The sequence below is a fragment of the Calypte anna genome, chromosome 7 (assembly GCF_003957555.1).
Source record: "Calypte anna isolate BGI_N300 chromosome 7, bCalAnn1_v1.p, whole genome shotgun sequence".
In the NCBI taxonomy this organism is placed as follows: domain Eukaryota; kingdom Metazoa; phylum Chordata; class Aves; order Apodiformes; family Trochilidae; genus Calypte; species Calypte anna.
Window position 1 is genome coordinate 38,290,035 of NC_044253.1, and position 60,948 is coordinate 38,350,982.

At 40.6% G+C, this 60,948-nt stretch overlaps 1 protein-coding gene across 1 annotated transcript; it reads left to right on the forward strand.

Moving 5' to 3' along the window:
* The first annotated feature begins 8,956 nt into the window (after positions 1-8,956).
* COL3A1 (collagen type III alpha 1 chain) lies at positions 8,957-60,270 on the forward strand. Its single transcript, XM_030453983.1, has 51 exons — positions 8,957-9,148; positions 26,772-26,977; positions 28,886-28,924; positions 29,499-29,615; positions 31,357-31,428; positions 34,835-34,900; positions 35,513-35,566; positions 35,798-35,851; positions 35,992-36,045; positions 36,203-36,256; positions 36,708-36,761; positions 37,256-37,300; positions 37,504-37,557; positions 38,538-38,582; positions 39,317-39,370; positions 39,843-39,941; positions 40,055-40,099; positions 40,240-40,338; positions 41,071-41,124; positions 41,276-41,383; positions 42,468-42,521; positions 42,657-42,755; positions 43,593-43,646; positions 43,963-44,061; positions 44,211-44,264; positions 44,377-44,430; positions 44,980-45,033; positions 45,372-45,425; positions 45,694-45,738; positions 45,830-45,928; positions 46,029-46,136; positions 46,704-46,757; positions 47,704-47,757; positions 47,862-47,915; positions 48,491-48,544; positions 49,147-49,254; positions 49,411-49,464; positions 49,973-50,026; positions 51,373-51,534; positions 51,630-51,737; positions 52,388-52,495; positions 53,649-53,702; positions 53,886-53,993; positions 54,566-54,619; positions 54,729-54,836; positions 55,975-56,028; positions 56,231-56,338; positions 56,708-56,990; positions 57,595-57,782; positions 57,959-58,201; positions 59,083-60,270. The coding sequence occupies exons 1-51, from the start codon at positions 9,070-9,072 to the stop codon at positions 59,227-59,229; spliced, it is 4,383 nt and encodes a 1,460-aa protein (XP_030309843.1). The 5' UTR covers positions 8,957-9,069; the 3' UTR covers positions 59,230-60,270.
* The last annotated feature ends 678 nt before the right edge of the window (positions 60,271-60,948 follow it).

Sequence of the window (60,948 nt, forward strand, 5' to 3'; positions counted from 1 at the left end):
TTTAGATTTTGCAGTGTAGCTGTTATAAATTCTTACCAAACATCTCATGCAGCTTTCACTTGCTTGACTTTTCTTGATGGTTTGTGCCTTTGCAGTTAGCTGTGCCAAGCACAAAGTTGTGTCAGCAGCAGCCAGGACTCTGGTGTAGCAGGGAGGGGGTATTTGCTTGGGGGGAAGCAGATGCAGATCTAACTTGGAGAATAGTCAAGACCTATAGCAGTAGAAGTTCATAAACCTTTCAGTGATCTTTCTATGCAGCAGTGGCATAACACACACACTTTCCACCATTTTGCAACAGAAGGTGACCATAAAATAAAACTCCTGTTCTCACAGGAGTGCAGTTAACGTGTCACAGCCTGTTACAATGTGTGGTGGTTTTGCTGCTTCCTTTCAAGCTAAGGTTCCTAGGTCCAGCACCCATGCAGCAGAGTTCAGTGGGTCTTTCTAGCCCCCAGGTCCCAGAGCCAGGCACCTTACCCCTTGTCTGTGTGTCTGTGAAGGGTGTGTAAGAGACAGCTGCGTGGCTGTTTAAAAGACAACCTCTCTTTTCTTCTGTTTTTGCCAGGTGGAGCAAGTAAACACACTTGTCATTATTTTTTTTTTCCACCCATAATTAATAACCTACAAGGTGCTTGGTTTGTGCCATGATGTTCTCCAAAATCTATGTCACACCCAGGCATGCTGGCACCTGCAGAAGGCTACTGTAAAACTTCTTTGCCTTGAGATCAACCCAGGCTCAAAAGCAAGAGAGCAGACACTGATGGAAAGCATCAGGCAAAATCTTTTTGTTTGTTTGTTGCTTCCCTAAGGCAGTGGCCTTGAATTATGAAAATGGCAGGAGCTCTGCTTACTGAGAAATGCAGGCATAGGGCAAAAAACTCACTGCCATTTCTATTGAACTTTTTTGTGCCAGCTAGTGCAATCTGCTATTTTGTTGATAGGTTTTGTGTTGCAATGCCTGATTTAGCCCAAACAAACAAAAGTACAGCTCTCTGCTGACTGTACTCATGCAACTTTTAAGAGTTGTTAACCATTATGTGAATTAAATTCATCCTCAGAAATTTGCTCTACACTGTACCTCTATTTAAAACATGTTGGGGTTTTTTTGTTGTTTTTTTTTTCCTCAGAGGTGTTTTGGAGAGGGTCTGTATCCAGTGATCTGCAGTATCTGGACATTGATAGAAGACTGATAAACCAGCACTGAAGCTTCAAAAGGATTTGCTGTTTCATTCATAGGTGTCACAACTCAAGTTCCTAAGGTACCAAGAGTTTGATGGCAATGTTATGTTTCAGAAGGTAATGGTGTCATTTGTCTGCTGAGGACAAAGTATGTGCTAAGTTTTATTAACTATTATCAAATATATCACTGGATCAGAACTAGCTTTCTGCTCATAACTTTATTTTGCATTTTTAGAAAGCATTCTCTCTTCTTTATGTTGCAGTTTCCCGTTTGCTTAACACAAAGGTGACACTTCATAAAGTTCTTGGAGATTGTACATGTAAAGCCACCAGTAATCTTGAAATGTCATTACTCTGCCAAAGGAAGACCTTTCCTCTGATTTCTGAGGGGATACCTTGGGAGCTGCAAAAATAACAGCAGGCAGTGGTTTTGTTCACAATGGCAAAACATAAAGAGGGACAGTAAGGCAGCTTATGGGAAAGATAGTCCAATAACAACATTGACCTCCAGACCTTTATAAATTAGGAAGTGCAATTCCTAAATCAAAAACAGCACCAAAAGCTCTGGGAATGGAAACAGGCTTAATTCTCTCTTGTGCAAAGGACCCAGTATTTCCATAACATCAGGTCAGATTTTCAGTCCTGTGGATGTGTCCACTCCTCTCCTAAATTCCCAGCAGCTAGGCCTGGGAAGAAGCAGAAGCCAGTGGGGGGATGCAGGGTGGGTGGCTGGGGACTGGCACTCTTTCCATGCCAGTGAAATACAGAGTTCCCAGGAGAGGGGGGATTGGAATAAACCTCAGTTTACACTGGGGGAATCTCTGCATTCAAAACCCTCTTCTCCCCTCAGTATCTACTGAGTTGGCTGAACACCATCACTTATTAACCAGTGCTGTAAACAAGGCACTTCTTGCCATCAGGAAAGAATGACCCAGACCAGATCTCTAATCTTAAAATAAATACTAATCAGATACTGTGGCAGGCACTGAGAGATTCTTTCCACTGCTGCTGCTTTTAATTTTCTGCATGCAAGGTTTCTTCGACAGCGTGGGGCCTGGAGCTTGACTGATACCTGCAAGAGTTTGGTGGAATTTGAAGAGTTCATCTGGGCTAGGCAGGTGGGGTGACATGTTTTTGCATTTAAAGGCATACTCTTAATTTTTTTCTCTCAAAATCAAGACTTTAAGGTTCTTCTGTAGTCACAATAGTAGTCTTGTAGCATTGTTTTTCAGTGTATTCATACCAGGCTATTCACCAGTTTGCCATTTGACAAAACAGTTGTTTAATACCATTTAAACAAATATGGATTTAATTAATTGGAGTGGACACTTTTCTGAGTTTTCTGTTGGTGTAGAAAATGATCTGCTGAGAAGAATGCAGTTGTTAAAAAGTTGCCACATTTTTAGAAGAAAAAAAAATTTCTCACATTTATTTCCACTTTTCCAAGAGAAGCAATTGTTAGGAGATGGAAAACATCTCTTGTCTTTAGGAAACACAGAGTAAATGGATCTTAAATTGAGGCATAATAACTTTTTGATTCACAGAACATCCATTTCATTAGCATAAGCGACTCAAGTAAAAATATAAAGTAATTTTATTATTACCACTCTCCATGATACAGAGTCTGCAGGCATGAAAAAGAATGATTCTGTGGTATCTTTATTCTGTTTTCTGAACCATTCTTCCAAACTATTTAACTGGATCAACGGAGTCCACCATGTTTCCTGTTGCTACTTTGGGGTGATCATGTGGTATCTTATTAATCAGATTATCTAACAAAACTTTCCCAGACTTTTAAAACTTTTAAACTTTTTTAACTTTTAGACTTTTTAAACTTATCTAAACTTTTTCCAGACTTGCCTATCACATCCTGTCCTCAGTGATGTGCAGTTGGTATGTTTGAACAAGACCTTCAAGCCTGTAGAAGGTTTAGGTATAAAATGAATTTAGATCAGTAGTATAACAACATAACTATATATTATATATATATATACATATTGTCTTCTTTATCTGCTGTTATACCTGATGTTATTAGCACAGACTTTGAGGCTCTCAAATACCAGGTGGCAGTTTAATGTTCTTTGGACAGGATTCATCTTGAAAGGAAAGGTACTTTAGAAGCTACCTTTGAAAAGCAGACCAGATTAACCCAACCATCTAAACTGAAGTCCTGGGTTGCTGGACAGATGAATCTGTGAGTGCTGTCACTTCTCAGTGCCAGATGTAAGATGGGCCCTAGGGCAATATACTTGAGAGAAAAGAATGTGACAAGAGGTCACAGATTAGAAGAAATCCCACAAAATCTGTGTCAAGAGAAGCCCTGCAGGCAGCCTCCCAGGCCACCCACCCACCAGCAGGGCTGGCCCCAACGTGGTACACATCCCCTCCTGCCAGAAAGGCAGCTGGATGATGTTTCTCCATTCTAGGAAATCAGTGGACTCTTTGGGACACATGGAGCACTCACAGTCCAGAAGAGAACGTCATACCTGCCTCATGCCATCAGCCAGTGAAAAATGGGCTGAACACTGCTATTTCATTTCTTTTTCAGGCTGGGATTTCATTTTTAGTGGAAGATTCTCATATTGCCATATTCTCTGACCTACTTGCACATCTCCAGTGTCTTCATTTAGACTGGCTTTTCCTTCAAAAATTTGTTTTGCCTTGATAATTCCTTTTGTTTCCAATCATGTTAACACCACAAAGATCAAGAGTTAAAACATTTAATCCTGTTCTTTTGCTTTCTGTTTTTTCTAAAGGATGAATCACACAAGTAAGGATGGCCTTTTGTTATTCCTTAGTAAATTAAAACAAGAATCTTTATTCCCTCATTAGAAAAACAATAAATCAGCAAAGAGAAAAATGTGGAACAATAAGGAAAAAAACTGTTGGCTGTATCTTAGAGTTGCTCTTTTTTTTATTAAAAAAAAAAAAGCAAAAGCATTCATCAACTGTGCTGGATTGCTAACACTCAAGTCTCTAAGACCTGGTACCTTTCCATGCTGAGGTCCTGCCTGAACCAACAGCTGAAGTACAGCACACTTGAACCCTTCTGGGAATTCCACGTAGTGCCTGGAGCAACAGTGACTTCAGCAGAGCCAAGAGAGTGACTGATTTGCATGATTCAACCCCACTTTCAGCACAAACCCTGTGGTAGGTAAGAGAACCTACCTTAGATGACAATTTCTTCCCAGACTGCTCTTCTGATGGTTTAACAAGGTTTTGTTACTTAGAGATTTAGCAAAATGATTTTGCTAACTAAAGGTAGGCACAAATTCACAACCAAGTTTCTTGTCAAGTTTATAAACATTTTCTGCAATTTTAATTTATATTTGCATCCAACAAGCTCAAGTTGTAGAGCACAAAAGTTTTTGCAAGACACTCTCCTGACACAAATTCTTGTAGCTGTTTCATGAAGTATTTCCTTAGGTAGATAGGACTGCAATATTTCTCTTAAAAGAGCAGAACTGTTTGCTTGGAGGCTTTTTCAGTAGTACAGTGGAAATCTGAATTAGAGTCAAGAAGAAAGGTTAATTTGCAAAAGGAGGTGAAAAGGAGGAGCATCCTCACAAAGGCCTTGGGCCAGTGTTGTAAATGCACAGATTCCATCACTGGCCACAAGAGTAGGTGCTTGTCCAGGGCAGAAACCCCACGCCCTGGCCCTCCTTCCTGAGTTCCCCAGCACTCAGTCCACCCAAAGGTCATGACAGCAATTTGGCTTCTGTCCCTCCTGCTGTAAGGAGAAAAGGCTGTGGGTGCTGTCTGCTTCACCCCTGTGCAGTCATCATGTTGGCTCTGCCTTTAGAGCCTTCACAGCTGTGCTGTAACACAGTTACAGTTCCCAACATGACTCAGATGAAGGATTTTCTTGAATCTGCCCAGGATTCTTGCAAAAAAAGAAAATTTCCCCTGGTGAAAAGCAGTGATACTCTGCAAAGCTGAAAACACAACGTGTTACAGACAGGAGGCTGTGTCTCAAAAGCTGATTTCCAATGGTCTGAGGAAATAATTTCAGTGAATGTGGAAAAATGGGACAAGAATGAACTTGGCAACGTTAATTCCTCTAATTGTCCATTCAAACCTCAGTCATAATTTGCATTACTTCAAGCTCCTAAGCAGGGATGGTTAAGGAAGAGCCTGGGTTCTTTTATTTTTGTTTAGTGGCTCTATATTCAGCTTTTCTAGTAGGTCAAATGCTTTTAAAACATGGACTTGAAGAGAAAAAAACGTCATAGGTGCATCATAGCAGTGTATGTTTGTTCACTAAGTATAATTTGGGCAAAACCAAAGTTAAATGCAGCCTCCCCCCACACCTTTTTTTTTTTTTCTAGTAACTGTTTGCCCTATTTGCAGTGTTATTTCTGTGCAACTATATACTCCTTTTTAAATTCTGAAATTCTTTACTATCATCAAGATACACAACGAATAAAAAAATCACTATCTTCCTCTCAATAAAGGGGTAATTACACTGACAAAACCTGAAGATTCTCTGTCCAGATTAAGCTCTCTTGAAACACATGTTAGCTGTCAGGCAGTTCTACAGATCAGAACTTTAGGACCTTTTAAAATAACACTTGGATGATTTGCTTAAGAACTGAACTTCTGGGGAGGAGGCCCTGAAGTCTTCTGGTAAATATGGAAAAGTTTGCCTCTTAGCTGTCTTTCTGGGGCAGAATGTCACTGACCACAGGACTCCAACAGGGAATTGTAGAATCATCAAGGCTGGAAAAGACCTTCAAGACCATCAAGTCCAGATGTCAGTCCTACATGCAGAGGGAATCCCAAACTGCAGGAGCAGCATGGATACTCCCAGCATCCGAGACAGGAGTTGGTCAATAGTTTTGTTCTGCAAACATTTTTCATCTGCAGTAAAGCACAAATACGTTCAATAATTTCTGCAAGCAATTATTCCATGTCCCCAATGCAAGAATGCTCTGATTCTGAGTGCCTTTTCACAGTTTAATCCAGATACTGAGATATTACATCCCTGGGAATGTGAGTGTTAACCAGGAGCTACTTACTAAAACCTCTTAAACTGCCTGGAAAACTTGGGAATCAAGACAACTGGGTTTCTAGGGGGTCTGTTTCTATGCAGAAGGTGTGAAAACCAAACCTTTGATCAGAAAGTGTCCACAGATGCTCAAGGAAAGTTGTGGTGCCTGGTTGAGGGCAAGTGATTAAAAAAAAAGAGACAAATGGTGAAGGCCCTGTCCAAACTCCTGATGGTAAATTGCAGCTGCCTCATGGTTTGACACTAAAATTTTAAAATCAATTCTACAACCACTGCTATGAGAAGGGAACTCTAATGAGAAATTCCAGTGTAGCAGAGCAATGCCATCTGCTATTTGCTGAACAAAATACACTGCAGCATCCAAGGGAGATCAGCTTCACAAATTATTTGGGGCTTTTAAAGGATGTAATAATTAGTTGACATTGGTTGTGCTTCTATACAGAAACCTCAGGGTTTATTTCTGTATAAATTTAAATACAGATTGATATCCTGATGCCTATGGGAAATAGTAGGTGTTATGGGTACATCTGGGTTCATAAACTAGCTAGAGACAAGGTGAACAATCCAGAATTGTTCTTAGAATGTAAATATTACTCAAACAATCTGCAAAAATGGGAAGGAAGCATCAGTGAAGGCATTCTCCATTTTTCAAGGGTGTTTTTTCCTTTTTATATTAAGGCTAAACTTAAGAAATACAGAGAAATGTTTATTATGATCAAAGTGGTAAAAAAAAATGTATAATTCAATATGAAATTGGATTAATTCAAAGACAGTGGCCAAATTTCTTTTGTTGTTTGGCTATTAAAGCATGTACACTTCCTATGTAAAATTCATTAAGTTTTATGTAAATCAAACTGTTACTGTCAGGAGCAAGTAGGCATTAATACAGAAAACAGAGTGGCAAAGATAAACTGATCTGCATGCAATTTAGAATTCATTTAGTTTAATACTCATTCCATAGCTGAGGATGTTCTGGATCCAGTGTTTGGTCTCTTTGTACGTTTCTGTCAAAGAGAGCCAAATGAATCAGTCCAGGTATTATCTGGTGGTGTGGCTCTAATTTATGTCCAGAGTATAATGCCAAAAGTGAAAAAAAAACAAACCTTACAGGGCTGTGCATAATACTTTGAAGTATTTTGGTTTATATTCTAGAACAGCTCAACAGGAAGGAGTTACCTGTTTGGTGACTGGAGCTACTTGAAGTTTACAAACCAAATAACATCACCTGTTAAGTAAAATGTTACTGGGTATGAAAACTCCAAGCTCCATGATATAGTTCTGTTATCTCAACAGAAATGACATGGAAAATTGAAGGCTACTTAATTAATGCCAAAAATAAGTGTTGTGTCATTCTTTTGAAATGTATCAGTCCATTCCCACCTTGTGAGTGTATAAAACATAGAAGAGACCCTCAGAGTGGAAGTGGAATCCGATTATTTAAGATCTCTTCATGCTGACAGCACCTGTCAGATTAATCTCAAAATGTTCTATTTTGTTATACTTAGAGGAATATGAGACCTTTTTGGGGGGATGGCTGTTCATGACATTACTGAATTACTGTTAGAAGAGATGGTTCCCTCTGTCACTGTGATCTCAGAAACCCCTAAGAGCAAATGGATCAGCATTCCTGAAGTTAATGACCTGTATTAAATTCATCAAGTGAGAGTAGCAATTAGTTTGGTCATTATTTTAGCAGAGATGTACACTGTGACAGCTTTCTGCCCTGACTTTGGCATCTCCCAAACCTCCAGGTAAATCTGCACAAGCAGCAAACCTACACTCATAACAAAATCTGCTTAAGGCATCTTGTTTGGAAAATAAGTTTGTGTGTTCTGATTCTATTCTCAGTAAAGTTTTCTATAGAATATAGAAAGTAGTCTTAAAAGGGATTAGTAATCTCAAAATTTCTGTTTCCTTTTGGGTTTTCATTTGGTGGCTTTTTGGTTTGGTTTTTTGTTTAGTTTTGCTTGGTGGTTTTTGTTTGGTTTTTGTTTTGGTTTGATTTTTTTTGTCCCTACACCTTCTTGTTTGAGGAATAAACAGTAAAAAAAAAAACAAAAGGTGGTACTTATTCTGTAAATATTTTATGACAGCATCAAACTGAATTGTTTGAAAAGTTTTAGCTTGGAAGATTGGTGCTCCTAATCTGGGATTTTGTCTTTGTCATAATTTTTTTTTTATGTTTGCTTTCTCCCCAGGTCCCAGAAAATCCTGGTGTGAGCCAGAGATGTGTAGAAAAGCAGAGGCACAGCAGAAAGGTGGTGATTTTCAGGCCCCCCTCTCATTTATTCTGATGGCTTCTCCACAGAAATTCCCAGGTCTTCACCTCCACTTCTGGGATTTTTTCACTTTGTGTGGCCAGATCAGGTACTTGTCTTTCATCTTTTCTAGGGAGCACTAAGAATTAAGAATCCTTTTTGGGCTCTACCCTTTGAGTCCTAATGAACATTTTAAAACTGCTTTCCCATAGAGGCTTTACTGCAGGACCTCCTTTTTCACGTGGATTTATCTCACATACAGCACACACCAAGCAGTCGTGTGCTGTCTCAGTGTGCGTTTTGTAGGCAGACAAAAGTTCCAGATGTGCTGTGTATCTTGTTTAGTTGACTTTATTCTTCTGTAAAGCCAAGAGAAATATTAATCATTCATTTACTGTTAGGGGATGGGTCTTCTTCTCATGTTTCAGTAAAGGGGGTGGAAAAGTAAAGTAAGCCAATTTTTTTCCTATTTAAGGCCAAAGCTGGGGAATGCTTGTGGCTGAGTTCTGTACATGGCCCGGTGCTGGAAGGGCAGGGAACAACCCATGTTGCTATTTTGAATAGATTTTTCTTCCCCCCCCATTTTTATTTTTGCACAGAGAGTCTCATGTCTAATATTTAGACATGATGAGCTTTGTGCAAAAAGTAACTTTGCTCATTCTTGCCGTGTTTCAACCACCAGTTATTTTGGCACAACAAGACGGTGAGTAATTCAAGCTTCTTATGATTTGATGGCTTTATTTTATTTTTATTTTCACCAGTGATTCTCATAGCTTGTCAGAAATGTATATTCACAAATCTCACCAGAACACTCTTCCTTCACTAATCCAGCAGAGTCAGAGGGTTCATGCTGAAGTCGAAAGCTGCAGGACTTTGCATTTCCATCCCAAAAGTTTCTCTTTGCTTTGCTTTCTGCTGTGGTTGAAAGGGCTGTACAGAGCTGACTGCCTTAGATGCATTTGTTCTTGTTCTTACTTGTTTTTCTATTGCAGACACCAGAGAGTTTTTAAACAATTTCTTTTAACTCTTGGAATAACATTTTAACTGTTACCTCTCTGCTGCCTGGAAGTTATTTGTCACAAGCAATCAGTCTTTAATTCCAGCTTTTTCATTCGGAGCCCTTTGTACTTGTGTGTTTTCCACTAGCAGCATGGGGGGCTGTATAAAATAAATTTGCTTGGGGAAAAGAAAACAGTCTTAAAATTCTAACCAGTTTTGATGAAGCAGTTTTTAAGGGCGATTTATGGAAATATGGGAGCTTACAGGATTTTTACTTGGACATAAAGCAGACGGGGGAAGTTAATTCCCTCAGCTGAATAGTCTGATTTGTGCATCTGCAGGCTCTTTCAGTCCCTCACAGGACTGATTAGCAGCTGATGGTATCTGAGAGTCCATGCAGTATGTGTGTGCATGTTTACAGAGAGCAGGAACACCAAAACCCAAATGAACATGGAATTTAGCGTGGGGGAAAAAAAAAACCTTTGTATACAATAATTCAACTTAGAGTGAAGATAAGTGTGGTATGAGTATTTAACTTAAACAGATGACATTCCACCAGTATAGATGACCTTTTTTGGATGTTCTCTGTTCTTGCATTGTAAACCAGACCTTCCTTAAGATAAAACATTTTTTTCTTTCTCGTAGATATAAAAGATCTGCTCTGTAATTATTCCTGCATCCAGGCAACGAATAACTTCACTAATAACTTGATAAGCAGCAGCCAAACAAACTGTAGTGCAGTAAAGAAAAGCCAAATACCTTTAAAACCACACCCTACCCTAGTCTGTATGATAGCAATCAGGAAAACAATTATTTTAGCTATTTCAGGGCAAATCTATCTGTCTCTGCCTACCTGGGAAAGGCACCTCTGCTGTGGGGGTGGCTGTGAGTCCCCCAGCAGGCTCCTGGCAGCAAAGCAGCTGGAGCTCAGGGGGCTCCTTGCATGAGCTCATCAGGTAACAGCATCTGCAGCAGCAGCCTGCCCAAATACCAGCACAGGCACAGACTGCATCTTGTAAAAGAATCTTAAAAAAAAAAAAAAAAAACAAAAAAAACCCCCACAAAAATCCCCCCAAAAGCCAAAAAACTAAAAACATCAAAAAAAAGCCATATAAAATTGGTTTTAGGGAATATCTTAATATATTCTGAACAGATGCTTTTCTGTTTCTGCTTTTCCAATATATAAGCTGTTCATTAATCCTCCATGAAAAAACATTATAAATTTGAGAAAATATATGCTGTCAGTTTTCTCCACTTACAGCAGAAAATAATAAATCTATTGCATATATTTAATATGCATTATGTCAGTTTATATATACACATGCATATATATCTAAAACTTCTGGGGGATAAGGACAAACACAACATCCAATATAAAAAGAAGGAACATCAATTTATTTCTTCCAATAAATAAATCCTCTCTGAGCACCACGTCTCTTGTTGTATCCCTGGACATTTCTGGGCTGCAACATGTATTATACTCAAGAAATAGCAAATTTCTTGAAGAACAAGGTACAAACAAAGTGTGAAGGAGTATTCTTGTTTCTCTGCCACATTCCTGTGTCACAGCGTAGTAACATTTCCTTACTGGGCTAACATCCATACTACTTGCAGGGATGAGGTTACACAGAGAGCCTGATAAAACACTGGTTATCCCTTAAAATGTTGACTTTTGTCCTCTCTTTGGAATGTTCCTTTCCACACGTTTGAATATGCTTTTCTCACAGAAAATAATAATTGAAGGGGTTGATGATTAGCATTGCTTGCTCATGTGCAGGCCAGCAAAGGACTGGGAATTTTCCACAGTTCAAAAGAGAATTTCCAGACATGCTAAAATGCTCTCTCTTGTCAAGAAAAATGTTTATATGGTTAGGATCAAGTGTAAGTCAATATAAAATTTTCCTTGGGGAAGCCTGCCAGGAGACAAGACTTGGCAAGATATTAAGGAAACTGCTTGATATACACCAAGTTTAGAATAGTCAGATGTACCTCTGGGCTATGTGTTTCTTTGTCTTGCTATAATAGCTAAGAACAGAGATTGGAGTGCATCCTCAGGTTGAACCTCTTCAGAAGCTCAGGATATGGATATTATGGAACAAAGAATTTTCTGTGACTTCCCCAAACAAAGCTGAATGTGTTGGTAACCCTCCAGGATGCTTTAAGCCAGCAAACAAAATGCCCTTGGCACAGTTCAGGTTTTCTGATGTGTGTCAAGGTATAGTCAAGATATTTGCAAGCCCTGCCCGTGTTTAAGATAAAAATGCCTCCTGGTGGCTGACATGACATGAAGCTGGTGCTTCAGGTGGGACAGATGAGTCAGATTCCAGGCAATGTATGTTCACTTCTGCTCTTTGAAGGCACTTTCACATCCTGTGTATTAAAATTGCCAAAAAGTGCAAGAAGTTGGAATGCTTCCTTCAGGAAGAAATCCATCCTCTACCCTGCCAGCATGATTTGTTCAGGCATTTGCTAGCCTGAGGGCCTACATTCATACCCATCAGCTTGAGTTTGTAGAGTCAATCTAGACAGCATAAATTTTACCTAGGCAGACCCAAGGTTTTTGGCAGTTTCCACTGACTGAAAGGGAAGCCCTCGCACAGCCCTTCTCCCAGCAGGGCCAAAAGGGGGTTCAGAGGGATCTGGGGCTGTCTCAGCTGCTTCTGAGATAGGCAAGGGATGTTTCAGTCACCTGAGGTGTGACACTCCTCATATGTACACCCCATACTCTTTGAGGAACTTCACTGAGGTCATGAGGAAAGCTCCTATTTCCTTAAAAGCGTTGTAAGAGCAGAGCCAGAAACCCTTCATTGTTATTCCAAGTAATTTTTTGCTCTAATGTAATTTAGCGTTTTCCTTGTAAGCATTACCTTGGAAGTTTGGTCAGGAAACTGGTAATTTCTGATGTAAAGACTGAATCCTAAAATATCTCCAAGAAGACTTATTGACTTTTCATACTACTTTCAGTCACAAATTAGTTTTAAAATTAAATATTACCACGGGATGTAGGGTCCAGGAGGTAGCCCCGAGAAAAGCAGGATGATATTTTAGGAAAAACTGTAAGTAGCTTGGTTTAGCCAGTTTGCTTTCTTTTGTTATTAACTGGAAAGGATTAAATAGGTTTTGAAGCAGATGGGTACTGCACAGATGCTGTGTATTTGTGAGACTTCCAGTGTAACATTTTTTAGCACTTATCCACAAACAGCATTGCACATATGCATTCTTTGTTGAGAAATGAGCAAGTTTAAGGGTAATGCCAATGCCAGTAAGAACTATATGTCCTCAGAGGTTCTGATAACGTGGAGAAGTCTCCCTCCAGATTTCTAAAGGTGAAGCCAGCTGATAATTACATGAGTAACCTGTGTGAGGGTATGAAAGATCAGGAGTCTACTGCTCGTTTTTCCTAAGTGTTTTTTACCAAGCACTCAGCAGACAAGGTTAGGCTTAGGAAAACTGAAACATTCCTTTCTAGTCTGAAAAAATCGTGCTAAATGAAAGCCTGGGGAATCCACCCCCTCTAAATATTATATATATGTTCTTGGAAATACGACAAATTTCATAAACACGTTGTAGATCACACATAGCTGGAAGACATTAACCTTAGGAAAAGGAGAGCATTCTAAATCCCTGTCATTATTTTCCAAATTTCTTTTTGATTTCAGACCAAATCTACATAGGCTGATCTTTTTTTTCAACGAGGGGGTGGAGTTGGAACTATCCACTCCTTTATTACAGGGGGAAGAGACAGAGGTAGAAGGGTGTTGTCTCTGGCACGAACATTACTGTTGATGCCTCCCTCAGAGCCATTACCTTTGCTCCCTTCTTAGTGCTGCAGATTACAAGCAGATCCTGTTTCCTTTCCCAGCTTCTGCCAAAGTTTTGAGGTCTGAAATATGCAACCAGGTGTCACTTGAAAAATCTTAGCTGATGCCAGCCTTCCACAGCTGGTAAACATAAGAAAAAACTTTTTGACTGTGAGGGTGACAAAACACTGGCAGAGGATGCCCGGGGAGGTTGTGGAGTCTCCTTCTCCTCTGGAGACATCCAAACCCCACCTGGATGTGTTCTGTGTGACCTACACTGGTTGGTCCTGTGTGGTCCTGCTCTGGTGGGGGGTTGGACTTGGTGATCTCTCAAGGTCCCCTCCAAGCCCTGACATTCTGTGATTTCTGGGATTTCTTCAGAGTTGAAAGGTTCAACTAACCAGTAGGAGGAAACAATAACAAAGCTTGCTTTCCCAGGCAAGCAGGCAGCATGAGAGCTGGATTGCTCTTGATGTTATGGTTTTAGGTTAGTAATTTGGAGAACAGCACAAGCCACAGCTGCAAGTTTTAATTTGTTGGTTTGAAGTAATGGTCAAGACCCAAAGAAGTTGAAATGAATGCAAAGTCCATTAACACTGCAGACTATGCTGTCTTTAATCCTGCTTTTTTAAGAAATTAGGCTAAAGATCTCAGCTAATACAAGGAAAATTGTTGGCAGTAGTAAAGATATGTTGTTAAATAGGGGTTTTTTTGCCTCAAAGTAACTGGATTATATTCCTGTATCATTGTAGATACTTGATGTGATGGAGCAAAATTCGGTTCATTATTGGCAATGACCCAAAAAATAAAACTGAGACCTGAAAAGGGTATAATAAAATCTTTTCTGATTTAACATGACAACTGTTAGCTCATTCTCCTTGTGGTAGCTTGGTAAATTGTAAATTGCACAACTTTAATGTGGTTTAGAGCTCAGCACCTGCCACCTGTATCTCTGTGGTTTTGAGATGTTCTGATTTTGTTTTTTGGATATAAAATAACCTTCAACCCAAAATGCAACAAAAAATGTAGTGTCATCATTTTACCTGCAGAGCTATTTTACCAGCCTGCACCTCCTTTGACACACCCATGATAAGATATCCTGTACAGAAGGAGAACTGGGCACAGCTGTGATTCCTTCTCCAAGAGAGATGCCAGAAGTGTTACTTGGCTCCTGTACTGCCAGGTCAGGCTGTTGAGGGGAATGTGGATAGATGCAGAAGAATGATGAAGCCCCTGGCTCTCACCATGCTGCCCATTTCCAGCCCAAGGGGATCCAGTGGGTTCCTCCTGGAAAAAGTGTGTTTGGGTCTGTGCAGCTCAGGGAGATGTCACTGGGAGTGATGCAGCTCCACAACTCACTGCAGCTGGCTCCCCATGGCCAGGCTGCTGCTGTATGCAGGAGCCATGCTCTGCTTCAGTTCCTGCTGCACAACTGCTGCTCCTCTGGGGATCTTTCTTCCCTTGTATCTTTTGATGCACAGGGTTTGTGAAGCTCTCCTTTTGTCTGCTCCATGGTGTCCCTGACAAGAGGTGCTTTGTTCAATCTACGAGGAATTCCCTGATCTTTCTCCATTTAACACAGTCAGACACTTGGTGTTGCAGGGAACTGAGGTTCCCATATTTATGTGTATGGGCTGTGCCATTAAAATGTCTCACAGCTCTTTAATGCTGTATAACAATTTCAAAGATTAACCCTTAAGTTGCTGCTGTGGCTGATGAGCTGATGAATCTCCACAGGCAGTAAAAAAATACATATTATGAGACTAGGAAAGTCTCTTCTGTAAGTAGAACAGAGATAGAGAGGTGTTCTTATCCTATCTTAAATGCTGGCAGGGTGCAAGGAGGAATGAGGTCTGTTGGTGACTGTAAAGCAATAGATCTTTTACATTATAGTTTGCATTTATACTTTCAAGCAGTCTTTTTTTTTCCCATCTTGTATTTCAAAGGAAAAGTTCTCTCAATGTTGCTTTGAGAAAAGCTAACCTACTTCCAACTACTGCTTTTATTTCTGCATTTTCACTTCAGAGCCAATCTTGTCTCTGGGTTTGTGAAGTTGAAGCCTCTGCCTGTTTCATGTCAACATGACAATGGAAAACATGATATAACCCCCTCCAACAACAGCCATTTGTTGGCTTTAGTTTGGATAAACTTCAGCTCTGGGACTTCTGGCTTTGTTTAGTGAAAGTACAGCAGAAGAGATTCCTTTCATATTAGCTAAGAGGCTTCTTCCATTTTCCTTCATTTACGTCAAACCCTTCATTTAAACACAAGCTATCAGAAGGAGAACTGAAAGCTGTTCCTCCTTTACAATGTCTGCACATTTTTGTCTTACTTTGATTTACACAAATACTCCGTGAGGAAATGTCTGTCAGGGAGGAGAAAGCTTGCACAGGGCATTGAGCAGGAAGAATGTGATGATAATGGAAAGATTTTAAGGCTGAATATGTTTTGTTGTTTTGAAAGCCTAGGCCTTCTCTTACAGCAAAAGAGGCACCAAAATGACTCTGAAGAAATGGAGGATGTGACTTGTAGATTTAAGACTCCAGCTGAGCTTGTAGCAGAATGGCCTTGGGCACAACACAAAGCCATCCACAACCCCAGGAAACCCATCCCTTCTTGCTGCTGGTTTGCTCTTTCAGGCGTTGTGCATCCCACTCTGGAGGGTGGCACGGACACCTTTGCCCTCCTGCTAGACAGCAAAAGATTTCCTTCCATGAGCAAATCTTCTCTGGGCTGCTGTGGTAGCTTCAGACACTGCTTTATTGCTGGCCCCAGCACTGTGAAGGGCAGCAGAACTGCAGGGACATCCCATGCACGTCTGTAGCAGTAGATATGAAAGGATGATCTGTGTCTGGAAACGCTGGCAGTTCTTGGAAAACTTCTGGACATAATTATTTGCCACTGAAATGCCCCAGAGGTCACACCCAGTGACCAGATGGAGCACTGTCAGGCTGTCCTCTGCAAAAAAGCTCTCTGTTCTTACCCTTTGTGCTGCTGCTGCTTCTCTCTTCCTTCTTTCCATTTTCTATCAGGAAACAAGGCAAGAGCAGCATTGCAGCTCCTTTTTCAAAGAGACACAAGAGAACCAATTGCTCACCCCCACACAGCTAATAGAAAATATGGGAAGGTTCACTCATTGTTCCTTTGATGTGCAGTGGAACAACCATGCTGAGCATCAAAGGAGAATGAACTACATCCCCCATGCTCTCCTTCAGCTACAAGCAGCAAAAATAGAATTCATATTATCTTGGAAAACACTTCTCTGTTCGTGAGAGGCTCTTTTAAAATAAAAATTGACATTTTTTCTGTGTTTGGCTTCAAACCTACTGTATGATACTTGCTTGTTTCCCTACAGAGCAGTAGTCATTGTGTGCCAGCTGTTTAAGAGAAGGTCCTAGTGAAAGCAAACAATGGGCTGTGTAGTGGGAATTGCAAATCTTTGAAAAGAGTAATTGAAATATGCTCAGACATTTCAAAGATTCTTTGCACAATTTTCTAAGCCTGTTGGTGGCTTAGTCATTGGCAGGGTGGTCCCCTTTGTAGATCCCTCTTTTTTGTGTGTGAAGAGAATAGCATAAATATGAGGGGGGGAGGAGGGGGAGAGAAACAGGGGGGTGAAGAGGAGGGAGAGAAAGCATGGAAAAGAAAAGAAAAGAAAAAGGAAAGATGTGTTCAAGTCCAATTGCTTCTTTCCCTGTTAAAGAAGCTGAAGGAAGAAAGAACTTTGTAAACTTCTTTCAGTGGAAGAAGAAAAAAACCAAAAACTTCATTTATTAGGTGTTCTCTGGCTCAGCCTCTTCCACTGATACCTTTTAAGGACCCCAGCAGATAAAGTGTTGGATCTGGCTGAAGATGCTTTAGCCCTCCTCTGCTTCACTGTGCTGTTTACCCTCCCTCTGTGCCAGCTGCCCAGAGCAGGGAGAGCTAAATGTGTGCCAGGCTCCAGGCAGCCACTTCAGTAGCAATGCTCCTGACCTCTGATCTTCATAAAAAGTCATCTTTGTGCTTGCAGGCTCCTGACCTCACCAAAAGGGTGGATTCTCCCTCGATGAGGGAATTGGTTAGGAAGATTCTTAGGTCTTCATGCTTCAGAAGTGGGTATATAACTTGATAGTTAAAAGTGGCCCTAGAAAAGTTGTCTTTGGTATCCTGGGAAAAGCCTCACAATGCTCACTTTGGTAGTCTGAGGAAGCTGACAATAAGAACCTTGTACTGGGTGTACAAACACCCATTTAATATCCTCGATGAGGCAGATTAAGAATTTCACATACTGCCATCTGTATCCAACTAACTGTCCAAAATGGATGTGGGGTGAATTAGTGCAAACTGGAGTAAGGAGTGAATGAATACAAGCTGTTCTGCAGATGAAACTAGGTTAGTGGTGCTCTGTGCATTCTAAATCTCACCACAGCCCCCCACAACCTTCTGGATTACAAATACATTTCATTTATTGGCAGCACAAAGTTATGATTCTTTTTTTCTTTGGACAATATGCCAGAATTCTTTAATCCATCCCCAGAATATGAAATACAAGAATCAAACTCTTCATTTACTCCCAACCTCTGAAATTACAGGGAAATCAATACAATTGTTCAGGGAGCTCTGTAAGTGTAGAATTTGCCCCCCTGCTGCTTTACTCATCTCTGATGTAAATTCACTGTGACCATGAAGTTACATTGGAGCTGACTTTGTCCAGCATATCTGAAAACATAAATGATGTTACCATGTGTACTACACTGAGTTGTAACACTTCCCATCTGCTCCAGCCTCAGGAGAGGAGCATTGATTTCTTCCAAGGCAAAGCACAGAAACAGCACTGAATAAAACTGTTAGCCCTGTCTCTGAGCTGAAGGGAAAGAGAAGATCACATCTCACTTGAAACCTTAATCACCCAATAAAAATTGTTTTAATTACAAGGTTAGACAATGAAAACAAAAAAATCCTAGTTTTTTTTCCCACACAGCCTTTGGGTTTTATCTTGTGAGAAACTTAAAATATCTTCAATTAAGTAGTTACAGTTTTGTCTTTTGCAAGAGGTGTTAGGTAGAGCAAGGTGTAGCAACCCCCAGTTTCCAATGCCTCCCTTTCCCTTCCCTTTCACTTAGCAACTGAGAAGCTGAATCTCCCTTTTATGATACTTTGGGTCTGCCAGACTGGTTATACAGCCTGGGAAACCTGCTTGTACACAATGACTTTTCCAGTTATTCTATATTCTTGCCAGGACAGACCTATTGCAAGAAATGTTGCAAAGAATCCTCCAGTGGGATAAACTATTCCTGGTCCTAGCTAAAATGATAAATGTAGAAGTATGTCTTTTAGGTATAACTTGGGAATTATTATTATTATTTTTTTAAGTTCTTACACAATGCTGGGTTTTGGTAAATTTTTCCACTTAATTAATCTCAATAACATTGAGCATGAAGCTATTGCTTTTCTTTAGTAATATGTTAGGCCAGCTTCTTATGGAATAAAATTGGAAGTGTTCATCAGCTCAGCTGTTTAAGATTACCTTGGCACTTTGACTGTAGAAGTCTTCTTTGACTGCTGAAGGAGTGGGCAGGGTGTATGTTTAAAGAAGCTAATAAATCCATAAAATCATCAGTAATCACATCAGACCTTGAATTTATATCAGTGTCTGCTTGGTTTAAAACACAAGACTTTGGGCCATTTGGCACCATTCGCTCTAAAGACAAGAAGCCCATTAAAATCAGATTACTGCAGAGTAGTGAGAATTTATGCCAGCTCTACAACTAAATACCCACAAATAAAGTGACTGCAGCCTGCTGAGTATTTCTAGAGTGACACCAAATGGCACGAAAGGTGATGTGCCAAAAAACATTGTAACATAAGAACAGAAGGGGTAGAAAAATCTCAGAGGCACTTTACCAATAATTGGAAGAATAAGTGAGTGAAAAATTATGCAGTGTTCCCTCTAAAGGGCATTGGATGCATGGAATTAAGATGAAATTCTTCCTGTGTGTCCTGCTCTAATGCCAGTGGTTACTCTTATTAAAAGGTTTGACCTGTCAGACACTGAAGACCTTCAGTTGCCAGCAGAATAATTGATGTTCTTTAGGTCTGATCCAAAGCCCAGTAAAATCTGGGGAGGTTCTGATCAGGCACTGTTTACTCTTTAGTCAGGAACAAATGATACACTCTGCAGAGTATAGCACAGGGAGTCTATCTCTACTAAAAAGACAGAAATATGGATATAATTGTCTGAGTTAGACTCAACCTGTTGAGAGAGGACTTTGGAGATGAAATACCAGAATAACATCACAATTTTTTGTGATGTCATTCAGGAATCTCTTCCTCACTTACAAAAGATCATTTAGGCCATGGTGTTGTCAAGAAAGGGCTAACAAAAAAAGGAGTATAACCCTCTCTCACATCCAGCAGATGTTTTCTTAAAATGACTTTTATAAGTTCAAAAAGAGGTGTAACAATCCCCTGTGCAATCCCTCCAACAAAAAAAAAAGCAAGGTGATAGATGGCAGTTTGCTCTATCCTGTCCTTGGCATGACTCAGTTTGAAATGATAGCTCTGTCAAAAACAACCTCCAACTCAAAGCACAAAAGACCCCTCCTTGCAATCTGTTTTCCTATTATCAGTTGGGAAAGAAGAAAACTCTTCTGCCATTGTTTCTCATGCCAGACACCAGCTGGAGCCAGTGGGGCTGCTGTGGAACAGTATCTCTGATGGGATATCCCTGGCCTGCCTCTTCTGTGCCAGGGTGACCTTTAAAACCTGGATGAAGAACATCAGTCAGGGATGTCACACGTGTGCCTGAATAGAGCAATTTGTGAAACATAAATGTTGAGGAAGAACAACGTGACAGATTCAGCCTCTTAAGACCAGGTTACCTTTGGGGAGAACAAGAGCCCTGTGAAGATAAAAGAGAAAAATTAGTTTGCTTAACATAAAACACACTTTGAAAGATTAGGGAAAAGCCAATAATCTGCAAGGGAAATAGAGCCATTTGACTTGGCAGCAAAAATGCCATGAGTGGATATTTTTAAATCCTGATATTTCAAAAAGGACAAAAAGCTGCAGAAAGGTTGCAGCATTTGTAGCTTGTGAAGACAAATGAAGGGAAAGAGCCATGATTTTTCCTTTTAAATGTAAATGCTTGTTTGTACCAGTGCAGGCCTGGTTATTTGTGGGTTTTTTTCCTTTTGTAATCAGCAAGACAGGTTGGCTGTGTGTCAGAGCAAGGATGGTTTGGCTACGAGATGTAGTGACACTTTGCCTGAGAACCCAGCCTCTTCTATGCCTTGTTGCTGAAACAGGGAGTGTATCATTTCCACAATGCATCTGAGTGGCAAGTGCAGTGCTGTGATTCACCAGCATCCCTTAATGCTGCTTTCTCTTCCTTACTCTGCATCTGACTGAAGAGGAAAACGTCTGGGCCTGGCGCAGTGGCAGGACTGTTCAAACACCAGCTTTTTTGGCAGACGAGCATCCCTAGAAGTAAGAAAGCTCCAGTTTCTGTCTGAAAGCACAGGATGTAGCTTGGGAAATCCATGAACTGTTCATTCATACTCCTTCTCCATCCCACCCAATGACATTTTTTCCTCCTAGAGGACACAGAGCAGGAAAAGGTTTTTAAGATGGACCTGCTCTGGTTTTTTCACTGCCTGCTAATTTTACCAAATGAGGTTCCTTTCCTGTTACCTCCAATTACATGGTGGACAAACCTGACCAAATATTACAACAGTACCATTAAATCTGAAAATGTCCTAATAGGTAGGTACACCCAAACTGACCATTATGTCCTCATAACCCTGAGAAATCCAATCAGTTAATTAGCTGATATTTTGATGACGATTCCAGCCAAGAGAATGAATGTCTGTAGGCCTTGCCTTGTTAGACATTTTTTTCTTTTTCCTTCTATTTTCACCTCTTTCCCTGACTGCTATGAAGCAGACACTATTTCAGACTTTTTGAGTACTCAGCACTTATCTGGCAGGGGAACATGCAGACAAACCAGGCCTTTCTGGCTCAGCAAGCCAATTAGTTTGTTTCCATTACTGATCACGGGATGGAAAGAGTATGTTTGATTTTCTTATAAACATCACCATAATACCAGACAGGGAGTCCAAACCATTTGCTTCGAGGTAGACACTGTGGCATTCTTTTCTGTTCAGTAAATGGAAAGCAGTGGTGCTGCAGACACTGGGATGGATTCCACAGTCTACCTCAGTGAATTACAGCATTTCCATTGAAAAGGAGCAATGGATCTCTTTTCTACTTTATCCTTTGGTTAAACAATGTATGAACATGTGTATTTACTGTAGAAGAAACGTGTATTTACTGTAGAAGAAATGTAAAATCATTTTTTGAAGCAGCCATTCTGTAAAGCTGATTACCAAGAGCAGGTCAGGGTGAGGAAGCAGAGGCTGACATATACAGTTAGAAGTCTGTAAAAAGCAACAGAAAGACCCTTCCTAACTTCAGCAGACTTTGGATCCAGCCAACAGTAGAGATTAGGCCCCCTTTCTGTCAGTGCTTTAGCCAGATACACTTTAAATAACAGCAGAAACTGTTTGCTTGACTGGTTGTGTTTGTGATCCATTTCTCACAGATCAAAGCTTCTGGGTTTTGCTTCCCAAAATTAAGAACTAATTTTGGGAGCAAGCTTCTGGAGGGTCATGAGTCACCCATGTGTGGACTATTGCCCTTTCTGAGGCAGAACCAGACAAGTTCAAGATGTTCCATAATTTCTAAGCCTTTAGTCACATCTCTGCAAATGGGATCTGTGAGTCTCCTCCTAATGCAATAGCTGGACGTTTGCTTTGTCCAAAGTGGAAAAGCCTGTGGTTTTTGAGGATACTATTAGAAGATTTTTTCCTTTTGCCATATAAATGTGGTCAAGCCATGATCACAGAGCTTGCACAAATGCATAACCAAAACCATCTGCAAACAGGTCAGCTTCTCAAGTCACAGCACTCGATACAGAATTCCCATTCACCTCACTGGAATCAGGATTATGTCTCATGTGACATCTGTCATCCTTCAGGCCTAAGACCATGTTTGTTTTTCCCTGTACACATTTGGGCTCTTTTAGGTACCAGACTTACAGATCCTTTGAGATCAAATGATGATCTTCCTCTTGCCTTTCTCTCCTGGTCTGCTTACCTGCAGCTCCTAGACTGATTTAAAAATGGGAAATATTTCAAAATAAATATATGGTTAAGGTTGTGTTGCCTTCTTTGTTGTTTCTTCACTTCACTTTAGACTGCTCCAGGTAAATTCTACTCTCAGCAAAATCTTTAAAAATGGGACTGCTCAGTAAACATCATAAATGCAAAGTTATTCAGGCTTTCAAATACTAAACTTGAATCTCTCATACAACGAATCTGAGATTGACAGAGTTCCCAACAAGCTATTGCAAAACTGCCATAGAAATGCAGTGCCACTGTATGCAGGGCTTTGGGAAGAAGAATAAGATTTTACATTGCCAGAAGCAAATGTTGTTGAGTTCTAATATTTATTTTTTTAAAAAAATCTTAGCCTAATCCATGTGTTCAGGCATCAATAAGAAAAGCTGGCTAAGGCAAGTCTGTGACAGTTTTACTGCAAGTCTAGAAATAGGCAAGTCAGCTTTTTTATAACCTTATTATTCCTATATGGAACTTGCCAGTGCTTTAGCACAAATCAGCTTTCCAAAGGATTTTGGAGCTAACAGTTAATCTTTATGAGCAATGCAAAATGCATTATGTCATAACAGGCTGACACACAGATCTACATCTGAGCACAGAGGGGGTGTCTTGAAGAGACTAAGTCTTCCCAGATGTAAGTTTCCTTTGGAAACCTATTTAATACTTTCATTCTGCCAAAGGCCACAACGATTTTCATTGCAGCTCTCTGAGCTTATTTCTTAATTCATTTAACAATGTCCAGAAAGTTAGGAGCAAATACAAATGTCATTACATCCAGATGGCTTCAATTTTTCTTTTCCTTCTATTAAAGGTTGCCATCTACTGTAGGATAACTGAACAACAGCCTTGGAAAAATGCAGAGAAATCTGCCTTATTTCTGCCTTACTGTGAAGTCATGTCATTTGTTTTGTGGCACGTTTTAGATTTCTGTGATTTTCATAGTTGTTGTTGACTAAAATATGGAAAAGTGAGTCTTCTCAGTGTGAAAAACTTGTCACTGAGAAAAGCCTCTGCTTCAGGAAAGAGCAGCTGGCTTGAAAACAGAACCTTACCTAACTAGGAGTGCCAAGATATGGGAAAGATGGCCCATTGCTGCTCCCCATTCAAGCTGTGTCCTTCCCTGTAAGGCAGCAGGATGACATCTCTGGAAACTACAGAACAACAGAACAAATCAATGGAAAGGAATTAAAGATGAAGAAAAAATGGAGAAACAAAAATGCAAGTTCTTGGATCTCAATTTCCTAGTGAATAAGAATATTCTTTAACTGGTATAAAAAGAACTGTGGTTTTGTAAGGATAAGAGAAGGTGTCAAGAGCTCAAAATTTGGATATTAAAAATAATCAAAGACATGGTACCTTATGCAGGTTTTTATTTGTGTGTGCAATCCATATAGCCATACATAATGTGCCCACATGAACAGTTTTAAGTCTTTTAGATCTGTACCATGCTATTTTTATAGAACATTTATGAACTAAAACTAAACTAAAGAGAAATCATCTCTCCCTTCCTCGTGATGTTTGCAAATGAGAAGGATGTTTAAATCTGGGGAGCTGGGAAGCAGGTGAGTGGGGTGAGAGCTGAGTGCATTGCTCTTGGGTGGGGTGGCTCCATGCCCACCCGTGTTCTCCAGGGTGTATCCAACCCCCTCAGTAGCTCTGGTGCCATTCTGCTTCCCACAGAATACTGCTTGCAGGGTCCTCTTGTATACAGCCAACCCCTCATATACTGAGCTACCCAGGTTTTTTTTGACATGAATCATTAGAGAGACTATAAAAAAATATTCCATTCATAAGATTGCACTTCTCATTTTTAAAATATATTCAGCCTTCTTGTTTGTCAGGAAACATTTGTCATTCTTCTTGCCAAGGCTGGGCAGGTTTGTTTGTTTTGTTTTTTTTTTTCCTAAGTGTCTGCAGTGAAATCCTGGTCTGCTAAAGGAGGGAAATGTTCCTTGCAGAGACAATCTGCAATGAATTAAGCAAAGAATCTGCTTGTTTACCTAAGATCCATTGACATGATTCTGTAGTGTGAGACCTGGGAAACCAAGAAACTTTTTTTAGGAATGAAATCTAGCTTGGCAGACTAAGGAAGGTCACCTGGATCTTCTTTGGGGAGTGGATGTCAGACAGTGCCCTTTGAAGCAGCAGCTGATGCTGGGACCCTGTGACATGAGGAAGATGCTGACCTGGAAATAAGCAGTTCTTCACCTCTCTTTTCTAGGATCTCAAGTTTCTGATGAGGCCCAAAAGGTAGAAAAATGAAGGGAAAAAGAAAAAGTTAATTTCTAAGTGATAGAAAACATCTGAAGGGAATTAATTTTCAGATGTCACTGCAATATTGAAGAATTTAAGATTTTTTGTTTTGCCAAAGGAAGGTAAAATACTGGCTCCCAGCCTGATGGGAAGCACAGAAATAGTATTGGCTTTTAAATGTCCAAAAAGGATTTTTGAAGCTTTTTTGCATCTTGCTGTTGTTCTAACCAAGCTGGTGGTCAAAACCAACTCTTAACCATAAGTTCTGTCAGCCTTGACAGGTCAACATTTTCCTGTTTGCTTCTCTTATAATTGAAGTGCAGAGATAGGATAAGTTGTGTGTGCAGAAAGCCTGTAGTGGGATTAAAAGTGGGAAAAGGAACCTCCTGTCCCATGCTGTGCCTTACTCCTAGATCCCCACGCTGGTTCTCCACTGAGTGAGCCAGGAGCTCTTGGTTGCATTCCCAACCACCTTTGTGGAGCTCACGCAAGGAAGGAAGGAATTTCATGGATGACCTGGAGGAAAAAGGCTGATACAGGCAAGGGAAAGCAGCTGAGTGAGACACTGGGAAGGGAACTGTCTGAAAAATTAAGCTGAGTTGACTACATGGCAAGAAAAAGGTGAACTGCTGAGGTACCAAAACCAAAGAGGATTCAGGGAAGATGGAAAGGGAAGTGACATGCTATGGGAAAGAGGAAACTGGAACAGAGAAAAAAGGGAACAAAGAAGAAGGAGCACGAGAAGAGACAAAATGCATCCAAGTGTGGGCCATGCCAGAGAGCACTGGCATGGTGTGGAAGAAGATACCCACAAATACAGAGAGATAGAAAACCAAAATATGTTGGGAGAAAAAAAAAGACCAGTGTGCTAAAGTGGTGGTGGAAAAGAGAAAAGACAGAGCTGGAAGATACCATGAGTCAGAAAAGAAAAAGAGACTGCACAACCCAAAGGGGGGGACTGTACTATACATTTGGACTCAGCCTCATACTATGTAATTCCCCCCATTACAACTGTCTGATGGTATTCAAAATTTCATGTCTGGAGCTGGTGGTAATTATAGAGAACTTTGAACTACGTGGTTTTTTCTTTCTTTTTGATGGGTGACTTACTCTGATAGTAATCTTTTAAGGACAATGTAGGTACACAAATAGCTCTTCTTCCAGAATTCTGTGTTTCTAAATGGGTTTGCTTTAAATCCTCCTTGAACAGAATCTTATTCTGTTACTCAAGGCATTCACTGATACTTAGATTTGCAGTCTGAGGCTTCTAATACCTTCTGCAAATCCCACAAGGAGTTTGTCACACTATGCAGTGTTGTTTTTACATGACTGGGCTTTCCAGATCTAATTTCTCTAAGAAGTTACTAAACCCAAATTACAGACTGGGTTTCATCAGTCTCTTCAAATCCATTATCTACAACAAAGTGGATCAGTACAACAGCTGTTGGAAGGAAACTGCAAAGCCAGGAATATGGCAGATTAATGAAAATACAGACCCTTGTAAGATTTGATCAGGCCAGGTGACACATTAATTGTACACCATTTGGGCAATTCATGTGAACATTCTTTTAGATCTGTTCTATGCATTGTCCTTCACAAAATGCTTTGAAAACACTTGGTGTGAGCTGCAAATGCAAGATGCTAGCAACAGGAGTGGTGCTGGACAGGTGGCTTGTTCTGCATCCATGTGCAAGTGCTGATGCTGGCACTTGGGGGCAAGGGATGCCCTTGTCTGGGAGATTTGGCACATTCCCCTTCTAGCTGCAGCAGAGAATTCAGCTGCTAATTACACACTAACTCTGTCTGACACGCAGATTACTGAAGGCAGAGGATTATCACAGATTTAATTAGGCTTTGGATCAGCTCCAGGAGGTCTCCATTGATGTCTATTTACAGATTCAGAGCAGACTCTGCAATTAATGTAACTCCTGTAATGTAATTGTAATTAATGATCCTCCCAGTGTCTGAAGAGAAGTGTTTAGCCTTTAACTTCACATAAACTGTATCGCAGCAGAAAACAAAACAGACTGTGAACAGCTTTCACGTGACTTATCTTTGATTTGGAAAACACATTTGAAATAACTTTTCATGGTATTTTGTCTTTCTTTTCCAGTTGCAGGATGTACCCACCTCGGGCAAGTTTATGCTGACAGGGATGTATGGAAACCAGAGCCATGCCAAATCTGTGTGTGCGACTCAGGGTCTGTTCTCTGCGATGACATCATCTGTGATGATCAGGAGCTGGACTGTCCCAACCCAGAGATTCCCTTTGGAGAGTGCTGCCCAGTTTGTCCACAAACAACACCACAACCTACAAGAGTGAGTTTGCTCTAAATGCTGTCACTTTGATGTTGTTGCCTTCTTCACCAATGTCAACCCCAATTTGGTTTTTTCAGATGCTTGTAAACACTTTTCATTTAAAGGCTAAGCTTGTCACTTTCTTACTCTAGGCAAATACTTAGGATGGGCAAATTTTTCCAAATGAAATTAAAATATTCAGCACAGTTTTATCTTTTTTCTTAAATTCAAGAATACTTCTGTATTCTATCAGCAGACAATTGGTACCAGATCTGATGAATGGTTAATTAGTCCTTAGGGCTGTGCATCTGAAAGCATGAAGTACTTCAACTTAATTTCTATATAGCCAAAGGCAGAGCTTAAGAGTAGAAAGGGACAGAGGGCAAAACCAGCAACGGTGGATCAAGGGTTGGACTCTATGATCTCTGAGGTCCCTTCCAACCCAGCCAATTCTATGATTCTATGATATTTTGCATTTTGTAGAAAGGTATAGGAATAATGCAAACAGCTGATTTGTTGACTGCATGCATGTTCTATCTCCATAAAACTAATGCCAACACAGAGCTGAAGAAGTTAGACAATTCTCACAGCATCCTGTGACTCTGCATTTCTTACCAAGTCAATTCTACATCACAGAGTACATTTCGTGCTGCAGGGTTATTGCTAACTTGATGCCCTTTATAAGAAAGATGATTCAAGCCCTACATCTCTATTTATCATTCTCTTGTTTATAGACACCAAAATTATCTAAAATCAGGAATGTTAGTGCATGCCAAATCCCCTGCCTAAACCACCTCAGGGATTGAGCCATCTATACTGTGCTTATCTGAACATTTCATCTCTGTTTATGGTCCATGAGATTCTGACAAAGTGCATAGATTACCAGAGGCACATTGGAGATTCTCATCCAGAAGATGAGAGAGTAAAAGAGATGTGTATATGGAAGGGAAAGGGAAAGAATGGAAAGGCAGGGGAAAAGATGCATTTCTGCATCTCTATAGTGTATCTGCTCAAGCATGAAGTGCCAGATACACATTTCCTGGTGTTAGTTGCACCATCCTAGTGAAACTGCACTGCTCCGGGGCTACCTGAGCTACCTCACTGAGCAGTTTCAGGCACAGAAGCACACTGGAGATTTAAGCACAGCTCCCTCTCTTACTGACTGCAGAGATTTTTTCATCAGTTCTGTGCATCCTGATAATAGAGGTCATGTAAACTGCTTCCTCCAGTCTCTGCCTTTAATATCTAAGTTTGGTCAGTGCATTGGAAGATGTCCTGCTGACCTTGGATGTTGTATAGGGAAATGCCACCTCCAGAGATCTAAGACAGTTTCAGGTGAATATTCTCTGCTGCCACTAGCAGCTGAATGCATAATGTTCTGAGCTATTCATTGAGAATGCAGATTGTAACAGGTAACTGAATTATTAATTGAAAAATAAATAAATTGGAGAAGTAGGTAAGAGAAATCAAAGTTAACTGCAATTTTCTCGCTTAACATACAGAACAGAGAAGGATTCAAGAAAACTGTTCCTTACAGCTTCCCACAGTGGACTTCTGTCCCCAGTGCACTCAAGGGCAAGGCTCTACTGACTTCATTTGAGCCATCTTTTTGCCTACAGGAGAGGTGAAGCTTATGATGAATCATGAAAATGCAGATAATAGGCTGACCAAAAACCCCACAGCTTTTAAATATACTAAATGAGAATAAATTGAATTAATTTGATAAAACTAAATTCCAATATTTAAATGTGCTTTCCTTTTGTTTGTATATATACACACACATAGGTATAGATAGATGTAGATGTAGATGTAGTGTAGATGTAGATGTAGTGTAGATGTAGATGTAGTGTAGGTGTAGATGTAGATGTAGATGTTCTGCTTTGGTCTTATTTTCTTTCCTAATTGAATTACTTTTCCATTTTTTTCTAGACTCCTGGAGCAGTAAGCAGAGGCCCCAAAGGAGACCCTGTAAGTGCAGATATTTTTCTTTCCCCAAGGAAACTAACAAAATCAGTTCCTGCAGTGCTATGTAGCCCATTCAAGCTTCTGAGATACCCAGCTGTCACTGATGTCTGCAGTGTCTGCACCACTGTGCCACACATTGTTAGGTAGTCCTTGGGCTTCAAGGAAGCTCTCAAAAAGTTTTAACTGGAAAAAGAGTAAGAGAGAGAGTAAGTTTACAAGAAAAACTGTATTACGTTTGTTATTTTTTGTTATATATCTTCCCAGTAGAAAAGAAAACAATACCTATGGGCTGCAATAGATGTATTAATTTTAGAGTCAGAAACTGACCTGTTTAATATTTCCAGCATGTCTGATCAAATATCAGCTGCAATAAGGCTCCAGCAACTAAGAAGGGTTTCCATGTGGGAATTCTGTCTGCTGTCTGCTTCAGTGACCATTCAGTTGTGTTTACTAGAGGAGGTTTCCCACCACCATCACACAGACTTTGTTACAAATGGAAGGATTTGTCCTCTGATGTCCTCCTAACATCTGGAGGCCAGTGCCAACATCTGTGTCTTCTCTGCTTGTGTCTTTGCAGGGTTCTCCTGGGATTCCAGGCAGAAATGGTGCCCCTGGCCCTCCGGGACAGCCAGGGAGTCCTGGAGCTCCTGGTCCCCCTGGGATCTGCCAGTCATGTCCCAGTATAAATGGAGGTGTAAGTCATCATTCTGTTCAGCTCCTACCCTCATGTTACAAGCATAGCAAGCAGTACTGTAGGCACTTTGACATGGCCTTTGCTCTTAGTGGCATCTCTCTCTCATTTGTGCTTTTGAAAACTACAGCTGAGTGGGGTTTTGTTGTTGTTGTGGGGGTTTGTCCACAAAATTTGGCTGGAGTGCAATTTAATCTCTGCTTTATCTCATTTTTTAAAACTTTTGGAGCCTGATCTGATGGTTTCATGTAAATCAGGAAAAATGTGTCCAGAAAGAAAGTATGCAGAAGGAAGTAAGCCCCCTCAAGCTTAGTGGCTACAGAACTCTCTTGCTTTCTTATATCTTATCAAATTCATGTTTAATATAGAAACATTCCCAGGAGACTAGATGGAAAATCAGGTGCTGTGCTTGCAGGGAAGTGCAAATTGTTGTGCTGCCTCTTTATTTCTGGCCCCCGGAATCTTGAATTCTTTCCTAAAAGAGGGTGACTTCGGGATTTGTTAAGGGAGCTGAGCCACAGCAAGTTCCTTAAGAGATGATGTTGTCTCCCATTCCATCAAGCTTTACAAGATGGGATTGCTTTAGCATGAAACTGTTAAAAATCATACCTTAAAAAGAAATTGCTACTTTTTAACATAGGCTACTGCTTTTAGCTTCCATGTGTGCTTCCCACTCCCAGGTAAGCCAAAAAACTGAGGAGAGATGCTTTGGTTTTATTGAATTCTGAAAGGGACTGCATCTGAGTGACTGAGCTTCTGGGAGAGATACCCATGGATCACTTAACTGGTCTCAATGGACATCACAAGAACCCACCAAGAGAGCTGCTGGGTTTGGGTTGACAGATGCAGGCAGAGGAGAGAATGAGAGCTGCTCACCCCCTCCTGTGCTGTAGCAAAGACTGTGCTGCTGCATCCTGCTGAGAGGGATGACATCAGGAGCACAGGAGTCATCTTGTACCTGCTGGGTCATCAGGCAGAATGCTGCATGTTTCAACCCTTCCTGCTAAACCACCTCTGTGCCAGTAATGCATAAACTGCATTCATGGTATAGTGGGTAACATATGCCAGTCAGGAGGCTTACATGGGAATTCCTTGGAAAACTGACTGTCAGGTTTATAATTGTCTCTTTTTAAAACAGCATTTTGTGGAAATGAGTGTGTCAAAATCTTATCTTCTCTTAGAAAGGCCCAGAGCACTCTGTGCCTTGGACTCAGATTCTGTTTGTATCAAGATAAGTCGTCAAAATTATCAAGACTTGGATGCTTGGGCTCAGAGATTTTGTATTTTAATTATCTGGAGTGACAGAATCAACAGAAAGGGAGAAAGGGGGAGATGGAAAATGGCTTTGGGAAAATCCTTTAGTGTCAGCTCAGGCCAACAGAAATAAGACTGATAAAGAAATTGGGGGAAAACTTTAAAAGAGTCAAACAGGAAGGAGAAGAGGTGGGAGAAAGGTAATTTTTGGCTCAGCTGAGTCCCAGCTGTCAAGATTAAATCTGGATGTGCTCAGCATAGGGAGCTAATGTTAGCATGACCCCAAAAGAAAGATATTGCTTGGGCTTCTCTTCTGGGTAATTTTAAAATATAGCAGCTAAATGTCAAACAGTTACTACTCAATAAAAACAAATTAATTATTTCCATACATTCACAACAGCAGTGCAGAAAATCACTTATTTGGCTTTTAACAATCACCTTTTCTTTTCTTTTTTTTTTTTTTTTCTTTCTTTTTCTATTTCTTTTACAGAGTTTTTCTCCACAGTATGACTCCTATGATGTGAAGGCTGGCTCAGCTGGTCTTGGCTACCCACAACCCATTGTAAGATAATAAAACCTTTTTCTGTCCTCCCTTTTTTAAAAAAGAACATATTTCCTACTCGTAGATTATACCTGGGCTGTGTATGTACCCTGATTTAATTTAACTGGATAAGTTGTCATTGAACTGCTGTCTGCAAGGGGAACACAACGTAAAGCAGCACTTTGCTTGACAATGGCACTCTAGAAACTATCTCCATTTACCTGCATTTTTTGTCTTTTCTCTCTTCCTCCTTTTTCTTACCTTCTTTTTCCTTGTCTTTCTCTGATTCACTGTTTCATGTTACTTCATATTTTATCTCTTTCTCCCTTGCAAACCCTCCTCATTTATCTGCTTTGGTATTCTTCTACTAATTGCTTCCTTCCTTTCCACCACTTTTTTACCACTTTCACTGTCCCTGACCTTCCTTTGGCCATTCAGCAGCATTCAATCTCATCCCAATATGACTCCATGCTTACTCCACACTTGTTTTACTTTTCCACAACTTAAATTTGTCTGATAACAAGTGAGTAAACCCCTCTTTAATCTTTTTTCTTTTTTAATCCCAGAACCAGTGAAAAGCTTTTCACTTTTTCATTTTATAATATTTTTTTATTATTATTTTTTACCCACAGCTACTTTGACTGTGTATTAAGGATGCTCTAGCTGCCTGCTAGGCCTGTCTCAAGCTTTTCATTGTTTTCTTAGTGAGATAAAGCAAGGAAACCAGTTGAAACAGTTCCGTGTCAGCTATGCTTCCCATATAAAATAAACTTGAGTGTTGCACCTCATGATTCTCCTTTCAGGCACTAGGATTTAGTGATGTTGCCCACTCATGCCATGGAGTGCTGCTGGTCCAGGCAGTCAGCTCTGTAGAGGATGTGGTGAATTGTTGTTATTGGAAACTGGCTGCTGCTTCATTAAGTCATTGACTGAAAGTCATTACTTCCAGTCCAGTGATGCATAACAAAGTTTGGGTGTCACGTTACCCCATGCCAAGGCAACCATCTTACTTACAGCTGTTTTTCCCAAAATATAGTTCATTATTTTTCACTTATATTTTCATCTGTTTATTTGTAGCTTGTTCATTTGCTAATATGTTCATCATTGGTCTTCTTCAACCACCTGTTTTTATATTTTTGTTATTCATTTGTTTGTTTCCAGCTTCTCACAGTTTTTGTCCACAGCTTATCCATATCACCTACATTTTACTACTTGATGTCTTCATATGGGATGTGCTGAACCAGGCAGATAACCAAGACACCTTTCAGTTAACAAACATGCTTACTCCTTTCTGTTTAGGTATTTCATTCTCAGTTGCTTAGTTATTTCTTGTGCTCTGATCCCTGGGCTTGGGTTAAAGAAATAATAACTCAATTGGGTGCCCTAGAATGTAATCAGACAGAATTATGTGTATACTTCCAGGTCATCTCTTCTTTTATACTGCCTCATGCAATATATGACTGCAAAGCCAGGGACAGAGCAGTCATAGGCAGATGTGACCAAAGTGGCTAGAGCTCAATAATGGTTATCACTAACATTACATATTTAGTAATTAATCTAGAAATTTAATTTACCAGTTTTCAGCTTCAACTTTCGATTTAAACAAATCTTCAAAGGGAAGTAATTTGGAAGACCAATAAAAATGCCAGCTCTAGCACCAACATTTGTCCATGGTTATCCTGCCTGGTGTTTCCTCAGTCACACACCTCCCCACTACTGTCTTTTCAGTGGCTTTCCACTGCTTGCTGAGTGGTTTTGTACTTTATATCTGTTTTTCTCTACTTGCTCACATAACCTCCACATGGTGTCCCTGTCTCTTTCCATCAGTGCACGTGTTCTAACTAAAACCTTCTCATCTCTTCAGTCAGGAGATGCTGTCAGCCAGCAGGCAACATGCTTAACTATCAGTTTATCTCCCCAGTGTGCACCTTGAAACAAAAAACTTAACATTTTCTTTGTTTATAGCCATAAGTCTAAACAATTGATTGTAACTCATGAGTCAATGGTTACAATTAATGCTAAGTCTGGACTTAATCTGGACCAAATAAGTCCAAAACAAAGAGTGAGGGACTGCTCATGGTGTTCACAGGCTGGAAGCAGCCCAGCTGACCCTCTCTGTGCACTTAGAAAATATAAAATATTACAATTATTCTCTTTTTTAGATAAAAGACAGTCTGTATGTAGTCTATATGTAGTACAGTAGCATACTATATTGTATATAGCAGAATATTATAGCTATCCTATTAATCTTCTATTATGAAACTTATGTTTCTGTCACACCTGCAATGCATGAGCCTCTGTGCCAATATCCTATCAAACACATCATGTGCAACATCAAGCTATGAAATGTAGGTCAGTGCTGCAGCACTGTGACTCTCATGCAATTCATATAGTTCATTTTCTTGGCTGAATTAGTCCCATGAAGAGTTTAATTTAACAAAACCACCTATAGCTTCAGGAAATCACCATGCTAATTTTCACAGGTTTTCTGTTTTGCAGCACCAAATGCTTTTGTGATTGTTGATACAGGAAAAGAAATATCAGCACCCACACAGATGGAGAATTTCCTTCATAATATTTTACTCTCTTTTTACCAGTTAAAATAAGGAACAGTATCAGTGATTTAAATTAAAACACATGCTTATTGGGATTTCATCCTCTAAAACATCTGCTTAATCCAGACATAATTTATTCTTTTGTGGCTTAGTACTGTTAAAATCCAGAAAACATTTCACTGGTGACAATGCTTGCCTTACTGACAGGTAACCAAAATATGACCTTAAGTGAGTTTACCTGTAAGTCCTAAGGAGTCTGGAGTCGTACAGACAGTTTGTCATACAGAGCTTTTCCAATGAGTTGTCCAATAGGTCCTGAATGCAGGTAAGAAATATTTCAATCAGTTTTAGAAAGCAAAACACCCAACCAGCAAACAAGGTTGGGTTTGATTATTTGGCTCCACCTCTGAAGGTGTAGGGTGAAGTTATTGGAGCTCAGTCACCTGGCAGAGAAACTGAAGTTCATTTGCTCTGTTAGACAACTTAAAGAGTTGCAGTTATCTATTCTTTCAGTTTAGGTACCTGAAAAGCTGAGCTGTGAGCATCCTTTGGGGCAGACTAGAGAAGGAGAAATAATTCAGAAGAAAAAAATACAGTGTGGAAAATATCTCGTGGAGACTCAGGCTGCGAGGAGAAACCCAGTGATGCATTTTCTGAAGGGACTGTAGATCCAAAACAACACATTCAGCAATGTGTATATATATATATATATATATGTATAAGCTTCTTCCTTTTTACTGCACGTCACTGGGGATTTTTCTCAGTCCTAATTAAAATTAATTTCACAGTTACTGGTGGCTGCTGCAAATATATTAACCTTTATAGCTATAATACATGAATATAATGACTTTTTTTTTTAATCTGCACTATAGAGTGGCTTTCCAGGACCCCCTGGTCCCAGTGGTCCCCCTGGCCCACCTGGTCATGCAGGTCCTCCTGTAAGTAAAATTCATCTTTTCATAATCATTGCATAACCTTTTGTATGATCATCTCCCTTTTGCTGCCATAAATATCAGGTAAAATTTCCAAGCCATAAATGTAGATACTATGCTGAATTATTTTTATGGATAAATGTCATCCTCTATTTATTGGGTTCTACCAGCTACAAGCCACCAAGACTCAATGGCTGAGAGCTCTATGCTTGCCTAAGTCTCTGTGTTCCCCAGTGGTTTCTGCAGTCTTGTGGGGTGTTGGCTAAGGTTGTCTTAAGACATGCCACTGCCTATCATCCTCTGCTAAGGCTCCCAGATGTTTAATCATACAAAAGTTTAACAGGAGACACAGGAAACTGGGAAGCCTAGTACACATTCCCTGAACATACAAAGGCTCTGAGGTTTTTGGCATATGTCTCATTTCGAGAGGAAGTTCTAATTCTTTATCATGGAGTCAGGTTCTGCTTTGTTCTGCTAGTTCCACCTGGGATCATTGGGTTCTGACTGATTTTATTGCCTTACCTTATGAGATTATTATAAAATCCAGTAACACCATGGGATGATCAGTGTAATTGTTCACACCCTAAATGTTTTGGGTTTTTTTTTGCTGCATTACAGGGCTCTGCTGGATACCAAGGTTCCCCTGGAGAACCAGGACAACCTGGCCCTCCTGTACGTACACATTATATATCACTGCATTTGTTTAAGGCATCAATCTGTGCCATCACTGGAGTGGGCCTGAAGTTTTGTTGTTCACCTTGTCTGTGTTCTAACATCTATGTCAAATGTACAAGATTTTTATCACCTCAGTTATCACAAATTCTTTCTTTGAAAGAGATTTAATATTAATTATTATTATTAATATTATTATTTTTATAGTTACTATGAATTCTTTTTCTGCAGGGACCTCCAGGGCCTGTTGGAATGATAGGACCAGTTGGTCCACCAGGAAAAGATGTAAGTTCACTATAATTCATCCAGTGATTAATAATGTTAGGTTTGAGTTGGTCTGATCTGCTTCATCTGCTGGGACTGGTTCTTTAGAAGGAACTGAAGCAATAACAAGGCAATTTAAAAAAGTTGTTTTCCTTCAATAGGGAGAACCAGGAAGACCAGGCAGAAATGGAGATCGTGGAATCCCTGGATTACCGGTATGGAAAAGCTCCCAGGAACAATGGTTTTCTAACCAAAGGTTTTGTTTTCCTGTTTGGAGTTGACTGAGTGAATCTGACACACAAGGAACTCTGGCTTGTGCCCCTCATTCAGTAGGTATGGGATTTATTCACCTTTCTCTATTTGTATGTTTAGGGTCATAAGGGAATTCCTGGAATGCCTGGAATGCCTGGGATGAAAGGTCAACGAGTAAGTATCGAGTATATTGAATGCAGCTGAGTCTTACTATGCTGTTACTGTTTTAGTGTTTGACTATAGAGTGCTGTTGGTTTTTTCAGTCATCAATGCCCAGTGAAGGAAACTGAATCACAGAATTAAAAATCAGTTTCTGAACAATCTAATCTTACCTTCCATAACCAAGACTGTTCAATTTTATCCAGTAACCTCACTTGTAGAGTTTCATCCCAAACACTGGGCTGAAGCATGCTTCCCAGGAGAGCATCCTTTCCTAACTAATGGCCATGGAGAGATGGAGGAATCAAAATTTCTTTCAAAAACTGTTCCAGTAACTGGTAGCACTCATTTAAAAATAACCCCCTTTATATAAGTTTGCCTTGAAGCTTAAAATATCTTGTCTAAGAGGGATCAAGTTTTCCAGAACACAAGAGAAATACTAACCTCTGGTTTTCCATTCCCACAGGGTTTTGATGGAAAAGATGGTGCAAGAGGTGAAAGTGGTGCTCCTGGTCCAAAGGTAAAAAACTTTAGTGTCATCTTTGTGCTAGGTAGAATAATACCACCCATTGTTACATAGCTACACTTTGTATATTATGCAGTTATAAGAATCCATTACAAATTAAAGAAACCAATTTAATATCTCCATTTAAAGAATGACACTTGGTCCAGTGGAGTTAGGTGTGCTGAACCATCTCCTTTCCCAGTTTTCCAGCCCTGACAAAGAGGAGATTCCAAAATAAAAGGACATGCCTGGAACATCCAACTTTGTTGCATAGTTTTAAAGGACTGAGTCATCTTGATTTTTTTTTCTTTTTCTGTTTGAATATTTTGTTCTGACACTTACTGGGATGTCTCGGACCTCTCAGCTCCCAGTTCATGCTGAGAGCACTCAGGACCACACATGGCTTGGGCAATGGATTGGGCTGTCTTGTTTCTGTGTCTCTTTGCCTTGGGTAAACCAAGAAATGTTCACATCACAGATAATTCCTTGGTGTTTTCTTCCCATAACAGGGTGAAACTGGTCTTCCTGGAGCCAATGGATCACCCGGCCAACCGGTAAATATGTGCATCCATAGTACTGAAATGGAAGTGCTCATGGCATTTCCCTGTTACCAGATTTACTCATCTTTCTTTCAATTTTATCCCAGAGGATGCTTTGAAAAATACTGAGACATGCAAATAAGAGCAATGTCTCTTCAATAAGCCATATATATTATTCTGGAAGCTGTGTAGCAGACATATTTTCTTATGTTTTCTAGGGACCAAGAGGTCCATCTGGTGAAAGAGGAAGACCTGGGAATCCTGGTGGCCCTGTAAGTAACTGTAGCTGTTGTTCTTATCCAGAAGCAGCACACATTTTGTTTCAATATGTTGATGATTCCATACTTCATAGATTTAAATTTTTAATCTGCCTTCAAGGTAGAACTATTGTAATGCAAAGGATAAGAAAACCATACCCTGTCTGTAAAATCAGACATGAAAACTTTGAAGTCCCCAGTTAGATGTAACACTTTTAACTAACAACATGCTCCCTACCTCACTCTGTTTCCTTTTTAAATGAACAGTACACATGTTGAAGGAGAGTTCAGTGTTTGACCAAAAGCTCAGATTCATCAGGAGGAAGAGGGAGAAGGAGTGGAAGCAAAAGTCAGCAATGGAAGGCAGGGAGGAACACGTGCAATCTCAGAAGTAACTTGTAGGAAAAAGACATATTTAGTCTTTTACTAATATTAGGACAAATTCTTTGTTCTGAAACAAGTCATAGTTCATAGCATGCAACATAACAAAGCACAGTTAATGTACAATAACTAGCAACTCCATTGTACAAAGCCTGCATAACCTGAGCAGCAGAACTGGCCTAATGTGTCTGTAAGGTTGGCAGCAGGATTTAAAAAACAAAAAAACTCCATGTTGGGTTTTTGAAGTGAAGTTGTAGTCTTTTATGTGGGTTAGAAGTAGCTTACTTTGAAATATGCAACACCTATTGCAATCTTATTTAACCTTAAGAACTGGCCACCCAGATTGTGCTTTGTAATTGTTATTTCCTCTTAAGAAATCTAAAAAGAATGCATGTTTGCATCTTGCTGTCTCAGCATTTCAGTACAAGTCACATAAAGTGCCTGATATTCCTTCAATAATAGTTTATTATTATTTCAGAATATCAGAGTTGAGGAATCCTTGTGTGATGGTAAATTGAGTGTGCATGTAGAGACACAAAAAGATGAGTTATGGGCCTGGAAGCACATGGGGTTTGTGTGGTGCTCTGTACACAACACCTCTCTTCTTTCTTTAGGGTGCCAATGGCAAAGATGGAGTCCCAGGAGCAGCAGGCCCACCTGTAAGAAGATTTGCAGATCTTTAAGTATTTGTGTTGCTCAGACCCAGTTACTTCTGACTGATGTTCTGCAGTGCCAGCAAACCCAAAACAGGGGGAGCACTGGCTTAAGAATGAGCATTTTATTGAACTCTATTTCATTCCTGTGTCAGTTCAGGTGCTTGAAGCATGCAGTGAAATAGAACTGTGAGTCAGAAAATGCATAAATCCAGACCCAGCTTGTTCTCAGAGAACACATGGATGGCCAGAATTGCTGGTCTCTGTGCACACCAAGTTTTTATTGGCTTTATCAAATACATTATTTAACTGTGTGAGATGACCACAGATTTATCTTTCCCTTCTGCATAGAAACCTAAATGTGTCCACTCATCCATGTAACAGCTCCATTGGCTCCTTTTCCTCCTACACCCTTTTTTTAAATTAAAACAATTTTTGTACATTTTTTTTATAACTTAATCACTTTAACGATAGACTCCTTTCTTTTTTAAATTAACAACACAAAAATTTAGCTGAAAATGTAAAATTCAGGATATCTAAGATGTAGGTGTGATATTTTAGGTCTAGCCAAACTTCATCTTCTGCAGCATGATTTATATTTGCTATTTTGCCAGGTGTTTCCTTACTCAGAGAATAAGCTTGTAATCAGACTTTTTTTTTTTTAAATTATGTTTTAAACCTAAGATTAACTCCATATGGCTTTTACCTCTTGAATTAATAGTATTTCTTTCCCTTTTAAGGGTCCCCCAGGCCCCCCTGGCACTGCAGGATTCCCAGGCTCTCCAGGTTTTAAGGTATTCAGCCGAAGATGCATCCTAAGAGAGGATCAGATCCTTTCTCTGTTTAGCCAGCTTGTGTTGCTATACATCTTTATTTTATGAGGCCTCCTCTTTCTGGCTGCTCTTGCAGTGCTTGCAAGCCTAGAACTGATGTGTTTCCACATGCAGCACGAGACAAACCCAGGCCTCATGACGAATATCCACCCCAAAACACCACTAAGTGGTAGAGCCAGTGCTTTATGTTGCCTTATGGGAGGGGCTCAAGTGATCTTCCCCCAGCTGGAGGAGACAAGGAGCATGAGCTGGCTGGAGTGGAGGGGTTGCCACGTTGATTCAGCTCTTGCACTCAGGTGATGACGGTGGTAACCTTCCTCCCAAATCACACAAAGATGCCAGAGCAGAGGGAGAAGCCACGAAGCTAAATACTTATTGTCCCGGAGACAAGATGCAAATGCATTCATTTTCCCCTTTTCCTGTTTTTCCACAGGGTGAAAGTGGTCCTCCTGGTCCTGCTGGTTCTAGTGGCAGTCCTGGAGAGAGAGGGGAACCTGGTCCTCAGGGTAATGCTGGGCCACCTGGGCCTCAGGTACGTGAATACAACATGGGAACTGGCAAGTCCTTCACCACCCGCTCTTCGCATCCTTTGGTTTAAGGATGCTGGGCTAGAAACATCCATTACTCAGACATTTCTTTTTCCAGGGACCTCCTGGAAGAGCTGGAAGCCCTGGCAACAAAGGTGAAATGGTGGGTACTTTCACATCACTTTTGTGGAAAAAAAAAATTGGTTTTTGGGGCACTCTGTTGTTGAGGGTGACTCTTTGGAGTGGACAGAGTCCAATGATACCATGCTCTGTTCATCCTGCTCTCTTTTTGCCTCACAACAGGGACCTTCTGGCATTCCTGGTGCTCCTGGTCTGCCAGGAGGCCGTGGTCTTCCTGGTCCTCCAGGTGCAAGTGGAAACCCTGGAGCAAAAGGCAATCCGGTGAGTTACTGATATTCATTGTAATATTCATTACACTGGGTGTACAAATAGGTTGGAAGTAGTTCTAAAAACATTAAAAAACCCCACACTGTATTTGCCCCATTCACTTGAGATGGTTTATAAATTGTATTATAATAACAACTGCAATTATTTTTATAAACATGTACTTTCCCTTTCACACATTATCAACTGCTTTATATGAAAATTATACAGAAATATGATTATTATTTGCCTTCCTAAATTATCTCTCAAACCAGAAACATAAGAGAAAAATAACTCATCTCAAATGGCTACATTAGGTAAAATCTGCTGTTATAAAACCCTAATTTCACCTGCTCAAATTGCCCTGGACTTGCATCTACAGTCCTCACTACACCTAGAGAGCTGTACCTGTTCCTACACTGTATTGACCCCAGTGTCATCTGGTAGCCTTACACTACACCTAGTCCTTTCTCAAAGGACTCAGGGACTTCAAGTAGAAGTCAGAACCATTTCTGAAATAGCTCAAAAACAGGCACAAAGTTTTACTCAGGGTTGTTTATGATTGTATCACTTCTTTGCTGGATTGCTAAGGAGCCCCACGCACTCCCCATCCAGGTTCAACTGGTGCCTGCTAATTCATTTGCAGCAAAATAAGAAAAAAGTGTCAAAAATTTGAAAGATATCATGGCTATTTCTAGCATAACATCCTGTTGCAATTCATCATTTTAATGGGATTTTTCTCCTGCTTAGGGAGAACCTGGCAAGAATGGTGCAAAGGGAGATCCAGGCCCAAAAGGGGACCGTGTAAGTGATTTTCAAATGATTCCTGAGAATTCTACCCAGGAAGTCTGGACCCCGAATCGCTCCCCATTTACAAACCCAGGGATTTTCTTTTGGAGACTTTTGACTTCACTGGTGAGGTGTTTTGTTGGTTTGTTTTTTTTCTCGTTGCCAGGGTGAAAATGGCACCCCAGGTGCTCCTGGACCTCCTGGTGAGGAAGGCAAAAGAGGTGCAAATGGTGAACCTGGCCAGAATGGTGTACCTGGTACACCTGGAGAGAGGGTAAGCTGCTGTGCCCAGGGGGTACATCCTGAGGTGACAGAGGGACAGAGAAATCTGGTGTTCAGAATACTTCTTTTTCTACTCAGTAGAAGTTCTCAGCAAACTCCAGATGTGAAAGTGGGTGACAAAATTTGGGAGAATTCTTGTCTGCTTCCTAATCTGAATTGCAGTGCTTGGATCTATCTTGGGCTGAAATAAATTAGTTATTTTTATATTTTTAATATTGAAGTAGTTACCTTATATTCCTGGAAGTTGTATCAAAAGATTTGTGTTGAAGAGCAACCGTAAACTGAGAGAAATAAACAGTGGGGAAAAAAATGTATAAAAATCTCAAAATTACTTCTCAGTCAATTAAAATGAACAACAACAAAACTTCAGATCTGGCAAGTGAAATAAACACAAATTCTTCTACATTTAGGATATAACTTTATCTCAACACCTTTATTGCCAATAGATCTTACAAGTCATTGGTGTCAATAATAAGGGCTTTGTCAGGGTGTCTTTTATGTTATTACATCTTTATCTCCAACACGTTGGTTGGCTTGTAGGTTCACTAACTTTCCAAAGGGCACCCTCACAAAGGAATTCCTGAATTGGTTTATTCAACAAAATAAATAAAAAAGGTCTCTGCAATTTTAGATTTCCCAACAAAACCAAAAGAAATCGTGCCCATCTATTTATAATTCCTAATGTAAGAACTGATTGCAGTAGTTGCTGAAACTATGAGGGAACCAAAGGTGCACAATGAACAAATTAAGCATGGTAAATACATAAATGGGGCTGAAAATTAGATTTTATAATTCAAATTTTTTGTAAGCAGTGAAGACAGTAGGTAGTAAATATAAATATAAGACAATGCAATTGAGCTTTTCTCAATATTGAATTAGAAGCAAACAGGAAGGTTATAGCTAAAGAGAAAATTATTATGTAGACTTTCTTTCTTCAGTGAAATGTTATTTCTTTCTTTTTCTTTCATTAATTTTCATAATACTACGCCTAATAATAAATAGTTTATTAAAAAAACCAGTTGTCATTACCCAAGTTACATCAGCCATGATCCATATTTTGTTCTTTCCTTTGGCAGGGCTCTCCTGGTTTCCGTGGCTTACCTGGTACCAATGGGCTTCCAGGGGAAAAGGTACAAGTTTTCTTCTAAAAAAATACAACCCAAGGCTCTGGAGAACCCAAATTCACCCATGTGAATTTGAGTGGACAGCTTCAGTTCAATACCATGCTGATTTCCTGGCTCTGAACTTCAACCTCTCTTTTTCAGGGTCCTGCAGGTGAACGTGGTAGCCCAGGTCCTCCTGGCCCCAGTGGACCTGCAGGAGAGCGTGGCCAAGATGGAGGCCCAGGACTTCCTGGAATGAGAGTAAGACAGAAAATCCCCAAGAAAATTATAGAATGAGATGTAGAATACATAGAATATATTGAAATGTTTCTAAATTTTGCTTATTATTTAAAGAGGACTAAGTTTAACATTTAAATAACTGAATTATACATTAATTTCAATACACTGAAGTACTTCACTTGTATTTATTGCTTCTGTGCAATTAAAACAAGCTGTTGGTCAGGTTTTCATTGTACATATTAAGGAAATCTTGAGACAACCCGTTGTGTAAAATGTACAGAATGTGGCAACGTCCTGTGGGCTACACCAAGAATTAGCAACTGCTGGCAACAAACACACTGAAGTTCAAAAGTCAGCCAGGCTGCAGGGTTCTGGGAGCTAAACAAGATTTTACTGGAAATAAAAATTAATTACTCATAATCTAACAAAAATATTTAAAACCAGAAAACAAGTTCACTAAAATCTGTTATGAATTCTGTTGCTTTTTAGTAGAGGTAGGTAGTAAAATTGCTTAATCCCTTGATTTTTATCATCTGAAACCATTCTTTTCCCAAATAATGAAAGAATACAGGTTTTTGGTCATGTTGATTAGTGTCTGATACCTCAATTATATGCAGTCACTCTCAGAGAAATCAATAAACCCCCCAAAAAAGAATATTTCACTTTCTCCAACATCTCCTTAATGGGATGGGGAGGCATGGGTGGAGTTTGAATCTTTATTTAAGAAGTTAAAGCCAAGGAAGGAATTTAAAATGCATGTATGCACATAGATATGTGTATATGTAGTATTTGTTTGTTGTAATTAATTACCATACCTTTTAAACCGAAGAATAACAGGTTTTCTTTCTTTAATTTTAGGGCTTGCCAGGAATACCAGGAAGCCCTGGAAGTGATGGGAAACCTGGTCCTCCAGTATGTACATTGCTCAAGTATTTTATACTGACCCTCACCCCATATTATCTGCTGCTGTCACAGTCAGATTAATTATCTCTTTTATATGTTTTTTTTTTAATTTGCAGAGCACTTCATAGTGCAGTAACATCCTGTAAACCTTGTCATGTAACTCTGTTTAAAATACAGAAGTTTCATTGCAATACAAACCATACAAGTCTTGTATGTCAGTATTTCGAGCCTGCTCTCACCCTCACTCACTATTTAATGAGTCATGGATATTAATTAATTTCATCTAACAGATCCTATGGTTTCATTTCTCTTTTGCTTATCCCAGGGCAGTCAGGGTGATTCTGGACGCTCTGGTCCACCTGGTCCCCCAGGCCCACGTGGCCAGCCTGGTGTAATGGGTTTCCCTGGCCCCAAGGGCAATGAGGTGAGTGATATTTCTCCACTTCTCCTCTGCTGATGCTTCCTCAGACAGCTGTGAAATCGCTCCATAGTGGGGGTCCTGGTGCTGCAGCTCTGAGTGATTCCATCCTGAGCAAAACAGAGAATCTAAAAGTGATTGTTCTCTTTTGTCAGGGTGCACCAGGTAAGAATGGAGAAAGAGGCCCTGGTGGACCACCTGGAACACCTGTAAGTTTCATTAAGATTTTGTTTAATTGCATAATAATTCAATCATGGCATAATGTTAATAATAATTTTGTGACTCAACCTATAACCATATCTTCATTTTCTCTTTGCATAGGGTCCTGCTGGAAAGAATGGTGATGTTGGCCTGCCAGGTCCTCCTGGACCTACTGTAAGTGTGGTAGTCCCATGAGAGACAATTCTCAGTTACTGTCTGACAATTAGGTGTCAGTAAGGTGGTCTGGCATCTGCAGAGAGAGACTGGGATTCTGGGGGGAGGAAAATATTTTTAATGTTGTACAAAAAATCTTCTTTTATGAAGAGAAATGAAAGAGCTCTTCTGAGATGTTACCTTAATAAATCACTACTCAGAACTCTGTGTTGGAAGCTGAGTGGTGTATATACCTAGTATAAGTTGCAAGGACAAGTGAGGTTAGAGTTCTTGGGTACCTAACACCTCCTCAGACTGGAGATGAGCACAGCTTCCTTTAGCCTTTCTCAGCTTTTCAGACTGGTATCAAGCACAAGTGTTGTCTGCTGAATTACTTCTAATGGTTGGAGTGAAAAGAACAGCAAGATGCATTTGTGTTTGGGATCGTCCAGTGTAGTCATCATATCATGATAAGGAGACATAGATTAGAGGTGGTGTGGAGGTTGAAATATATATTGAAATGTTCTCAGGCAAATTTTACTTTTTTCCCCCCCTCTTTTGTTTTGTTAGGGTGCTTCTGGGGAGAGAGGAGAACCAGGACCAGCAGGTCCACCGGGCCTCCAGGTGCTGTGTGCTTATTGTTTATTTGGTTTCTGCTTCTTTTAAATAGCCTAACAGACACAAACACATAAATATTAACAAACAATTGAATGCCAGATTTTGAAGTAGGGTAGATGAGCCACTTTTCAAAAGTGATTGCTTACCTTTTCATAATTGCAAGCCAGATGGCTCACTCAATAGATTGTGCCAAATAGAAGTCTCTGGCAATCCAGTTATCACCTTTGACTTTGTAAAGCATTGAAATGAGCTGGGTATACAGCTTGCTGTCAAAGTTTGTTTTAGACATGAAAATAGATAACTGATCTATGTAACAGAGATGATAACACTGTTCCTTCATACAGGGATTGCCTGGTGGACCAGGACCAGCTGGAGAGAATGGAAAGCCTGGAGAACAAGTAAGAAATAGTTCCTTTTAAAAAAAACAAAACAAAACAACAGCCAACACACACAAAAACACAAACAACCAACAAGGAATATATGAGAATATATGAGCTATATATGAGAAGATCTTCCTAGATTGTGTTTCAGACAGCCATCAGCTCTCTGCAGAGGATAGGAGTCTGCTGTAAGGAACAATAGACAAGAGAAACTGGGTGCCAAGCAGGGGACAGATGCTTTGAGTAAAACACATGGATAACTTGCATTTGTTTTTCTCATAAACAGGGACCAAAAGGTGAAATTGGAGGCCCTGGATTCCCAGGCCCTAAGGTAAATCACACCCCAACAGTTCTATGATTACATCAAGGAACTAAGAACTGATGGGCCTGACAGCACAGAATAAAACATTTCTTTGCCATAGGGTGAAAATGGTATCCCAGGTGAACGTGGTGCCCAGGGTCCTCCAGGACCTCCTGGAACAAGAGGTGGCCCAGGTCCTGCTGGCTCAGAAGGTGCCAAGGTACCCACAGATTTGCAGGCTTCCTGCTATTATGTGCATAATTCAGGTTTGGTTTTGGTTTTTAGTTTTAGATTCTTTTCTAATCCTCGTTATTCTTTAGGGTCCTCCTGGGCCCCCTGGACCTCCTGGAGGCACAGGGCTGCCTGGCTTACAGGGAATGCCAGGAGAAAGAGGAGCTTCTGGAAGTCCTGGACCAAAAGGAGATAAGGTAACACACCCACACACACCCTCTGCCAATTTTATGCTCAATCAGTGTTAGCTCCTTACAACGCCCTGGGTTTGTTCCTGTCTTCTCTTCTGGATTGATTTGAGAGGTTCTGACTGTGCAGTTGCTTTGGCAGTGTGATATGGGCCCTACAGTCTAAAAAAAAAACCATAGGTATTTTCAGCCAGTTAATATATGCTACATATTTTGCTTTGTTGGGATATATGCAGTTAATATATGCTATGTATTTTGTCCTGGGGAGGGGTGACATCAACATGGTTCTAGTGCAGCAAATGAACAATGAGAATAGTTCAGACCATGAGCAAACAGTTTGCCATAGGCTCCATTTTTTACTCAGTCTGGGGTTTTTCCCATCAAAGTATTCAGGACCTGATGCTGAATACTGGGCAAAATGTCATCCCTAATCACAATAATGAAAACTGTTTATTGAGATACCCTCAGTTGGAGATCCACTCCATATTAATGTTTTAATTCTTCCTTTTCTCTCCCCTTGATGTTTATTTTATACTTACTCTTTTGCTCCTGCTTTTTACTTCTTATGCTTACTAGGGAGAACCTGGTGGCAAAGGTGCTGATGGCATTCCTGGTGCAAGAGGAGAGAGAGTGAGTACTTTTTAGACATTTAACAGTTTATCAATTAATTTCACATACCCTACACGTAGGACATGAGTAAACTTACAATGAAGAAATACTTTCTAGGAGAGGTAAAGTAGTAATCCCATTGTAGTTCATTCCAGCAGTGCAAATCTGGTTTCATGAATTAAATTAGGCTTAATATTAGGTGGGGTTGGTTTTTTTTTAGTGATTACAGCTTGATTATCAATATAAAATACATTTTTTTACAAGCAGAACTTTACAATTATTTGGGACGAATCTAGGAGGGGAAAATACTGATACAAAAGTAGAGAAAATATTGATAACAAGGCACAAAAAGACATCATGATAGTATTTATTCTCATATAGAATCCTTCTGTAGGTCACTCTGTGGCACATTTATACATTTGCATGGCATATACACATAAAATAGGTACTTGAAATATATACATATGCCCAGTGACTACACAGAAGCATATATACATCAAAACATTGAGGGATGAAAAATATAAAAATGCAGCTTGTGTGAGTTAGGGGAAACATAAAAATGTATTTCAAGCCATCAGGTATGCATCCAGTTCTCAAGAGAGAAGTCAGGAAGTTAGACAAGAGATGCTGAGTGTATCTATGTGAGAAGTTAGGGCAGTGGATAACTCCTATTGAAAGAGATCTATCATTGAAAGAGACCCATTAAAATCAGGTGATTTGGGAGTGGGATTAGGTGATGGGGGAAAAAAAAAGAGGTGAAATCAACTGGAGATATCTCACACCATAAAATGGTGTGATCTCACTGCCAGCCCAAAACACAGTGTACAGCACACGGGCATTGCAGGTTTACTTCCATTTAAATATCTTTAACAACCTGCTTACACTGAAATATAAATGCCACCAGCCAAAAGGAGGCATTAACTTTGTCATATTTTGATCCAAAATATAATGTTTTCTAATTCTTCAGGGTAACGTTGGTCCCATTGGCCCTCCTGGTCCTGCAGGCCCACCTGGAGATAAGGTGAAGCACCCTCCCTGGCTGTGTTTGATACTGCAAACTGGCACACTGGTGTTTGCCACAGGGGGAGAAGACAAACACCCAGTAACCATCCTTCTTCCTTACAGGGAGAGACTGGTCCAGCAGGTGCCCCAGGTCCAATGGGCTCCCGTGGTGGTCCTGTAAGTGACAGCCCTTCCCTTGCACTACAGCTTTCCCAGTGCAGACAGCAGTGTTGTCCCTACACATTCAGGAACACCTGGGGCTCGAGTTCAACATAAACTAAGAATATTGTGCTCCTGTTGAGCCTTGGGATTCAGAGGGGTTAAGAACTGCATAAAACCAGTGTTTCCAACACTGTAAAGGGGGCAGAAGGCTGCAGTGACAGGGCAAGTGAGAGCAATGGTTGTTTGTATCTTGCCTTACAGTTAAGTAAACTTTTCAGAATATTCATATGCTTGTATTTCTATTTTAACCTGGTAAAACATCTCATTTGGATCTCAGTAGGATCTGGGGAACAGCACAGGTTGTGCTGAGGGTTTATACAGGTGTAAATGAGGGTTGTCACACTTCAGGTAATTAGGAGATGACCAGGACATTCCTGAACAGAGCTCAGGAGCAACTGCTAGTTTGGGTGGTTTGTTTGGTTTTTTCCTCCAAGGGCTGGGAAAACAAAACTTTGAGCATTCTCTAACTTGTAAAGTGAAGACTGTCTGTGTAATACCTTCACTTGCTCATTCCCTGCTGTTTTCTGCAGGGTGAACGAGGAGAACAAGGTCTTCCTGGGCCTGCTGGCTTCCCTGGAGCTCCAGTAAGTATAATACTCAACAGCAATTGAATGTGATTACCAGGTTTTAGTTTCTCTCAGTTGATCCACATCTCAGAAAGGTCTGCTGTAACCCCTTTAACACACATTCCTGCTACATGCATCTGAGTTAGGAGAGGTGCAGATGATTACAGAAGACTCCAGTTAATTGGGACAATGTTCAGAAGGGAAAGCACCAATTAAAAAAATAGATAAAATGTTACTGGCTTCTGAAATCTAGCTGACTGGTGAGAAAAATACTGGATATCATGAAGCACAAGAAAACATCATGATAGGGACATGGCTTAGGGCTTGGCAGTGTTGGGTGGATGGTTGGACTTGATGATGGTAAAGGTCTTTTCCAACCTGAACAATCCTATGATTCATTATTTTCCTGTACTCAGTCACACATGGAGCAACATGTCTGTATTCTTCCCTTCATGCACTGGTAAACCAATAGAGTTCAACTGAATTTACATTTCATTTAATATTTAAATTCCCTGCAGGAGAACATCAGGATAGGGTTTCTCCTCACAGTGATATCATTGGGGTTTTTTTGGTTTGTTTTTTTTGTTTTTGGTCATAATGTAACCATAACTTTTCTACAGGGCCAAAATGGAGAGCCTGGTGGGAAAGGAGAGAGAGGCCCACCTGGTCTGAGAGGAGAGGCTGGACCCCCTGGAGCTGCAGGTCCACAAGGTGGTCCTGGTGCACCAGTAAGTTTTGGCTTTTCCTCATTGTATAAAGAGGTTTCTTCAGTTCTCCCTCAGCCTCAAGGTGCAAGCATTTGAACTGCCTGAAACTCAGTGGCACTTCCTATGATTTTAATTTGTTTATCAAATCATTCACTTGATCTGTTTCCTTCTCTGTAGGGTCCACCTGGTCCCCAAGGAACAAAAGGAGAACGCGGGTCTCCTGGAGGCCCTGTGAGTATCTCTTTGAGTTAGTCACTGATAAATGACTGATCTGTTGCAATAAATGTGATGTAAATGAAAAGCAAGACCTTCAGTGACTTTAATGTCTGCAGTTCAAGAGTAATTAAAGTGTTTCAGAAGGAGCAATTAAAGTCTGGGTGTTCAGTGATTTGGACTACATTCATTTTAACATAAGGTGCAAAAATAACTTTTGGCACAATGACCCAAAGCTATTAAATGGCTTATCTCAGCACTTAGTAAATTTACATGCCATCTTTGCCAAGCTTCCCAGAGCCCATTAGCTCAGCTTTGGATAACATATGAGACCTGACATCCCCCCAGAAAATAATTAAGAAGATTAAAAAAATAATAATTGTGAACTTCTTCAGTCCCAGGACATTTAATTTAGGTTTTATACAACAGATAACATAATTCCAAGTCAGCTGCTGTATAAAAATGCACTTGGTCATGTATTCCCAGCCTTCAGAAAATGACAACTAAAAGTATTGATTTCTCTTAGGGTGCTGCTGGTTTCCCTGGTGCTCGTGGTCTCCCTGGTCCCCCTGGAAGCAATGTGAGTTGTCCTATCTCCTTTTTCTTATCTCCTGGATGCATTTGGATGTACATTAATATATTAAACTGCAATAAGCTGCATGCACCTTGCCATGAATGTAACATCAGCAAAGGCATCCTGAATATAGTGTTTGCATTTAGGAAAAACTTCTGCAAAAGAGGGTTTACAACTCTAATTTCCCATGGAATAACAACTCATTCACTTACCCTCTTGATACTCCTGTTCTGGTTTGCTTCCCAAAGCCCATCAGAGTTAGTAGAGTCCTTCTCCTGGATCAGATCCTTCAATAGTTCTGTTGGTGGTAGATATTCTGTCTTCTCCCTTTCTCAGTTAAGGATCTTAAACTTGTACACAGTCTCAAAAGTACATTTTGGAGATCACTGTTGAGAATTTTTTTAGTTGCCTCTAGAATTAAATGGAAAAGGATTATTAAATCTGATTAGAGAAGTTCAGAAAAATACGTGGGGAAAATTTTCTCCTTTATTTTATGGCCTATATCTGCAGTTGGATCTAAGAGTCTGCAGTGTCCTAATATAAAAATGGATGCTGCTGCATTAACTCATCCCAATGCCTTATACACTGTGTGTGAAGAAAAGCTGTTTCACAATATCCATGCATGTTCAACATGAACCCAGGGTGATTATTATAGTAAAAATAAGATTCTGATTTTTGATCATTTAAGAATTAAGAAAATACAAAGAATACAATAGATTTTAGCTTAAAATCAATATTAAGCTATGCCTTGTACATTAACCAAGATATGAGGTAAAAAACTTTTATATTTGAATAAATAGATGTTTGGTTTTTGTCCTACAGTGACAGACAGGTGCAAATTGGAATATTGCTAAATAAAAAGAAAAAGTGGGATTTTTATTTTTTTTCCAATTTTTGAGCTACTTTTAAAGATAACACAATTATTTCCATTGATTGGCTAAGCTAAGGGTTTTAATGAAAGACATTTCACTCTGCATGTGTCCAAACACCACCTTTGAGGTGTCTGCAACTATTTCAAATCTCTGGCAGAGCCCTGGGTGAGGAATATCTGTCCTGTGAGGGAGGCAGTACAAAAACTGAGCATCCCAACCAGGCATGAGTCATGTTATGCAAACCCTGTGTCCAGACAGCAGGGAGAAAAAGATAAAAGGTTTAAAGTGGTAGCTGAAAGAATTGTCTCTTTAAGACCAGATCCTATTTGGGTCCATGAGATTTAGGAGGACCCTAAACCCACCTTCAGGCAACGAACCAGGGCTGCTTGGTTTCCATGAGGAAAGACCAAGAGCAGCAAATAAATGTCTGCTACTGTGTTATGTACCACAGCTCATGCTCTTCTCTAAAATTCCTTTTAGGGTAGCCCAGGTCCCCCTGGTAATGCAGGGCCTGCTGGCAAGGATGGGCCTCCTGGACCCCCTGGTAGCTCTGGATCTCCTGGTGGTCCAGGACCTGCAGGAACAAGAGGTGAGCCTGGTCCACCAGGTGAAAAAGGACCACCAGGTGCAAGAGGAGAAAGGGTAAGTAGACATCCAGCAAGGGACAGGTCTGCTCCGTGACAAGGGTTACCTTTGAGGATCCCCTGTATTTACTGATTTGCCCTTTTCCTAAACAGGGGGCACCAGGAGAACCAGGACCTCAAGGCATTGTTGGTGGCCGGGGCAACACGGGTTTGCCAGGGCTGCGTGGCCCCAGTGGCCCTCCTGGAGCAGCAGGTGCCAGGGTGAGTGCATCCACTGCAGCACAGCCTCAGCTCCAACCCAGCTGCTAAGGACACCTTTGTGTTTTAAAAAAAGAATGTGTTGCATTTTTAGTCCTGAGGGCAGAGAATTTGCACTTATTCTTGTTTACATCCCTTAGATCAGGCTTTAAAACGACAGGTTACAAGCTATGGGATGTGAGGTTGTTTTTAATCTTTATCACCAAGGGTCCTGGATCAGATTAATTAGCAGTACATAACCAGTTTCACCCAACTAAAGAGGGCATTGGGCTATAAGCTCTTCTTGAGATAGCAAAACCAGTAAGAAAATACAAAGCAAGAAAAGGTGATGTGAGGCTAACTATTTCTGTTAACCTCTCTGGTTGTTGTTTTGGGGCACATAAGAATAGACAGACCCCCCATTTATTATTTCTTAGTTGACAAAACCATAGGGAATGTTCCTTGGGTTCAGTGGTCTTCCATGAATATTACTACCAAAGGAAAGAAATCAGTTTGGGCAAGTTTGAATCTTTCTTATTTTGAGTATTCCCAATCCCTAAAGTCAGTCACTTTATTAGGTCTCCTTCATAACCACTGTATATTTAATTAAAGATCAAGATTCTGATGGTATTTCATAAGTCCATTATCTGCAATTAAATCTTTTTTTTGTTCAGGGTGAAGATGGTAAACCAGGCACCAATGGTATCCCAGGAGAACGTGGTGCTCCTGGTCCACAAGGTCCCATTGGACAAAGAGGCTTACCTGGAGAGCCTGGCAGAGATGTGAGTGGATGTGTTACACCTTCCTGCTAGCTCCTGAGTTACAAACAGGAGATTCAGGGACTAAAAATGCTTTAAGGTCCACAAAGCATCCCTCAAGTGCCTGAGCAGATGGCACAGAATCAGAGAATCGTCAGGGTTGGAAGGGACTTTAAAGATCTTCTATGTCCAACCTCTGTGCCATGGGCAGGGACATCACTGAGATCAGGTTGCTCAGAGCCTGTCCAGCCTGGCCTTAAAAACTTCCAGGGATGGGGCTTCAACCAGCTTCTTGGGCAGCCTGTGCCAGGGTCTCACCACCCTCATGGTGAGGAACTTCTTAACTTCCAACCTAAACCTCCCCTCCTCTGGTTTGAATCCATTCCCCCTGCTCCTCTCACTTCCTGCCACCCTAAAAAGTCCCTCCCCAGCTTCCTTGTAGTCCCTGCAGACACTGGAAGGCCACAACAAGGTCTCCTCAGAGCCTTCTCCTCTCCAGACTGAACAACCCCAACTCTCTCAGTCTGTCCTCACAGCAGAGCTGCTCCAGCCCTCTGAGCATCCTCCTGGCCCTTCTCTGGACACACTCCAGCACATCCATGTCTTTCTTGTAATAGGGGCTCCAAAACTGGACACAGTTCTCCAGGTGGGGTCTCACAAGAGCAGAGCAGAGGGGGACATCCCCTCCCTTGACCTACTGGCCACATTTCTCTTGATGCAGCCCAGGATGAGATTGGCTTTCTGGGCTGCAGGTGTACACTGATGGTTCATGTTGAGCTTCTCATCCCCCAGCACCCCCAAGTCCTTTTCCTCAGGGCTGTTCTCAAGCCAGGTACTGCCCAGACTCCACCAGTGCTTCGGATTGCCCTGACACACACGCAGGACCTGGCACTTGGTCTTGCTGAACTTGATGAGGTTCCACACCTCAGGTGCTCTAGCCTGCAGTCTCTGCTGCACCACTACCTGTGGACCCTGTTTCTCTGTCTCTGACCAAGAGGCTGCTCTGCCTGCACATCTACAGAATAGTGCAGGTCTGATAGATCTTTTAGGGGCCCCTCCACCTCCAGGAACTTTTCCTTCTAGACAGTTTTCTTTCTCAAGCATTATTTAAACTTACTGGAAAGCTATCTATTTGTCACCCAGGTTATGAACAAACTCTACCACTCTTCTTTTCCAGGGTAACCCTGGCTCAGATGGATTGCCTGGACGTGATGGATCCCCAGGAGGCAAAGTAAGGAGTCACCAATATCTTTAGATGGCCAAATAAATATTATGTAGAGGTGACAACGTATGTAGGTGCTTCTGTGCAACCTAATTTATTCTTTGAATCTCTTTGCTTCACTGAATAAACCCTTTACTCTAAAGTTCTGAAAAACATTAAATTTACTCTCCTGTCAACTGTGACTGTCTGCAGGGTGACCGTGGTGAAAATGGCTCTCCTGGCCCTCCAGGACCTCCTGGTCACCCAGGACCTGCAGGTAACACAGGAGCACCTGGGAAGGCTGGTGAAAGAGGATTTCAGGTAAGACCAAAGTAAAAAGCTTACTGCTTGCTTACATACCTTCCCCATGCAAAGTCCATTTCATGTTGTAATGAAGTGGAATTTTGAAAGAAATCATAACTTTGTTGCTGTAGGGATATCAAGGGGGAACAGATCACAGTTTATGTTCTTAAACATTACATAAATGAAGCTCAAAATCCACATACTCCTTAGGATGCCAAAGAGCACATCATCCCACCAGGCTCTATCTTAACTTCCATCCCATCTTGTGCTCATGTAGCACAAACAATGTTATTTATGGAAACCAGGGGAGTAACTGTGAGAGTCTTCAAGTTGTTTCTGTGAAGTGCTGATGCCAGCACACCTTGAGCACTGAGCACTCCACAAAACAAAGAAGGGTTCCAGTGGTATGGAACAGTGCCTACAAGCAGCTAAGACTGACACTGATAGAAAAGAGCAATCACCAGAATTCTTCCTGATGATGTAGTGTGTTTCCAGCAGCTGCTGCCTTTGACCACTATTTACCTGGAATTAAAAAGGTGTTTTAGTCAACACCAAGTGATCCGTGACCTCTTATTCTTATTGTGTCACAGGGTCCACCTGGCCCTCCTGGCTCTGCTGGTCCTGCTGGTGCTCGAGGTCCTGCTGTAAGTCATATTAAAGCATTTGTGATACTTTACATTCACCTTTCCCCTTTATATGGGCATTTTTCTTATTTCTTTGTGTATCCCTTCTGTTGTGAATCTGCTCTGAAAGGGTCCTCAAGGTCCTCGTGGTGACAAGGGTGAAACTGGTGAAAGAGGCAGCAATGGCATAAAGGGTCACAGAGGATTTCCTGGTACCCCTGGTCTTCCTGGTCCTCCTGTGAGTATTTTGCATCAGGATGGGAACTGTAGCTGGTTTTAGTTCCTGTGGCTTCTGTCCCAGGTAACTAGTTAGCCTTAACTAAATTACCAAGAAAAGAAAAGCAAATTATAAAGAACTCATGAATTTGATTGTCAAATGTGTTCAAAAGTCTGGATTCTCTGAACCATCCTGAGAGAAGTGTCAAAGAACTGGAAGAAGCTGCTAGGAGCTAAAACTGGGTTTTCTAAAATCCCTTCCTGCTACAGGTCTGCCTTTGCTTGCAACAAACACTTTTCCCTTTCATTTATATATGCTGTTCCTGATTAAAGTGTAACAGACACAACTAAATCCATGAGGAAGATGCCCATGGTCCAAATACCTCTCTCCTGCCACGCATCTTTAATTAATAATAGGGCAAAATGGGCACCAAACTGTAAACTACTGAACTGTGACCACGGATTAACATTTTGAACAGTTTTTGATGGCCAAAGGGCAATAGTCAGGCATGTCCTAGGAAGTTCTGACAAGTACAGATTTTAAGTGGGATTCATATTGAAAAGAGCTATCAATAGCACTCAGCATACAAGTGACCCAAAATTCACCTGGTTACCTTCCATTGGTAGCAAATGATGGCAGGGTTAACTAGAAATGCTACCAGTACCAACCTATTTAACAACACACTCATGAGTTTAAAAACAGCTGATAAATTCTCATTTATACTCTGACAGCAAGATGATCAACAATTTTTTAAGCATACCTCTTTGTGGTGCATACATATAGCAAATTTTTTAATGCATTCAAAACCATGAGTGCAAATAACCAAATTATTCAAATAACTTTACTGGTAATATGATTTTATATTAAAGTGCAGCATGTTTAGCTAAGAGCTTTCTGTTCTTATGAATATAAAGTGTCATCCACTTTCCTGTATTTTGGATGATACTGCATTATTATTGTTGTTTCATATAGTGATGATATAACGTTTTCTGGTTAAAGAATGGCAACCATTCTTTCTCATAGCTGACATATGCTCTTTATAAAGAAGAGTTTCATATCATCTCAAAGATGTTTCAATGTCTCTACCCAAGGTACCCCCAGCTAAACACAAACTATTACTGGAAGGTGTGTGACTGACTCACTTAACTTTTCTTTATAGGGTCCCCTGGGTCCTCAAGGTGCAATTGGAAGTCCAGGAGCTTCAGGTGCAAGGGTAAGACAAAGTCTTAGCATAACTGGAAGGAAGACTCAGACTGTTTAAATATATTATTTCTTTAAGTGTCCATCTTAATAGGCAAGAGCTTGAAGAAGGAGACCTGATAAATTGCATAGAAATACTCAGAAAGTATTTTTGAACTTGAGACTATCTGGTAAGGTATTTTGACCATATTATTTGTGTTCAATATTGTTTCTAGGGTCCCCCAGGACCATCTGGGCCACCTGGAAAAGATGGTAGAAGTGGCTACCCAGGTCCAATTGGTCCCCCTGGCCCCCGTGGTAACAGAGGAGAAAGTGGCCCTGCAGTAAGTAACTTGTGCACCCTCAAAAAACCAAATCTTCAGGGATCAGTTATGAAACACAGGGTGCTGTCCCATTTAAATCTTTCCCTTAGAAAATCCTGCAGTTTGTGGACAGCACTTGTGGCAGGATGTATCTAACTACTGGGGCTAAACTTTAACAAAAGGAACAAAAAAAAGTCTAATTTTAGAAAAATAAAGACCTGGAAAGTCTAGCAGATGTTTATACATAGCAAGTACTATTATTTAATGAATAAATTAATTGGTTGCTTATGCAAGAATTCTCAGTTTTTATGATGAGGCCCCGGGCAGACTTTTAGTTATAGCCTGTGACCTCTACTCAGTGCTATCTTTGCTAATTTTCTATTTTTTTAGGGCCCACCAGGTCAGCCTGGGCCTCCTGGTCCTTCTGGTCCTCCTGGTCCATGTTGTGGTGGTGGTGCAGCTGCCTTGGGTGCTGGTGAAAAAGGTCCATTCGGCTACGGGTATGAATATCGAGATGAGCCCAAAGAAGGTGACCTCAGTCTGGGTGACATCATCTCTACAATGAAATCCATCAACAACCAGATAGAAAACATCATCAGTCCTGATGGCTCAAGGAAGAATCCAGCTCGGAACTGCAGAGATCTGAAATTCTGCCATCCTGAGCTCAAGAGTGGTATGTTAGGGTTTTATGTTCACTAATTCCAGACCATCTTGATTTTTTCTTTTCCTTAATGTTTTTGTCTTTAGTATTTAAATGCTGATACTTGCTATAAAATTTGATTATTTTTTTCTTCTAAAGTAAATCTCATGATAAAGATGATAGATGTAGTAAAAGGTTTAAACTTGATCTTTCTGTGCATTTACACACAGAATTTAATTTCACTCATTGAATCACAGAACACTTTGGGTTGGAAGGGACCTCTTAAGGTCATCTAGTCCAACCCCTCTGCAGTGAGCAGGGACATCTTCTCACATGCTTATAAACGACCATTTGTTTAAATAATTTGATGGTGAAAAAACCACCCATGACACTCTAAGTTCTATATATTTTTTTAAATGTCAGTCCCATTCACTTATTCACATGAACTCAGTATATTTTAATATCATCTTATTTTTCTGTGGCCTCTCTTCTGTCTAAATGAATATGCTTCCTAATTTGGCTCAGGAATCTGGCATGGAAATTAGCTTCACCAATCATGCAGTCAGCTCCTTCTCCAAATACATTCAGCCCCTTAACATGTTTTTTGGGTTGGTTTGTTGTTTTTTTTTAATTCTAGGGGAGTACTGGGTTGATCCTAACCAAGGCTGCAAGATGGATGCTATTAAAGTATATTGCAATATGGACACTGGTGAGACATGCCTCAGTGCTAACCCCAGAACTGTGCCAAGGAAAAACTGGTGGACCAGCGAAAACAGTGGAAAAAAACATGTTTGGTTTGGAGAATCTATGAGTGGAGGCTTCCAGGTAAGAAATTACCAGAGCTAACAGCCAGAAGAAAGGTAGTACAAATACTGTGCTGGCATACATCTAATAAATAATCTTGAAATCAACCTAAGCTAAACTTTTAGTGTGTGAAATAGTAACGAGTTGGACTCGCTTTAAAGGTGATTAAATAAAAACTGTTGCTTTGTACTCTCCAGTTCAGCTATGGAGATCCTGACCTTCCAGAGGATGTCTCAGAAGTCCAGCTGTCCTTCCTCCGCATCCTCTCCAGCCGTGCCTCCCAGAACATCACCTACCACTGCAAGAACAGCATTGCCTACCTGGATCATGCCAGTGGAAATGTTAAAAAAGCTCTGAAACTGATGAGCTCCACGGAAAGTGAGATCAAGGCTGAAGGAAACAGCAAATTCACATACGCTGTTCTGGAAGATGGCTGCTCTGTAAGTAAACAAGACTGGCAGTTTAAGAAATCATTCCCTCTAGAGGACTCAACCCACAGCAAAGGAAGTGCTGCACGGGTACCTCCTGGCTTTGGAGCCACAGTTAGAGGCTGATACAGTGAAATCCCAGGGAATGAGTTCTGATCCCATCCCGGGCCAATTCTAAAACTCAGTCGAGCAAAACCCCCCACAAGACCTCACCTGGAAGGTCCAGACATGCAAAGAGTCTGTCTACATGTTCCTTTCTACAGAGGCTGCAAACAGTTTTCACAGTGTGGAGGGAACACCTTTAAACAGGGGCACTCTGTGCTGGGTTAGGAACTGGCTGGAGGGCCGGGCCCAGAGAGTGGTGCTGAACGGGGCTGCATCAAAATGGCGGCTGTGGTGTCCAAAATGGCGGCTGTGGTGTCCCCCAAGTCTCTACAACTCCCTGAAAGGAGGTTGGAGCCAGGGGGGGGTTGGGCTCTTTTCCCAGGCAACTCTCAGCAAGACAAGAGGGCACAAAGGGTCTCAAGTTGTGCCAGGGGAGGTTTAGGTTGGAGATGAGAAAGAATTTCTTTCTGGAGAGGGTGATCAGACATTGGAATGGGCTGCCCAGGGAAGTAGTGGATTCTCCGTGTCTGGAGATCTTTCCAAAGAGCCTGGATGTGGCACTGAGTGCCATGGGCTGGGAACTGCAGCGGGAGTGGATCAAGGCTTGGACTTGATGAGCTCTGAGTTCCCTTCCAACCCAGCCCATTCTATGATTCTATAAAATGGGAAGGCCAAGGCTGTAATCCACTAAAGTATAGGGTGACTTTCACGTAGCCCAACGTGGATCTCTCTAATGTGTTGTTTTTGGTTTGTTGTTTTTTTTTTTTCTCTTCTTTTTACCTTCACAGAAACACACAGGTGAATGGGGTAAAACAGTCTTTGAATACAGAACACGCAAGACAATGAGGTTGCCCGTGATTGATATTGCACCTCTGGATATTGGTGGTCCTGATCAGGAGTTTGGTGTGGACGTTGGCCCGGTCTGCTTCTTATAAACCAAAGAACCTGCTCTTTCTGAAACCCCAGCAAACAGATTCACACTCCAACTGTGCTCCTTTGTTTTAGCCTTGTCAGCTAGTACAGGTGACCATCTGTATCCCAGTTATTTATTAACAAAATTTCTGGGGGAAAAAAATCAATTTGATATCAAGGGTTATATTTTTTTTTTGCTATTACACAAAGTACAGTAAAAATGCTTTTTTTTTTTTTTGCTCTATTTTTTTTTACCAAATTCCATCTTCAAAACCTGTCTCCGTGGTGCTATTAATACAACTTCAACACTTAATAAAACAACACTGTGTTCTATTAGTTGAATGTTAGCCAAGTTCCCAAGCACTGATTGCTCCCAGTACCAAAGTTTACCCTTCTTGCTGAGATGCAGTCCATGAAGCTCAGAAGTGCTCCCTGTTTCAACTACCTCAACACGGACAGAAACTGGGATGTGTCTGATGAGTCAAACCAAACATCAAACAAATCTGTCAAAAACCCATTCAGTGGAACAATTTGGTACAAAACTGCCTATTTCTGTACTGATTAGCTGTGAAAGAGTACAGTGCATACTCACAGTTGAATACCTTCATGTCAGTAGTCACCATAATTCTCTTGTTGGATTGTATTCTGTTATCAAAGGTGCTTCTCTACTTTCCTGTCATTGCTGGTCAAGACCACTAAAATTAGGGAAGTGTAAAAGATTAATATGATGGTGCTAAATGTATTTTTCACTCCTAACTCTGCAAGTCGGGGTTATTGACTTGCTTAAAAAAAAACAAAATAAAATAAAAAGAGGTAAAGGATTAAAAGCAATTGTAAATGTCTCCTGGCAAAGATGATCATTGGAATGTCACAGCTGAGAACTTTCTCCCTTCACTCTGTAAAAGTCAATAAAGAAGCAAAATTGTGAACTACTTCTGTCACATTAACACATTTATAGTGTTGAAGGTTAACCATCTTTGTAAGCTTTTATATGGTCGTTGGTCTACTCCTTACAGAGACACATAATAAAATATCTTAATAAAATTCCTTGTTTCATAAAACTGGCTTTTTAAAATTTATTTTACTGTTTTCTTTCTCTTCTTTTCCTCAAACAACTTGGCCAGGCAGGACGCAGCTCTGGCATCACTGTAACTGATTTCTCTAAGATAATGAAGGAAACCTTGGCTGAAGAACTGGCCTCAGGGCCTCCTCTAGTGCAGGCACAGCTGACAAGAGAAGCATCTTGATGTATTTTCATGGCCATTGGCACCACACAACTCCGTCAGCCCCAGCTCATAGCAAGAATTCAAGAACATGCAATCACCATTAAAGCTTGAGCTGCAGCCCAGTGATTATCACGGTGCAGGCATCCTCTAAGAATACTTCCTAGAGTGGAGCAAGCAGGAAAATCGGGCAGAGAAATGCTGGTGCTTTTGTTGTTTTCTTTTAAGGGACCTCAGCAGATTGTGGTGCCCTGCTCTGGCACTCTGGAATTTGGAGGTGCTCAGGGAGAACCAAAATGGGGAGGGTCTGGGCAGACCTGAAGAGCAGAAAGGCAATATCAAGGTGGGCATGACTGAATGCCACATGAACAAATAGCACCACTAATTTATCAAGTATATAGTATTTATCAAGTTATTGTATTTATTATATAATATATTATAGCCATGATATACAGTAATATATTATATAATACATAATATATAGTATATACTTATATAATGTATAAAAATATATATTAT

Excerpts from the sequence above, each read along its gene's own strand:
- COL3A1 (XM_030453983.1), top strand. The coding sequence starts at position 9,070 with ATGATGAGCTTTGTGCAAAAAGTAACTTTGCTCATTCTTGCCGTGTTT. Across the intron at positions 43,647-43,962 it reads ATGGGAAACCTGGTCCTCCA|GGCAGTCAGGGTGATTCTGG; the intron begins GTATGTACATTG and ends TGCTTATCCCAG. Across the intron at positions 44,431-44,979 it reads CAGGTCCTCCTGGACCTACT|GGTGCTTCTGGGGAGAGAGG; the intron begins GTAAGTGTGGTA and ends TTGTTTTGTTAG.